The 60,948-nt window shown below is 41.8% G+C and overlaps 3 protein-coding genes across 13 annotated transcripts in view; 1 reads left to right on the plus strand and 2 right to left on the minus strand.

The window, feature by feature from the left end:
* LOC110486474 (nuclear factor 1 X-type-like) overlaps positions 1-16,696 on the minus strand; it is a 183,499-nt gene extending 166,803 nt beyond the window's left edge. The window contains exons 1-3 of one of the 6 annotated variants that reach the window (XM_036941173.1): positions 15,786-16,696; positions 8,931-9,014; positions 1,601-1,636 (exon numbers count right to left, since the gene is read on the minus strand). In XM_036941173.1, the coding sequence (XP_036797068.1) occupies positions 1,601-1,636; positions 8,931-9,014; positions 15,786-15,788 (123 nt within the window). In that variant the 5' untranslated portion in view covers positions 15,789-16,696. Of the gene's footprint in view, positions 1-1,600; positions 1,637-5,637; positions 6,214-8,930; positions 9,015-15,785 lie in introns of those variants that run through there. The other 5 variants (XM_036941175.1, XM_036941187.1, XM_036941176.1 and 2 more) reach the window with 5 other exon arrangements.
* Positions 16,697-41,685: 24,989 nt separating this feature from the next.
* On the plus strand, positions 41,686-42,953 carry LOC110486476 (growth arrest and DNA damage-inducible proteins-interacting protein 1). Its single transcript, XM_021558104.2, has 2 exons — positions 41,686-42,174; positions 42,553-42,953. The coding sequence occupies exons 1-2, from the start codon at positions 41,774-41,776 to the stop codon at positions 42,845-42,847; spliced, it is 696 nt and encodes a 231-aa protein (XP_021413779.2). The 5' UTR covers positions 41,686-41,773; the 3' UTR covers positions 42,848-42,953.
* Positions 42,954-47,014: 4,061 nt separating this feature from the next.
* On the minus strand, positions 47,015-60,479 carry zgc:158403 (tetratricopeptide repeat protein 39A). Of its 6 annotated transcripts, none has more exons than XM_036941192.1 (19): positions 60,365-60,479; positions 59,537-59,601; positions 58,443-58,562; positions 57,798-57,929; positions 56,920-56,978; positions 56,758-56,834; positions 55,981-56,045; positions 55,593-55,692; positions 55,409-55,474; positions 55,047-55,155; positions 54,815-54,882; positions 54,468-54,527; positions 54,146-54,307; positions 52,360-52,451; positions 52,123-52,243; positions 51,885-51,996; positions 51,553-51,667; positions 50,981-51,097; positions 47,015-47,922 (listed from the first exon to the last, which is right to left on the minus strand). In XM_036941192.1, exons 2-19 carry the CDS (start codon positions 59,569-59,571, stop codon positions 47,811-47,813), a joined length of 1,722 nt encoding a protein of 573 aa, XP_036797087.1. In that variant the 5' UTR covers positions 59,572-59,601; positions 60,365-60,479; the 3' UTR covers positions 47,015-47,810. The 6 variants fall into 6 exon arrangements, with proteins under 6 accessions (XP_036797087.1, XP_021413781.2, XP_036797086.1 ...); XM_021558106.2 differs by having other exon boundaries at positions 58,443-58,547; positions 60,365-60,477; XM_036941191.1 differs by lacking the exon at positions 60,365-60,479 and having other exon boundaries at positions 59,537-60,315.
* Between the last annotated feature and the right edge of the window lie 469 nt (positions 60,480-60,948).

The raw sequence follows: 60,948 nt of genomic DNA on the forward strand, positions 1-60,948 counted from the left end.
TAATATTATAATTCAATATGTCCCCCATAGAAATTCTATAAAAGGCATGAAGGCCTTTTCTTCCCACTGCAATTCTGTGTTTTGGAGCCCTACACTTTGGGTATTTGTTTTTGCCCCATTGATTAACCACAGTCAGTGCTGTCCGAGTGCCTCTTAAACATCAGTATAAAACATCATTGCCATTCAGCCTAAAAACTGTGGATCCTGTAACATAGGCTAATCCAGTGATAACCACACAGCTGCCTAATCACATTCAGACATAGGACGGAAGGTTCTGGTGTGTGTGTGTGTGTGTGTGTGTGTGTGTGTGTGTGTGTGTGTCTTTAATTCAAAAAATCCAACATTTCTGTTTATTCAGACTGTGGTTCCATCAGATTTTAATCCCCTGAACAGCTGTTCCAACTCATTTTCCAGGCCTGGGGAGAGAGAGGGGATAGGACAGGAGGAGGGGGGAGAGGACAGGAGGAGGGGGGAGAGGAGGAGGTGGAGGAGAGGTTAGAGTAGGGGAGGGGTGAGGAGAGGTTGGAAGGAGAGGGGTGAGGAGAGGTGGAGGGAGTGGAGGAGGGGAGAGGAGGGGGATGGGTGAGGAGAGGTTGTAAGGAGAGGGGTGAGGAGAGGAGGAGGAGGGAGTGGAGGAGGGGAGAGGAGAAGAGGAGGGGTATGGGTGAGGAGAGATCGGAAGGCCGCCTCACAAAATGTCTACAAGGAGGTTTCAGTGGAATATGTTTTTATTCAAAACACCATGCCTGTTAACAACTGATAATGACATAGACAAATATAATCTATCTTCATGCAGCAACACACAGTAATACATACTCACTTAGGCCTAACATAATTTAGGATAATTTAGGCACGTGATTAAGCCACAAATGTATCCATGGAGGTAATTAAGACAAAGATGAATTATTTAATGATCTGCAATACAAAGATGACTTGCAACAAGAAATATGTTCCTTAGGACTAAATTGTTTCTAAAATCTACAAATATATGTTTAGTCTTTCTGTCTCAAATATGCATGCAAATAATGGGTTTATGGTAAAACATTTTGGGTTTGCCACTCAAGGGTTAATTGCATGAAAATGGGAAAAGCAAGATACATTTCCAAGGCAACAAGTTAGCTAATTTTAGATGACATCATGAAATTATGTGACTTACTTTTGCTAAACATTAGGCCTATCTGCTTGAATAGACGGCTAGTAGGCTACTTTCAGGCCAATCGGTGCTGCTGGGCTACAAACTGCAGAAATTAGGCCCATAACGAAACTGTATTAAATAGCCATCTTGCTCTTTCTCCGCAGTTAACTTTTGGTTTATGTATGTTAAGCTTTTTAAACAACTTAGTAGGACTTCAGGCCGACAGAATAAGTGATTTGACTAGCAGTGAGTTGTCTAGAAAAAACGGGCCTTGACTGCTTTTCAAGAAAGTACGAACGTGTGAGAAATACATTTAGCAAATGATGCTTCCTTTCAATATGATTAAGGTTTTTAACATTTTGAGTAAAAAAAAAAAGAAAGAAATATGGGCTTCAACAAACTATGATAACAATGCCTAATAAAATGTATATAACACACATTAAAATATAATAGGGCAACACTTACCACTAATGGATTGTTTAGAAGGTGAGTAGTGCAATACTTTAGTGTCGCGAGGGTGTTAAGAGGTGTGAAAAGCATTCCCGCGCAGGGGTCACCGTCCCGCGAGCAGAAGAGCAAAGAGAAGAGGATGTTAAACTGTAGTACGAGTAAGAATAGTATAGGGTGATCACATTTTATTTATTGTATAAACTTTTGAGCATACACAAAGTCATTAGCGTAAAGTGGCTTCTTAGGCAAATGCGAAAAGAAAATGGTTATGACCTGGTGCGCTTTATGGGAACAAGCCAAGCATGCCATGCTTCCGTGTTATAGCCTAACAATAGTCTATGCCTAACAATGACTATAACAACAATAACAATGTCATTTTTATTTTTCAATATCACGTATACTCCACTGTGTAGAGAAGGAAAGTGTTGAATTCTGCTTTACTGATCTAATCTGGCTTGATTATACGTCCCTATGACATAAATGAAAAACGCCTACACTCTTACAAAAAAAGGGGTTATTCGGGTGTCCCCATAGGATAATATTTTTTGTTCCAGGTAAAACTATTCTGGGTTCCATGTAGAATCCTCTGTGGAAAGGGTTCTAAATGCAACTCAAACGGTACCTGGAACCAGAAGGGTTCTTCAAAGGGTTCTCGACAGCCGAATAACCCTTTTAGGTTCTAGATAGCACCTTTTCTTCTAAGAGTGTAGTGCTGCAAGACTGGAAAAGGCAACGCTATTCTGATAATGGTGTCTAATAGCTCAGTCAATAGCCTATATCAGCCAGCCACACAACACGGTGAATTTGGTATAGTCTATTTCCATACCTGCTGTGGATACTTTTGGTATGGGCTTACATTGTAATGTTTATAACATCATAAAACATGTATAAAGTAACACACGAATAAAGTATATCCGAACCTCTGAATGCTTTCCATAATTTGCCTCCATTCCACCCCATCCATCTCGCCAGTCACCAGAAAGGCTTTTACCACTGTTAATCATTTATTCGATTGTTTATATTGTGTTGCCATATCCGAGGTCCAAACTCGTTTTTTAAAATGATTAACCTTAATTAAATAAACAAAAATGTGAGTCTACATCTGCAGACAAGAGGCACATCAGAAGTGACGGGAATGCAGGAGTCTTGGGCTGGGCTGAGAGGCGCAAGCTCCACGCACGCTGGACGAGTGCAATGCACAAAGCTGTTCTCTTGTTGAATATCTCCCTAAAATGCATGAACATACCAAACTCTATGTAGTCAATGTATAGCTTTAAATAATATATTTATATAGTTTATCCAGTCCTAATGATTTAGCCTATGGGCTTTATTCTGCATATGTGCAGCACGTGCGGAATGTGCAGTCAGTTCTGTTGTCAAAAAAATTCTGGCTCTATCAAGCTTCATTTTCTTTTCATACTGCCGTATAACCGCTTTAGTAAAATAATTACAACATTTATCAATTCCAGAAACACTGTAAATAAATATGCATTAACAAATTAAGCTATATGTGTAAACTGCTTAACTGTTGGAGAGAAAAGTTCGAGTCTATATAGAGATTCGTCTCTGTGCATCTGATAAAGTCCCATTCCATCATTTCTAAATATGTGGGCCTATTTTCTTTCTCAGTTGCATTTAATTAATTTAGACCCGTGTGGCCTAAAAAGTACAAGACCCTCTCTTCCAATATATATCCACTTCTAACAAAAGTATTCAAATCAGATTTGTCTTTTTCTGTCAATCTGGGAGTAGAATAGAGAACAACATATCATTCTACAGTTTTAAATGGAAACAGACTACTGGCCGTGCCCGCAACTGAGAAAAACACCCTCTCTGCCTCTGTAACAGGAGTCAGAGGCATGGAAGTAAAATTGTTTTAATACAACACTGTAAAATCAGGAATAAACTACGCATCACACAGGCCTTGGCAGTCTACTGTCCAGTGAAACCAAGGGATAAACAAGTTTGCTTTATAGGAATAGATTTCCAACAGTTATGCCACCGGTTAGGAGAGTCATAGAATTGCAGATAATATCAACAACCATTCTATTTTGGACGCAGAAAAAGGCATGGCTTTTTAAAGAATCCATAAAGAACAAACAATCTACACAGAAATGCATAGAAAGAAGAGCAGCAGACCACTACAATGTTTTTGCAGAACCAGGTATATATTAATGCAGAGTTAAATGATGGGTGCCTCGCGATTCAGTTTAGGCCAAGGAACTTTGTAGGTTTATATTATGAGGGTTTGTATTGCTAAAATATAAAATATTTTCAGTCAGTGGGCTCAAAAACCCCTGTTGTATGTCACATTTATCTGTGAACATATACTGTTGACAGTACAACTTCAAGCAGAGCTTTCTCTGGTGCTTCCCTCCAAGTTACTTTGTCAAGCTAAGGAAAATTCCAGTTCCAAGAGTAATGATATTGCACGTAAGTCATAAATGAATAGTTACTGAACCTCATATATTTAGGGTTCTTGGTGAGTCCAAAAAAGTTAAGCAATGATGTGTGATATCTGGCCATTTTAGAATCGAGCCTGACCTTAAATCACTGTTCATATAGGACGATTACTAATACACATGATGCTTTCAAAGTAAACACATCCATAAACTAAATAACTAACTCATTTAAGTTCTTATGACTGTGCAATGCACCTTTTTGTTACAATCCATTGACCACATCTCTGAAAAAGTTACAACAGGCACTATAATACATGTTAACACTCTCTTTCCTCCAGGACAAATAGACTATAATTTCATAAAATAGAAAAAGAGAAGCTTTATATACACTTTCCCCAAAAACATGTCTTGAATTCTTGATTTTAAAAAAGATCATGTAGATTCTGAAACTGTTACCTGATCAACTCTCCAGTTTTAACACAATATATCAAAACAGATTTTACCATTAATGAGCATATTGAACAATAATTTATTTAGTTATATTATATAGCAAGAGATTCTATATTGCTTAACAAAAGTACATTTTATTTGGGTAGGACCTTATCAATTACCAATTAGTGCCAATAAACTGTTCAACTCATAAGCTATTCTTAGCTGCCCAACTGTCCTCAGAAATGTGGAATATTGCATGTGGAAGTACAAGAGTAATTCCCTATTGAATATGAGTGAACTTTACAATGCATGGTGTATGTATACCAAATATAGCAGGTTGTGGGGTCTGGACATCCACTGTATAGTTGAAAGTAGGTTATACATTTAGGGGAAAGCAGCACAGAGTAAAACATCAGAGGTAGGTTTCTTATTCAAAGTTATGGAATATTTATTGGCTGTACATTTTGGGATGGTTGTTTTACTATGAACAGAAATGGTCAAGAGTTTATAATAGCAGATTAAATACAGCATTTGTGCTAGGTACAGTGGACCAGAGTCACTAAAATAAGATAACATCAACTGGGCATGACCAGAACCTTGAAAATAATCCTTATGGCGCATATATGCAGTGAGATACTCGTGCGGAAAATAGTCTATACATTATATTCCCGAACATTTACTTTCACTAAATACGTACGTTATATTAATCAGAATCGAGCAGTAGGCTACTGTAGAACTGGCGGCAGCACACACCGACCTAAAGCCCTCGACTGTCACAGATTCAACCGTTAGCGGATAAAGCTTTTTGACGGCCACGCTTCCACGTGTAGCCTCTCTCACTGCCAAGCGTTTGCGAGATCAACATTTTGGAAAATGTCAATGTAAGACCATCACATGTAACACTAAACTTCAGTCCAGTTTCTACACTCACTCCTTTCTCCTCCTCCACTTCTCCCCTCCTCCACTCCTTTTATATTAAATAGATTCGGGAGGAGCGCCATTTTCTCTACAAAACCATGTGTAATGAAAGCCATGCAAAGAAATGCCATCTAAGAAGAAAAAGTGTCAGCGATACAAGGTAAATACTATCAGAAAGGAACAAAGAGTAACAAATAAACTCAAATTCAACTATTACATAGTTGCAAATGGTGGGAGCACTAATCTAACCCGCAACCCCGACGGTATACTAAGCAATAACAATTAAATAATGGCATTTACCTGTGTCAAGCAGTACGGGGAGTACATGGTTATTTTTAGAAATGAAAATTGGAGAGCTTATTTAAATTGGATGGAAGTTCGCTGTAGTGCTGCATTGCCTCGCTCGCCGTCCTGTTTCGCTCACTCCATGCTGTACTGTAACCCCGCCTAGAAGGCTGAAAGTGAAAGCTTACACAAACTTTTTGGGAAAAAAAGTTGTCTCCCACCCTCTTCCATGGATTCTCCTGTCGTGCGCACGGATATATATTTTTTTGATCAAGGGCGACGGTGTTTGCTATACAACATAATATCATTAACATGACTCTCCCAACTTCGTAAATCATGCTTGGGCAAACTAATGCTTAATCCGGTCGTTTCAGCTCATACTCAGTAAACATGCATAATGACAATACACCGTTCTCTTTCTTTAGGGTAACAAGTATGTTATTACAAGGGTTAAATGAATAGGAACGCCGAATGCGTACTATCCAGCGTTTTATCAATACAACGTGTAGAGTAGCCTATATCCCAAACGAGAAGGTAACATGCTTTACAGAAGGTCCGCCAGTCTGAACATTGTTTTTTGCAATGAGCTAAACATTTGCTATAGCTACGATGTGATTTTGTTTTGATGTGTTTTCTATGAAATATGTTTATAGGCTTATTAGCCTACCATTTAGTAAAGTCCATACAAGCATAAGAATGTGATTACTGTAAGGTCAAAGGTGATGCTTCATATGGGGCCTATGGCCGACAATAAAGACATACTGTTGATAAATAAAGACTTGATATTAAGAGATTGACTTGAAATATTGGAAATGTCATTTGTTTTCCATCTGAGAAACGAGAAGATAGCCAAAATATTTAATGAGATTGGAATAGAACAACACTGGGATCTTGGTTTGGATTCATTTTTATCTAGACCCATGTACATTTTACTCTCGCTATGTAAATGAATGGGTATACCTAAAATAGTATTACATTGTTATTACACTACAGTTACTCTGCCTCTGCATAAATAAACAAATGTAAAAAATATTTGTCAGTGTTCTGCACGTTTTGTGTTACTTCTATGTGTTACCCCTGATACGAAGGCACTTTCAGCATGTTAACTGAATTTCAGTGCACACTTCCAGCCCAGGCCGATGTACAAGTAGGACATTTCATTGCAGAGTGTATAGAACACTATCAGACATCAGCTCCAGACTGAAACCTGTAATGGTGACTGCAGTTGAAACAGCAGAGCCACACTGTTGCTCTGGCTTGGGGACATTTGCTCAATGAAGTTGACTTGAAAATTAAAAACAGCCCAACCTAAGGACTGCTTGATAAGAACATACTGTATGCTACCAAAACAAGATAGTGTCCCAAGGAAGGGGGAGTGTATTAGAAAACACAGAATATTGGTCATACTGAGAACAATGTACAGAGGCATGTACCCTCTCACAGACAAAATCTCTCTCTCTCAATTCAATGGGCTTTATTGGCATGGGAAACGTATGTTTACATTATACACACACACACACACACACACACACACACTTTTTTACAAAGGAATAAAACAAGTTTTGGACCAGGTCCTAAGTGTGGTATAGGGTTTGGTGGGGGTAAAGTCACTGTGGAGCGGAAATTTTGATCTGACAACTGGAGTCCCTCAGATTTATGGAGGCCTACTGCTTGTGCATTTACACCACAAGCCTCTGCAGGAGAAACAAAGAGATCTGAGCTCTGTGTGGCCAATTATACTGCACACAACCAGGGGAGCCAGAGACTGAGGTAGGTCAGAGATAGAGAGAGACAGAGAGGGAGGGATGGAGGGAGGGGAAAGTGTGTGGTCAGGGGGTTGTGCAGACCACATAACTGTACCCTCCCCTTCTCACCACACAAGGTCATGCTCACAGCATTCCATACCGGTTAATTCCATCCGTGAATATGAAATGACTGAAATGACAAACGTTACCTTGATATTTTGAAAAATATATACCAAAATAAATTCTGATAAGCACTAACTTTCAGAGTGACAAACATACACATCATTTGGGCAGTTGTGTAACAGCAGGTGGAATGAATCCTGTTCCCAAGTTGTAGTCTCTGTCTAACTCAGTGTATTCATGGAAGTTCTCTCTCTCTATCTTTCTCTCTCTGAAGTCATAAAAAGCACACAGGACCACAAAAGTGAAAGGTTACAGAGAGTGGGTTTCGAAGGGGATCAAAAACTGTTTTCCTCCTTTATAGAGTTGAGTTGACTGCAACACACGCAAACACTCATCCAGCATCGCTCCTTAAAATGAGCCCCACATTTAGTGGTCTATGGGAGTAAATCGCTCATTAAGTAACACATGGTAGAGCCATATGCTATGGTTGTTGAGTCTCTCCTTTTCACACGCTGGAATATACATATTTGCTGTGCTACAACACTCATTGTGTTAAAGTCAATCATGGATTTGCGGTTCTAATGAAGTACTGTAGCAGCATCTGCTAGGGTTGTTTTGTATACCACGAACACACAGAATCTATGGAACAACTCAAATGCAAGTTAAGCACAGAAGTCACAGGGTTCAAAGTTTGTGCTCTAAGATTAGGATTCGCAACCAACTACTCCCTCATATATGAAGACAAAATGGACAGACAGAGGATTCTGAGGTAGCTGGAGTGGTGATGTGTGGGGCCTAACCTCCCTATGAGGAGGTGAGTACAGATACCCTTCTCTGGATGGCCTTGAACTCATTGGCCCTGATATCTAATATGGTCATATTAATGCTTCTCCCCTCTCCAACTTCTCCACCAACCATGATACTCAATTACCTCCCATTATGGCTCATTTCTGTACCCCGGGACACACAATACACTGTAGCAACCCAGATTCTCTATAACTTGGCGAAAGGCTTTAGCTGGAAACAAAGAGTAGAAAACTGTCTCCCACCTCATTAACAATCACATTTTCAGTCATCCACAGACTCCCACTCCCCCGATCCCGCAATTCTTTTTTTATTACCATTTCATTTCAGGCCGATCGCTGTAAATCCAATGCGCTCGCTTTTCATTTTATACAACCTCTGCATGCTGCACATTATCGTTATATTTTTCTTTCCCACGAGGGAAGGGCGCTTCGGCGGAGTTGCAAGGCCCTTTTCTCAAAGTGTGTGTGGAAATAATGATTGTAATGGTTTGCAGCTGAGGAGAGGGAGCTGTGAGTGACATTATGATTGTGGTGCAATCACCAAGAGCATGAAAGCAGACCATCAGTCAGAATAATGACTAATGACTCAAATAACACATTAAATAATCATAATAATAACAATAATAATGCATACCCTGTAGGAATCTGATACTACAAAGCATTCAGGCATCCCAGGACCTCTGGAGGGGTCTTCATTCACCAGAAAGGTTTCGGTGGCCTGAAACGTAACACAACAGTCATTCATAGTATCAATGCCTTTACCATCCTTTAAACATCTCCTTACCCTATACAACACACAACACAACATCATTTTAAAATGAATAATAACATAATTATAATATCATTGCTATTATGTATTTATGATGTATTAATTATTATATGATGTATAATTCTAACTATTGTTATTAATATTGGTAAAAATTTATGTGCCAATTACAGTTCAGTTAAGCAACATCAGCATCCTGTACATAACCTCTAATGGAAAATCCCTACCCCTCTTCTACTCACACACAAAGCATGATTCATAATGTGCACTAGCCAACTCATATATGATGCAGGCCTGAACTCCGGTGCTAGAACCAGAATGGAAACCAGACCGTTTCAGCTGCTTTTGGATCACACCACACAATACACACTGACACAATGGCATTTCCTGTCCCTGGTTGTCACCTGGTGACTTCTCCCACAGTGGTGACTGATTCAGCACAAAACATTCACACGGGGCATACATTCACTGATCGATGCAGCAAAGGTATTTTTCTAAGTGTTGTTTCCATTCAGCACAGTTCATTTGTATGCTGTGGAACACACCAGCTGGGCCTTGAGCGCTGAATGAGCATCCATTCCAATTCTGCCGTCAATTGAGGCAGGCCAGCCCAGACAACATAGCTGGGAGGAAACCTTGGTATGGAGAGCTGGGGAAAAATCCTATTTTCCAGAACCTTAAATCCTGATTTCTCAAGTTTCACAAAACAGGAACAAACACTGTTCGAAGCCAACTCTGAATGCATGCTACTCTTAACTTGTACCTGGTAAACATACACTATATACACTAAAAACAGACATTAACACACACACACACACACACACACACACACACACACAGAGAGAGAGAGAGAGAAAACACAGGAACAATACTTGAAGGAATACTTACACACACAGACACATGCATAAACAAACAACACTATAATAAGTCCCAGACTTTGGCTAACCAAGATGTGGCTAGAAACACAGGCTATTCATATCCCACCCAATGAGAGGTTAGCACTCTTGTCTTTTCCCTTTCCCTTTTAACACTGAAGGGGCATCTGTGCCTGTGCCTGTGTGTGTATGTGTTGGTGTGTTTGTGTACGCTGTATAAACTAATCATTTAATGCAAATCCATTGCTTACTTTTGTATGTTTACTCTTCAAGTTAGATTTCCGAATAAGAAATGTGAGTGCAAGTCATCCAAAAGAACCGAAAACTCAAATTAGACGATTCATGACGTCCGGCTTCAACAACCATGTTCGTACCGGCCATCATTGATATATATGGAGGAGAACAGAGTGAAACCATGAAAGAGTTGTTCCATTACAAGAAATGCTGTTTCTCAGCTCTTCAAAGGTTGTTGAAGACCAAGGTTCATCTGTAGTATGTCCTTTACTCTTCTAATGGACATAGGCATATCGTCCTAACAAAGGCATTTACAGTAGTAGTTCTGCTTGCCACATATTGGCTATTGCTGTGATAATGATACCGGTCTCTTCATCAGAGAAAGAGGCTTATTCTCAGGCCTGAGGGTGTTACAGTACTAAATGCGGTTGGATTGACCAGTGGTTTGCTGAAAGGAGGGAGGAATGAAGGGGTGGAAGGATGAAGGAATAGCAGAGTTAAACCTCTCTCTCCCTCTCTGCTGCATGGATTGCCTTCACACTTGAAAAGGGGCATCATTTGTTTGAGGCGGCACTGATTGTTTGATGTAGCTCCCTGTAGCACTGGCCCCCTTTTCCCTTTTCTCTGTGTTTTTATGGAGCATGTTGTCAATTATATATGCCACCCTTTTTCTATATATATGCAACAGATGAGCAAATATAGTATCAAGGACTCACTTAATTAACACCTGAAAAGCTACAAAAAGTGATTTGATGTCTGTGATTGAGTGGCCTAGATGGGCTGTTATACCGAATTCAAATGTTCATCAAAAGCAATTGATTGTGATTTGATCTCTTAACATTCCCATGTTTGGTGAACACTGAATGCTCAATGCAACTGTGTGGGTTTGACCAGCAACTAAAACAAAGGCAGAAATGCTTTCTTTTCCATGCCGCAGACACACAGTCTCTCTCATCAAAATGATATACAGTCAAGTCCATAATGATTGACACCCTGATCTATTTTGCATGGTAACATTTTGGGGAAATTAAATTATTATTTTTTTAATTTTACCCCCTTTTTCGTGGTATCCAATTGTTAGTAGTTCCTATCTTGTCTCATCGCTACAACTCCCGTACGGGCTCGGGAGAGACAAAGGTCAAAACACAACCCAACCAAGCCGCACTGCTTCTTAACACAGCTTGCATCCAACCCGGAAGCCAGCCGCACCAATGTGTCGGAGGAAACACCGTGCACCTGGCGACCTGGTCAGGGTGCACTGTGCCTGGCCCGCCACAGGAGTCGCTAGTGCGTGATGAGACAAAGATACCCATACCGGCCAAACCCTCCCTAACCCGGACAATGCTGGGCCAATTGTGCGTCGCCCCAGAGCCTGGGCTTGAACCCAGAGTCTCTGGTGGCACAGCTAACACTGCGATGCAGTACCTTAGACCACTGTGCCACCCGGAAATTAAATGATTTTATACTAACTCTAATGGACTTGAACCCCACTGAAAACCTGTGGTTTGAATTGAAGAGGGCAGTCCATTGGAGCAGATGAAAGATATCAAGGATCTGGAAAGATTCTGTATGGAGGAATGGTCTAAGATCCCTCCCAACATGTTCTCCATCTCATAAAACTTTTTAGAAAAAGGCTCAGTGTGGCTATCATCACAGGGGAAGGGTGCTAGAGTATTGAAAACAGGGGAAGGGTTCTAGAATCTAGAGTATTGAAAACAGGGGAAGGGTTCTAGAATATTGAAAACAGGGGAAGGGTTCTAGAACCTAGAGTATTGAAAACAGGGGAAGGGTTCTAGAGTATTGAAAACAGGGGAAGGGTTCTAGAGTATTGAAAACAGGGGAAGGGTTCTAGAGTATTGAAAACATGGGAAAGGTTCTAGAGTATTGAAAACATGGGAAAGGTTCTACAGTATTGAAAACAGGGGATCCAATCATTTTGATCCCTATCTTTTTCAGAATTGTTTTTAATGACTTTGTTTAAAAAAATATATATTTCTCTGAGCAATTGTATTAGTATATAATAACTTATTTTCCTTTTTTGAGCATACAATATTGCTCAGTATTTGTATTATACAGTCATTTTTGCTCACCTCGATCAAGGGTGCAAATAATTATGGACTGTATGTATGGGGGTTGCCCCACTTGGCATATTTTCATGGCAAAGGATAAGTTAAAACATCTCTCTCTGTGCGTTGTGTGAGTCCACGCCAGAGCCACCTCAGGGAACAATGCTGGAAAAATGGGATATTTTACACCTGCATCTCAGGAGGTGAGGGGTAAGAGGGGGGTGGGTGGGGGGAGGTAATAATTAGAAGGGTGTGTTGTAGGATTGGAGATTGCTTATTGTTGTAGGGCTGTTTGGGGTTTGCCTTTGATCCTTTCTCTTGCATTCCATTTTAAGTCTGAGGTGTGGATAATGTATTTGATGCAAGTTTATTATGTTTACTCAACCTGGTTCTAAATACAGAAGAAATTTTGAAAAATTAAATATGCAAATACAACTCAACTGATAAATAGCCTGTGAGCTCAATTGAATGAATAATGGTGCTGACTCTAATTCTTCATTGGAGACCCTCAACTGGAGAGAGGCAAAAAGACATCAACTGTTGGGAAATTATTTCAAATTAAACATGGAGGGCAGAAGAGACTGTAAAACAGTTCCAAACTAAATGGAATGAAATGACTCATTAAGCGTTGGTGTGCAGTCTGCATTGGTCATAGCACTATTGTTGAGTCTGGACTATATCAAACATTTGAGGCACTATTTTGAATACCATTTACATGACCTGCTCAGCGTCATCTCAATTTGGTCTGACGCTAAAAATACACTATAATATAATGCACATTTAATGTGTGCCCAAGAATGCGGGACAACAGGTTAGTGAGGGGTGGCAGGTAGCCTAGCAGGTTGACTAGCAGTTAAGAGTGTTGGGCCAGTAACCGAAAGGTCGCTGGTTTGAATCCCTAAGATGACTAGGTGAAAAATAGGTGAATAATCTGTTGATGTGCCCTTGAGCAAAGCACTTAACCCTAATTGCTCTTGTAAATTGCTCTGGATAAGAATATCTACTAAATGACAAAAATGTAAAAATGGGTGTGATGTGGACATCTTCTTCTCTCTGCAGTGGGCCCTGCAAGATGCCTTTAAGGGCTGAGGCTGGCATTCTAAAACAGGGGGCCTCATTCTGAAGAATCAGGATGGCTCAAAATGCAACACAACTTCTGCAGCATATGGACAGCTACCAAAACTTGATCCATGTTCATAGTCTATGTACATAGTCCTCATAGGTTATGGCTTCACTAGCACATACACCTGCAATAACATCTGCTAAACACGTGTACAGTATGTGACCAATAAAATGTGATTTGATTTGAGTCTACCCTAACTGCTAATCTAAGATGACCTTACATGACACCAAACCTATAAAATGAAATGAGAAACTGACCTCGGATCAGAACTGAGAGACAACTCTCTGCACCCTTTATAGGATCACAACCAGGGGTTAATATGACATATATGCATGCCATCACCACCTCCAAGTGTTTATTTAACAAAGACAAACCCTAGCATTCATCTGGATTGCAACGCCAATAAGGATACGGTAGCCTCTACACCACAGATCACAAAAGGGCAAAGGAGGACCCATATACACAGTGAGAGATGACATCACTGGCAGCGACAGACAAGAGCTGTTGAAAACATATGGCCTGGAAACCGCCTGTTTGATCATCTCGGGGTGAGCTGCTCCCTCTGTACATACACATCAACATCTACAGAGTGGGATATACAATTACCTAACAATTTACACAGCTCCTTGAGATTATGATACAGTACTCCTTCTTATACAAATCACACACATCCTGACCCTGGGCCAGACCATGGAGCACTCTAAAAAAGACAACTTTTAGGGCCTGAAGTCAATAGAGGGAACGGCATTATAGAATACTTAGAAAAGAGAGCATACATTATTTTGTGAAGCATATAAAGCACATGTTATTCTTCAATATCTGCATATATTTATGCACTCCTAAACTACAATATATTTGATAAGTGAAGGACTCAATGAACAGGGTGAGTTTGAAAGATTGCCTTAGCATCCTTAAATACTGATTATGTGTGTTTACATGTCTAGAATATGTTGGGCAGAAATTCTGTCTAGCTTTTAATTAAAAAGAGGTGACTTGCTAAGTAGCTGAAAAACAAATAAACATAACCCCATGTGAGGCCTGTCCTGAATGTTGTTTTTATATTAAGTTACTGTTGAGCTACTTGGACTAGTGCCATTCCAGTTTGCAAGTAAACACATAATTATTCAGACAAATACTTTTCCATATTCATGTGCAAATAGAATTGTAGGAATCGACATGTCAGTGGTTCCTCAATAGGCAATGTACACAAAATGGCCAACTCAACTGATCCTATGCCAAGAGATCAAGCTGAAGGCCAAGGACCTTCATTAAGTAACACTTTCCATGACTAATGTAGAACCTAATAGCAGTCCACTTCTACCCAATATCCCACAACTGGACTACTTTGGGAAAACACACAAAACAAATAAAGGACCAGAATAGATGTCCTTTGTGCTTACATTTAATCAGGAGTCGGGTAGTTTTACTTGACAGTCTTAGAGACATGATTCACCCCATTGTTTTACTGTGTAAAGATTGTATCAAACTTTGTTTTGGTCTAGGCCTACTTATACTGTTCTCAAGAAACTCATGTTAAATGTTTCAAGTCATAGAGGAAATTAACCTCTACTGAACTAAACTCTCCATTACAATATCATAACATGCCATCCATCACAAGGGCCAGTGCTGTGGACTTGGTGGGTCTAGTGGTTATTAGAATGGTATTGTGCTCTCCTTACTGCCCTGAATTCAGTGAATAGCCTTTACAGCTATGCGTAAATACGCAGCCGTCGGTAAGACGTTATACCGGTAGATAATATTTAACAACAGAGCACGAGTGGAAAGCAGTCTCGCCAATTATCTTCCACAACTAACATTGATTTCAGCAATAAATTCCAACACTTAGGGTAACGTCCCCTATAAACAGTAGCCAAAATGCGCTTATAAACCAAAAAGTAAATGCGCTCGTTGACTATTCACATTAGGTGAATTCGGCTTTTATGTTACTGCTTATTCAATTTCTTGACGCGTTTGGATTGTGCAACGCTGCCTTGACTTTGTGTATAATATAGATACATCAAAGTAGATGCTTTATTGGTGGAGAGCCGTGCTCTGCTTTTCAATAAGGGGGCGACAGCATGACCACGAGCTGCAATGACTGGAAGCAGCTCAACTGCCCCGGGAATGTGGTTGAGTGGAGGATAAAGGAAGATAAATGATCCGCGTTATCCTTGTTCAAATATAACCCACTTCTATATATGATTTAACATAAAATCCCATACAGTATCAATATGAGTTTGGGTAGTGCAAAGTTAACTTTAAAGTACGGTATTACTCCTTAAACCACTCAAGATAACTTTGGGGGTAATCATTAATCGTTTTTGATGCACTAGCGTCATGTTTTTCCTGTTTAAACAAAACATTAAGATGATTACAAGCTTTCAGATACATAAAAGAGCAAATTATTGATTTACACAGCACGTACCATTGTGGAGCAGGGAAATGTGCCAACAGTCTCAAATACCCATTTTCAACTCTAAAAAAGTTCAGCTTCCAAAAAAAGTGTGGGAGAGAGAAAACTACTCGTTTCTTCTGATACCGGAAGCAAAATAACCCTAATACGGGACGGCCTGTGGGCCGGAGAACATTTTTTTAAATTGTAGTTTTACTGTTTCCTCCAACAGGGAAAGGGAAGGGAAACGGCTTATCCAAGTCAACCACTTCCCGGCTTCATTCGGGGTGTTTATGTCCGCTATTCACGCGTGGGACTTCCATGAAAACACGGGCGGCGGTTGTCGGAGCTGTGAGGACTTGCTCTGGTCGCCTGTCAGTGCGCCATCCCTTCCGTCCGCTCTGTTCACGGAATACCCAGTGAGGCAAATCCGTGCACGATGCTAGCGTATCGTCAGCTCCCAAGTAACAGAGCAGAGGTCTCTCTTTGCAAGGGGCCGACAGTAAGTAGACTCTACTTACGCGCTCACAAATCAGCTGTTGCTTCTGTGTGCCTCAAATGAACTCTGTGTTATCCTCATCCTCTGGTCCTCCTAATAAAAAACAATACAAAAATGGAATTCCCTTTGGTTCTTCTTCACTTGTTATTCAATGCCCACATTTACTCGAGATATAAAAAAAAAGGAGACCACAACTAGTACCAGATCTGGCACCATAGATGTTGGAAGTTTTGGAGAGAGGTGATACTTGATCATATCACTATGCCAGGCGACTTCACGAGAACGCGCATATGTATACGCTAATCCCGGTACATATGACGAGTGAATGAAATAGTTGGAGTTAACAGCTGTTAAAGTGTAATAAACCCAGAAAAAAAGTGCTGTGGCGGCCCAGAGCGCACCGAGGCGCAGCAGTGGATCGCGGCCGGAGAAGTGGAGGGCTGGTGAATTATTAATAAACGGAGTGGTTCACAGTCTGTCGTGCTCAGTGAGTAACCAGGACGGCAGCTGGGGGTTAGATGAATTAAATACGGACTCAGAGTAAACCGTGGACGGCAGGGGATTACCACTCACCGGCTACAGTGTAGAGGCAGAGCGGGAACGCAGGGAGGGAGGGAGAGCAGAGAGGGAGGTGGTATGATAAAATCCAAATCATTTTAACATTGGTCAATGATATAAACTATAAGTTACAAACCTCTCTTAACGGTATTAGGCCTAGATAACATTTAATCATTATCCAAAACAAAGATGTAATCAGTGCACACTGCAAGCAGGGATGTTTCTTAGATTTTTACATGTTTATTTAGGCTAGTCATGCCAAATATTTTACAACGATGACAATTTGACAGTAAAGGCCTGGCAGTTATGAGGCCACAGTAAGCTATATGAAAATATTTTGTAGTCTAGATTAATATAAAAGGACACCTTTTTCAACATAATAATATGCCCCATGTGTGACCGTCACGGTCCTGTTTATGCGTTTTAGTAAGAACAGAGCAGGTTTGGAATAACTTTCTCAGACTTGCAGTGAAGGACGAGATTAAACGGGGATTTACCACCAGTTTTGTAGGCTGCAGAATTACTTCCACTAAATGTTCTACAGAATTCATCCACATTTAGCCAACTATTGTAAGCAAACTATTATTTCTTAATGTAGCCTTAGCCTAGAGCAGGAACGGGACAGGTGCACGGATTGATGAGGCTGATCATTTTTGCACCCTGTTCAAATCACTGTGGTGTTATATCAAACAATAGTGGGCAATGAAATTCATTTGACATTTAATAGGACTTGACTTTAATAGAATATTCCTTTATTCCAACACATTTCTGCGTTGACCTTTAAGGTAAGAAGATGCAAGTGTTGTGATGCCACAAAGTATGAGCGTGCCCAAGGGATTCCAATACGCTAACTGGTTGTTCATCTCCTCTTCCGCAATATAAGTTTATGACCTTATATTTAGAAAGACCCATGAGAAACACAAGCTGTTATTTAGTGTCAGAGCGTATTATGGCTTCTGCAGGTTTAGAACTTCAGGAGAATCTAATAGCTGGAGAAGAGCAGATGTTGATGATGATGATGATGATGATGATGATACAGATACAGCAATAACAGAAAGAAACAACTAATACCAATATTATTGCAATTGCTGTAATATTATTTTTAGGCTAGTATTAGACACTGATTAATATAAATATATACATGAATTTATTGTTATTATCACCATTAATCACTTGTATTTTTATTAATCATCCTTGGAAGTACCTATTTATTGGCTTCTCAGTCGAAATTCCTGCATTGTAATTTCACAGACTCAATGATGCTCTGCCATATAATGTCAGAAGCCTGTAATTCTTCGAATACAGTAACTTTTAAAGAAAAAAACTAATAAGATTTCATTCTAACGAGACTGGATATGGCAAGATCAAAATGACACTTGTTTAATTTTACAAGAAAATACTTTTACCACCATACAATTCTGCTTTAGAAGGAAATGGATTACATTAATAAATGCAGCGCAGCGTATTCCCAATGACACCGTTTGGATATTTTAAAAGTGTATTCATAGATTTAAAAAGTGGTTGATTTGCATGACATTTTAGATACTTAAACAGACAGTTTGCATGTCCAATAATAGGCTGCATCCAATTCAAATTATAATCTAAAATACTCCAGAATTCAGGTTCGATTAGGTTAGATTTAGTTTTATTAATTCCGGAATGTATGTTGCCCTAGTCTATTTAATGTCATTTAGGCATTGAGGAAAAAACACAAAAATACAAATGTGTTTTATTATTTGAATGTTTTATGTCATACATCTACATATTAGTGTGGTTTGCAACCGAATAATACGTGTTAAAACATGTCTGTCACATTTAACTAAGCTGTATTGATATTAGGCCGAAATATTTTTTCCCCATTATCTGCTTTAAAATTATTATTTTTAGTAACTTTTTTTTATAAAAAGAAAAACTTTTCTTTAAATTGATGGGTGCTAAAGTTTGTTTCAAAACTTGTGTCAGGTGTCAGTTTAGGCAGTTAACTTTAAGACTAATAATTATTTTGTTCTAGGCCTAAAGAATATGAAAAGTATAAGGCAGAAGATATGATACAACTAGACCTATACAATCAAATGTGTAAAGAAAAACTAGGCCTGTTTGTGACAATGGCCATTCTCAGCCTTTTGTAATTTTTACCTTTTACCTTTATTTAACAAGTCAGTTAAGAACAAATTCTTATTTTCAACGAGGGCCTAGGAACAGTGGGTTAACTGCCTGTTCAGGGGAAGAACGATTTGTACCTTGTCAGCTCGGGGATATGAACTTGCAACCTTTCGGTTACTAGTCCAACGCTCTAACCAAGTGGCTACCCTGCCGCCCCGTCAATGTGCGAACATCAAACAAGACGTCACGCCTATGATCATCATCCTAACCTTGGTATTCGCTTGGAGAATTGTATATATTTTATTTCAGCACTTTATTCGTTCATGATTTGCCTATAGGCTAAGCAACTTAGTAAAGCGAAGCATTGTATCATATCCTGATTTCCCACATCTTCCTCATCTATAGTTGTAGTTGTCTGTCACATGTAGGCTCTCAATGCCTCTGCAATCTGAATTCGCGATAAGCCTACTTATCTAAACGATTAGATATAGGCAACAATGTAATAGCACAACATTATTTATTTCTGTTGAAGACAAACCATTGTGGTCTGATTTCTCATATAGATTAATGTCAAACTTCACTTCCCTGCATGTGAAATTATTCAAAATGTAAAAACAGCATTTTTGCACACTGATATAGAATAATACAAATAAGATGTATATATTACAAACAACAAATTTACTGTGTTCGCTATATGAAGTGCAGAGCAGATAGACTCATGCACCTGCCGGCACACTAATGGGTGCATAACAAAAACTCATCCAGAAGTTCAGTTAATAGAATGATTAAGTCAAAGAGGGCCATTCGATAAAATAAATAAAATAGGTAGCCTTCTATTTCTGGAGAAATAAATAGACCTACATCAACTCAAACACGTTTTTAACCAATCCGGAAAAAACCGAAGTAGGGTCTGGGCCTGATGCATCTGCTTCGTTTTATTACTCAACCGTTGGAGTGATAAAACCTGCTCTCCGCACTTTCACCTGCCCCGCGAACCCAAATGTCTGTGTTTAGAAATGAAGAGTTGTGATTTAAGAGTTTTTAAGCATGTTCTAAAGTCGTTTATAATTTCTAACAATAATTACAAAAGATTTAGGCCCAAACAAAGGTCACAGCGTGCGTGATGTGTCGTAGTACTGTAGGCATATAGTGAGCATAGGCCAACAACTAAAGAGCCACTGTTCTCGTTGCACAGCCACGGCCGAGAAATAAAATTGTGCTTCTGATGGAGCCCAAATGCTTCAAACTGTTATTCACAATCCATTCCCGGCATAAAGTAAAACAGTGTTGCTCTTGAGGTAGCCTATAGTTGCAGCTCATGCTATCTGGTTCTCATTAAAATTTAAATTGATTTTCAGGCAGCGTTGTAAAGTGTAAGCCCTTATTTCCCAATTCCATTATTCAATTCCTTCTCGCGCTCTCCTGCACTATCCAGGGACTTTACTTTGATTCCCTTCCGTTTCTCTACAGTTTGCCCAGTATTCTCGGCTTGAGCTTTACAAAAAACTGGGAAACAAAAGTTCCACTAGACAACGGCGTGTCTAGGAATGCTGACATTGGTATTGCGAACGGGCACTGGCTGAAAGAGCCGCAGACCGGCAGCCTAATTCACCGCCTGTTTCTCCCCCAAAGGTACTGTAGGCCCGTAACTTTCTATACGGAAGGGCAAAAAAGGTCTGTTTACGCACACTCGCTTCACCTATTCCCACACAGTTCTTTAAAACAGCAATGCAACAGTTCTCTCTCATGCATACCTTATCCCCAGTCTGTCTGTCAAAGCTCACGGCAAAGCAAGCGTAGGCAACCGGACCTATAACCTGTGCGCAATACTGTTTGAAGAGCCTGCTGTTTGCAGACCGTATATCCTCATGTGTGTATAGTTCCTTCATGATCTAAATGTCAGAACATAAATTGGTTATAGCTTCAAAGACAGTGATTAAGTTGCATCTTGAACATCTAGGTAGGCCTTACCATCAATCTCCTGAACAAAATTGCTTTTTCAAAGGATCTTTCATCTTAAAGGTGTACATTTCTGTCCCAGCAGATTGTACATTTCATCTAGAAAAGGACTTTGAAATAAAAAAAGGTGCTTTGAAAGTATGTCAGTTTTAAAGCATTACTGCTTAATTAACTCTGCACCCCTAATGAGTTTCTGTTGGAGTGGGACTATCAAGCCTCTGGAACCACAGAGGAGATAGAGGGAGTTAAAACATCTGTATACGGGAACACACACACACACACACACACACACACACACACACACACACACACACACACACACACACAGACACACACACAGACACACACACAGACACACACACAGACACACACACACACACACACACACATGATGCATTAGGCTTATTACCACAGCCCTGTATGTAACAAAGGCAGACAGCTAACCAGTCCAGGTATAGAGTCTAGCTCCAGGCACCCAGCGGTGAGATAAATAGCATGTGACAGAGGGCTGTGATTGGCTGGCCCTGGAGCCAGGGTGGCTGCTGCAGGTTGTTGGAGTGGAGCTGTCCCTGGTCCCTGGCTATCCCACACTCCCCAGCCTTATCAGGCTCCTACACGGCACCGCTAGAGGAAGGCATGTCTCAGGAGGGCAGGGCTACCAGCACACCGCTTATCATCCACCAGCAAGGAGGGTTTAGAGGTCCTTATTAACTCTGCCTGTGTGTGTGTGCTCATGTGTTTATAAGAAAGGTAAATGTTTGTATGAGTTTTGGATGTGTGTGTATTGTTTGCACATGTGTGCATGAGTGAAGTGCTTGGTGAGATGCTGTTAATCATGACAAGAATAAAGTAAACGATGATACACACTTCTCTCTGTGCCAGCTCCCACTCTTTCAGTTAAAGCTCCAGCCACAGTTCTTCAAAGCCACTGAAAGGGAACACAAAGGATTTTTCTTAAACAAGGTCAAGTGTTCAGTGTGTATACGTTTAGATCCGCTAGGTTATCTCTCCACACAGAGCGGGAAACAATGCAGTGTTTTCTCAGGCTGATGAACTGCAAACAAAACCAAACCCCCAATATTTCATTCCTGTGTGGAAAGACATAAAATGATCTGTTTTTTGTCCTTTGAGTACATGTGTGGCTCCACATCTCAGAGCCCCATTGGAAATACACTTCTTCATCTCTGTGATTTACTCAGGTCTGGCTCCAGCCAGTACCATGGAGAGGGGTATCTGCAACGGGGTTTAAAGGAAGGGGGTTCTGGGAGAGTAGGGTTGTCCTCCCCCAGGAGAGACCAGCACTGATATAATCTGTTTTCCTGGCTCTCCATGAAAGAGTGAGTGAGACCCACTAGAGACTGGCCCTCTCAGATCGGCTGCCCTCCACCCTTACTGTCTATCTTCATCTGCTATCTCTCCATACCTCTCTCCAGCCCTCCATTTCTCACTATATTCTCCAAAGCTTATTTTTGTTCCCTCTCTCTATTCATCCACTTCATCTGCTATTCTGTCCATCCCTTGGTTTGCAATTGATTTATTGATTTAACTCTCCATTCCAGCCCACCCTCTGCTTGCACAAGCATCCATTTGCTTTTCCTAGCGGATGTCGTTGTGTCAACGTTTCCTTATTCTTATCTAAACGTATCTCTTGGTATCTACGTTTGTATTAAACATGATTTCAAATATGGATTCATATTATTAATAAAAGATGAGGAAATCATTGTCATTATGTACATCCATTCACTTGAGAACAGCAGCTGCCAATATTCTATTCTTTTTAGATCAGGGTGGGATTTAGCTACTACATGAAAACAATGATGTAGCTACAATTCTATCCTAGAACTGTACAGTAAGGATGCCTTGGAAGCACAATTCATATTTGACCACAATTGAAAAAAAAAAGTAATATTTCATATTATTCATAAAATCTCTAACTTTTTTCTTTCTCCATATTGTGATTTTTTTTTTAATGCATTAGCAGATGGATCAGCTATAATACTGCAAATAGATTGTGGCTTCTACCAATGTAATTGTCTGCATCCTTCTCCATATTGTGATTCCCATTCCCCCCTCTCTTCTTGCCCCCATCCCACGCTCCATCCCTCTGCTTCCTGTGTTCACTCTTTCACACCTCTGAGAGGAAAGCATTGTTTTATGGAACCGGGCCATACAGTCTGGTCTGGTCCGGTACCCTCTCAATCCTCCCATCTCAATTCCACCTTCTTTTCTCACTGCAGTTTCCCCCATCTTCCTCCCTCTTTTCCCACCCATTGATGGGTAGAGCCTCCTTCGCAGTGGCAGACTCTGTTTGGTAGAGTGGATCCAAGAGAATATGAATATTCATGACTCACCCCCCACCCCCCACTGTCGGCGGCAACACTTGGTAGCAGCACATGGCGAGACAGCTGTTGCAGGCCAAGCCAGGCATCTGTGCAGTGGGAGAGGGAGACACAGAGAACGCCAGGCAGTGGCCGGGGCATCTGGGTAGAGAGCCAGACAGACAGACAGAAGGAAAGGGGCAGAGGCAGGGTCATCTGGGTGAAAAGAAAGTGGAAGAGACAGACAGAGGGATAAGGGCACCGGCGGGGGAGTTGTCTGGAGAGGAAGAGGACAGACAGCTTGAGGAGCAGGGGAGAAAGTCAGACAGACAGACAGGTTGAGGAACAGGGGAGAAAGTCAGACAGACAGACAGGTTGAGGAACAGGGGAGAAAGTCAGACAGACAGAGGGATAAGGGCACCGGCGGGGGAGTTGTCTGGAGAGGAAGAGGACAGACAGCTTGAGGAGCAGGGGAGAAAGTCAGACAGACAGACAGAGGGATAAGGGCACCGGCGGGGGAGTTGTCTGGAGAGGAAGAGGACAGACAGCTTGAGGAGCAGGGGAGAAAGTCAGACAGACAGAGGGATAAGGGCACCGGCGGGGTAGTTGTCTGGAGAGGAAGAGGACAGACAGCTTGAGGAGCAGGGGAGAAAGTCAGACAGACAGACAGAGGGATAAGGGCACCGGCGGGGGAGTTGTCTGGAGAGGAAGAGGACAGACAGCTTGAGGAGCAGGGGAGAAAGTCAGACAGACAGACAGAGGGATAAGGGCACCGGCGGGGGAGTTGTCTGGAGAGGAAGAGGACAGACAGACAGGTTGAGGAACAGGGGAGAAAGTGAGACAGACAGAGGGATAAGGGCACCGGCGGGGGAGTTGTCTGGAGAGGAAGAGGACAGACAGCTTGAGGAGCAGGGGAGAAAGTCAGACAGACAGACAGAGGGATAAGGGCACCGGCGGGGGAGTTGTCTGGAGAGGAAGAGGACAGACAGCTTGAGGAGCAGGGGAGAAAGTGAGACAGTCAGACAGACAGGTTGAGGAACAGGGGAGAAAGTCAGACAGACAGACAGGTTGAGGAACAGGGGAGAAAGTGAGACAGTCAGACAGACAGACAGGTTGAGGAGCAGGGGAGAAAGTCAGACAGACAGACAGCTTGAGGAGCAGGGGAGAAAGTGAGACAGACAGACAGGTTGAGGAACAGGGGAGAAAGTGAGACAGACAGACAGGTAGAGGAACAGGGGAGAAAGTGAGACAGTCAGACAGACAGGTTGAGGAACAGGGGAGAAAGCGAGACAGTCAGACAGACAGGTTGAGGAACAGGGGAGAAAGTGAGACAGTCAGACAGACAGGTTGAGGAACAGGGGAGAAAGTGAGACAGTCAGACAGACAGGTTGAGGAGCAGGGGAGAAAGCGAGGCAGACAGACAGGTTGAGGAACAGGGGAGAAAGTGAGACAGACAGACAGACAGGTTGAGGAACAGGGGAGAAAGTGAGACAGCCAAACAGACAGGTTGAGGAACAGGGGAGAAAGTGAGACAGTCAGATAGACAGGCTGAGGAACAGCAGAGAAAGTGAGACAGAAAGGTAGGGATAATGGCAGGAGGGTCTGCAGACAGACAGATAGACGTTCAGTTTTGGTAGGAGAGGTCTCCTGGACAGGAGGGACATAGGATAAAGAGACATTGAAATGTGTTTAAGCACATTTGAGTGTGAGGTTTCAATGGAATGATACAGTAAGGAACAGTCTATTACAGACTTACATACATATGTATGAGCAGTCATAAAACACAACCAATGAAGACACAGAATCAGGCCCTAGCAATGACAGTAAGAGTGCTAGAACAATACTAGATCTGCTGACACGTACGTTCCGGTTAGCAGGGCCTGCTGATTCTCCACAGGGTGAGAGAACGTTCCTTTGCCAGCCATAATAACCCAACCTTGCCAACCCCTCTGCCCCAGCACCCTGCAGTCGCCTCATCCCCTGCCACCCCCCTACGTGGGGCCCCAGTTCTGGCCGGCCTCCCTATCCTTCTCTCCTCCTCCCTCTCCCCCTCTCAGCAAGGCAGCAGGCCCTGTGGTGCCCTACATAGCAGTGAGCGCAGCAGGCTGGCACTGCAGGGAAGCCTGGGGTTTTCTAACTGTGTCAGGCCTCAGGACATCTCTGCGCTGTGTACCAACACACAAAGGACAATCAATGCAATGCAAACAAGAGTGGTACAGAATGATCAATGTTATCAATATGTACTATTTAATATAAAGGGGTCAAATTATTGGTGGCTGGCACCTGGTTCTGAACCTGGGGGCGCAAAAATTGTTCTAGTTGTTTTGTATGTGTATAAAGCAGGATATATGATCTATATGGGTGGAACATGTAGGCTATGTGGATGCAAAAATAAGACCTAAAATCATTACTTTATGCTTTTTGATAATTATACCTCCCATCAACCCTTATTAGAAACAGTCCTCTGTCCATTTGTATTTAAAGACTGGGAAAAACACTGAATATTAAGTACAAGCTGAAGTACAGTTTGAAACTACATCCATTGGAATTATCTTTCATCTCAAATTTGAGATCATTTATTATTCAGTAGATGATATGATAAATGTATGCAAGCCAAAAGTAACAAGCATTTTCAAAACATTTGAAGTCCCAATATGCTGAGAGTAATAGGATAGCAACAGAGATAAGCTTGTATTTAATAACAGTCAGAGTCTTTATTCCACGGCAATTGAAATATTGAATCTGGCACCGAATTATGTTAAATAATTGTGTGAGTGGCGTTAAGTATCTACCAACTTTCACTTTAAAAAAAACTAGCAATGAAAGTAGAGTTCAGGGCAGCAGCCTCATTTTGCACACACACACACACACACACACACACACACACACACACACACACACACACACACACACACACACACACACACACACACACACACACACACACACACACACACACACACACACACACACACACACACACACACACACACACACACACCTGAGCTTTTTACCATTTAAAGTAGCCCAAAGAAAAAGCATTATTGAAAACACAAAATGATCACAATTGTCATCAGGATTTTGATGACTACACCATCATTCCAATATCAATTGATGCAGGCGACTACAACTTCTCTACAGAAATACTTTCACCCAAGTCAACCAGACCCTCGCACAACAATACATCCTCTCACCAGAAATCACTTCATCAAACATTCAATCAATTGATTCCTGACCGTCAACGTGCCATTTTAAAAGTAGATACCCACAGTAACAAAACATTTTCGACGCCCTATACCTGAGCAACAACCTCCAGCCAAATGTCATTTTAATGAAACACATTTTTTAAATTTAATGAAGAGATGGTCAATGGAGAGAGAAGAAAGCGAGAGTGATGGAGAAAGCGAAAGTGATGGAGAAAGCGAAAGTGATGGAGAAAGCGAGAGTGATGGAGAAAGAAATAGAGATAGACAGGGAGTATCCCTACCATCCACCATGACCTGGCAGAGAAGTCGTAGCACAGCTGCCACCTGAGCCCTGGGTCACACTGTCTGTCCGACGCCATTCCTGCGCTCCCTCCGCCAGCCAAAATCCTCTTCCCGTGATGCCTAATAAATATATAAATAAGTCAATAAGGGAAAACACGGATGGAGCACCAATCAGGAGCTGTGTGTTACCAGGATGCACCCAGTGTGAGTGTACGTGTGTCTGTGTGTGTGTGAGGGAGAGGACACGGACACAAAAACACCAAGAAGCCCTCTCCAAGCAGCTGTGCCCGGGCTTTGCCAGTCCTAGTACCCTGCCATATGTAGACTTAGAGAAGCACCATTTCTGAACCAATTCTAAGCTGTGTGTGTGTGTGTGTGTGTGTGTGTGTGTGTGTGTGTGTGTGTGTGTGTGTGTGTGTGTGTGTGTGTGAGGGGGGGGGGGGGGGGGGGGGGGTGGATACATGCTATACATGCTACAAGGTGCTATGAGCCAAAGTCACATTTCAGTACCCCATCATTGAAGTGCCTCCATGTTACGGGCCTTGTACATTTATCTTCAGTCTCTGTGAATAAAAATGGTTGCTACTGATAGTGAATTGAATAAAATGACCATTGACTTCAATAGCTGTGTCTCGTGTGTCCTGTCCTCCTCAAATCACCTTTGCCTTGTGGTTCATTCACCTTGCGACATGACGTCTTCTTGGTTCCCCTCCATAATGCGTATTCCAACTGGATGGAAGTCTGTTGTTGATGAGCATAATGAAAACAAAAGAAAGTCATTTTCCTCAGTGGTATAAACATTTAGTCACTGCCCATGAGGAAAACATTACCATGAATTCCATTTATTCAAGCCTATTATGGAAAACAAAAAAGAAATGTCTAAGATAAAAATGCACTTTCATTGACTTTGTGCTTATTCCAAAGACACCAGTACTATTATCCATTACACTGTTTGCCAGTGTAAGTCATTATTTCCATCTTATAGAGATACCATATAGTCTGTCTGTCTGTCTTCCTCACTGTTTGTCTGTCTGCCTCACTGTCTGTCTGTCTGCCTCACTGTCTGTCTGTCCAGTATAGTCGTAGCTGGATCATGATACAGATATGTGTTTATCCAGGGTCTCATTTGTAGTCATTGACAGACTGTGAAGGAGAGAGCCACCACAACGCCATGTATTCCCAGGTGATTTTGCGTAAGTGCTGCTGTCATCTGTGAATGTTACATGCGTGTGAACGAGTACGCAAGCGAGCAGAAGATAGAGGAAAGAGGCTGTGTACGGAGAGAGAAAGAGAGACAAAGCCTGGATGGGGACCCGAGGTGTGGGATGAGTGGTAATTATAGGGCCTGTTATGGTGTGCTAGCTGTTACAGAGAAGCTGGGCTTGGCACGTCGCCCCAATTGAATTAAAAAGTGCTAGACGGGACCCTTTTGTGTGACCCCACACGCCTCCTCCCTTCCCCCAGCGCTGTCTTCAATCTCGCCAGGCCTCAGCGGGGTCTACAAGCAGAGGGAGTGGGTGCAATGCCTAGATGACCCCGGGTAATATGGAAATGGCTGGAGAAACTCCTAACAATACCCCATCAACACACATACAGAACATACATCCCTCATCTCTTGACTTCATCAAAACCATTCCGGCTCCAAAAGTTGCTGCCAACATAAAATCACCACTGCCCTCTTTTGGAACCTCGACTTACCTCTACAGTTCCCGTGCTGCTATAATGTTATATAAGTGTTCCAGATACATTTACATGCAGCTCAAGAGCTTTCAGATACTGATGGTGTATACTGTAGGTGGATTTGATCACCAAAAATAGTTTTATTGGCTAAAACCATACCACTAAAGTAATCTGTAGAGTGGTACAACGGTATCATCCGTACTGTACCTAATAGTGGATGAAGCCCTCTCTGGCCTTCCCTGCCTGGCCCTCTACAGTTTCTGATCAGTAATCACATGTTAGCTATTTTCCACTTAAGGCAAAATGTATGCCTCCGAGACAGGACACACAGACTAAAATGTCAAGTTTACTCTCTCTCCTGCTCTCCCTCACACTCCCGGCATAATGTGCCGACCCACTAGTTTCACTTATTACATTTCAAAAGGTTTCTGGGCAAAGTGGTTTAAGAAAAAAAAAGTAACCATGGCATTTTTTTTGGCACACCACTCCACCCGTCTTGCCCAGGACGAGGGGGTTACCATGGCTTCGGTGGGCACATTATAAAGCAGACCATTGTTGGGGTTTGTGTGTGTGTTTGTTTATGTGTGTGTGCCACATCAGGTTGCATGCCAGCGTCCTCTGAACACCCAGACTCATATGAAACCCAGATCATGAATACGGGCAATGCCAGGTTGTGATACAACTACACCCACACCAAGCCTTTAGCCCTGTCCATTACTCCATCATCATATTCCTACAAGACTTCACATAGTCAACTGCAATACAGTTTCTTGAGGTGAAGCAACTTCAAACCATGTCAACTGTTTCTGTGCATTGTGTACTCATTGAGCATGCATTGCCCAAGCAGTTTCATCATGTACATACTCAGAAACATTTCTGCTTAAAACATGGGAGAAATGAAGACATATAAACACAACCTAAAATAACCTGAAGGGGAAACTGAATGTTTTATTTTTCTTTCTTTCCTACTCAAATCCATTAACAAAGAAGTGGTGTAATACAGGATTGTTTGTAATTGTTTCTGTTCCAAATAGCTCCAAACACTAAGTTACTATGTGTGAAAACCTGGAAACAATTTGTGGTTCCCCTTAAAACATATATGTGAGTGGAGGGGAAGGAAAGCCATTTCAGATGATAAAAGTTTGGCAAGGGTTGAAACACCCTGGCGACAATAACCTTTGACAGGTGTCTGTTCTTTGGTCCAAATAGATCGTGTGTGAGTTGAGGTGGGGTTGGATGTGGTTGTGGTGTAACAGAAAGACCGGTGGCATGCAGGAGGAACAACCAACCTTCAGGGACTAAATGAGTACTCTGGCGCTCTCTGCTGGTGGCTTTGGAACATTGCATTGTGCACCTCTCATTGGCTGTGATTATAGGTGTGGTATTCAAGAAGATGCCTGCAGAACAATGCAATACATACTGAAATGTATGTATATGATTATTTGAATATCTGTCAAATGATTTATTTGAATATCTGTCAAAAAAAAAGGTTGCGTATAGTGTTCACAGATTATCATTTGCAAGAACATTGGATTCATTTGTTCCAGAAAAACAAAAAGACCAGTTTGTCCTTCATTCTGCCATACAATGAGACACTATACCTAGCCCTTTGCTTAGTCAGCTAACCCTATGTACAAAAACCTAATACCCTAACATGTGTGGAACTATAGGTCAACTTAATGTTTCCATAGCTTCTTAAAAAGGCCCAGTGCAGTCAAAAACATGAAATTACTGTATTTTTTTTAATGTATAAATGTTTCCACACTATGAGGTTGAAATAAACTGTGAAATTATCACAATTCCCTTGGTGTACGTTTTGGCGTGCCTTGTTGTCATCAATAAGAACGAGAGTTCCAAACCTCTTTGCCAATAACAGCTAGTTTACCCCTCCCCACTCAGACCACTCCCAGACAGTCCTCGCAAAATTGTTGCTTGAGAAAATGGTCTTTGCAAAGAAGCTATTTTTCACAGTAAGGTACTTAATCGCTACCCAGAAATGATTCAATATCGAGATAGAAACGGCTGCATTGGACCTTTAAGGAGAAGCTACATTGACCACTGATGTCCTGGGAAAGATGGAAGGCAAATGTAATGTCAAAATTAATATAAGTAACCACCTGGAAGAGACTCTTAGTCAGCCTGGCCAAATAAAAACATTTAACACTGTGTCTGACAGGGCCGTTTGGTGCTTGGCGTTGTGCAGCATGTGGCCTACAGATTAAAGCTTCAAATTAGTCTCTCTCCTGTTCATACCATGAATGCACCCTCTGTTTGACTACAAGGCCTGGGTGTGAGAGAGTGGAGGGAATAAGAGGTTTATATCTCCTCCTGTACTGAGGGGGCATCCCATTATGACAGAGGACCAGGGGAGGGCTTGGTCACAAAGGGTTAAACCTGAGTTTTTTTTTCACCACAATAAACAGGATTGGCTTCCTTACATGTGGAAAACAGCTCCAAACAGATTTCAGCACAAGACAGGTGCCAGCATTACCATCTGGTTTGAATTTTACCCCCACTTCTCTATCCTCATATACCACCCAATCCCACTTTGTCCAGCTCTCGCGCTCTCCTGTTCTCTTCCTACCCATCATCAAGCAAGGCTCATTCTCTCTCTGCCTTTGCGGACACTTTTTAAGTACCTGGCTGAAAAGTGAAGAGAAAGCAAATAAAAAGGAATTAATTTACATCACACACACACCACACACACACACACACACACACACTTTCCCTTCAACTGATGTACAAATCAGTAAACATTGGGGTCCTATCATACTAAAGTTATCACTGTAGGCCACTACAGGTTTCAGGGTGAGGAGTAAGGAGTAAGGCCTGGAACTATTAAGTGTCACAATTTGAGATGAAATATTGAACTCCCATCTCTAAGTTGTAATTAATTATACATAATAGCTTTAGAGGACTTCTACCAAACAAGACAATGACTGCAGTCTACATCCCATAGCTCCCTAAATTTTTCTTAAAGTCGGTTCATGTTATCCTTGGTTGAACTCTTGGCTTAAGGTTCTCACTCACTGGTTTAGTGGAGGCCCGTCAATAAATCCCATGTGAAAGGACATGAGGCCTGCTGTCGCCAACGCCAAACACAGGAAACCTTTGGGACTCCAAATTTATGTTCCATACTATTCTCTAAACTTGCTCCCACTGACTTGAAATGTGCTGTAAGCACTTAGGGCAACCATTTAAACACAGCCTACAGTTGGCTATTCCTATATCCGTTGTTTTTGCCTCTCAAGTAGAGAATATAAAGCATTCCAATATGGTGAGATTCCCTTGTTGAATATAATATACTGTATTTCTGTGAAAAAATGTTTTGTGTGCCATAGTCGAGTTAAGAAAATAGCATAGTTAAAATGAAACCATAGTGTATTTTGTGAGCTTACCCAACGTTGAGGGCCAAGCCTAATTTACCGTGTGGTGCCTGTAAATTGGAGTATTGTTACTCTAACCTGTGATTTGCGCCTTGCCGGCACAAAGCTCCCGCTAATGAGCCCATTAGGACAAAGGAGAGTCCTAAACAACCAGAAGAAAATAAACAAGCCGGGTGACAAATTGCTACACGGTAGAGTTGAGACTTTGTCATCACAAATCCACCGCCATTTTCAGCTTGTGCTTTGGTTTCTTCTATAGGTCTACGTTTGAGTTAAACAGAGAGTGACAATATTTTTGGGGAGGCTTAGAGAGACTTTTTGTCTATCTTGCAGGTGCGGTTTTCAAAAGCAGACCAATTGCCAGGCACTTTTTGGCCGATCTTGAGCTGCTTGCAGTTGAGCTGCTTGCAGTTGAGCTGCTTGCAGTTGAGCTGCTTGCAGTTGAGCTCTGTCACAAGAGGCACTTTTCAAGATTGTCTCTTTCCTACTATAAACCTGTAACAGTCAGGATAATGAGTGTGTTCATGTTTCTAAAAGTACAGTCAGGGGCGTCATGTACCCCAACAATCTGAGGGGGCACAAAGCTGTAGCGGTGTGTGGGTAAAATCACTAGGGAAGCCAAGCAAGAAAAAAAAGCCATTTTACAACCTGTGTGTTGTGATAATTGTGCTGTTTGCAGTATAACATGTTAGTTCATATGCCTTACCACTGGTATATGAACTAACAGGTTATACTGCAAATAAGCACAACTATCACAACACACAGGTGAAGTCCACAAAGCATATTGCATGTAACAAACAGTTCTATGACCTACAGCATGGTCAAGCAAGTTAATGTTTCCTGATATTTTTGGACTACTGAACAACAATTGATTTCGAACCACGGAGAGTTACCGCAAGTCACAAAGAAAACAGGAGCTGCCTCCACTATTCCAGCACCATTTCAACTTCATCAAATCACCTCTGCTTTGTCTAATACAGTGACAACTAAAAGATACACAAAACTATTTAGTCCAATCAATGTAAGCTAAATATGATGTGGCTGACTTCTCTGTGTGTGTGTGTGTTCGTGCAAGTAGAAAAAACATGTTGACTCACCCTACTTGTAGAGAAACGTCAATGCCCTCCTCCTCTCTTACATACATACATACATACATACATACATGCATACACGCTTGTATTTTTTGTTGTCCTGGGCTACCTGGCTAAAATGCATGCTCGCTAGTCTAACTTCCTTTCATGGGCAACGTTAGCTAGTTAATATTAGCCTACTACATCTACCTACATATTGAACTTCCATCCTCTCAGGCCAAGGGCACAATGTATGAATATATGGTTGGATCAGAATCGCCATTATAATCATTGGTCAGTACAGAGAATTAAGTAAAACCACAAGTCTAAATCCCTATCTCCATCCATGGCTAATTTAGGAAAGGGACAATTTTAGCTAGCTAGCTAACCACTGGAGTACAATGAGATGCAACAATTTAAGTTGTTTCTGTCAATGACATATTGCTCTCGATGTGATGGGATTGGTGGGAAGCCAAATCCAAACTGGCTTCCCATGACACTTTTTTTTGGTGCGCCAGGACCATTCCCAGTTGGGCTCACTCAGTTTACCTCAACACTGATTGGCTGTAATTGTATACTTTTTTTTAATCAAGGGAGGCCAAATTCACGCTGGCTTCGATTGCATTCAATGCTACAGGCGGCAACAATGTCATCATCTTTTTGACCAGATAGCATGAGATAGATGACCTACACATACAGAGGGGCGCTGTTTCGCTTGCTCGGATGCTTTCTCCGATGAGATTTATTCAGCCTATTGCGAATTGAAGGAAAATAACGAAACACAGAAAGACTAAATATTAAAGAATAATACACACAACTGGCACAAAGTACGTGAGGATGGCTGTGCGATGGAAGTAAAATCATTTTTCAAACACCTGAAACAGCTTTTTCCTGCAATCTAGAGCTATAATCATTTTTACTTAATTCTATGTCAAAAATATATTTATTTTTCTGCACATCTAAGCATACCTCTTGTGTTGTCTGTATCTTCCTGACTGGTGGCTATTTAAAAAAAAAATATTTTAAAAAAAGTAAATATGTTTCTCTGCATCTCTGCTAAAATCTGGGTAAAATACTGAAAGGAATGTTAGTCTTATTCAGTACATTTAGTAATTGCTTGGTTTCCTAAAGTCTACCAACCTTGCCAGCAGGTATGCCAGCTAAGATAGTTAGACAAGCTACTACCTATCTGGGCTAGCTAAAGCCAACTTCATAAAATTGCTAAGTGGCTAGTAGTATTACAGAGAAACAACAACAAAAAATCTGAGGGGGCATGTGCCCCTGTGCCTCCAATGGGCATGACACCTCTGAGTGCAGACTGACCATATCCCAACCTGCCCATGCATAAGTTGGCCTGCTGTTGATGGAGAGGTCATTTGGCAATAGAGCAATAGAGTTTTTTCAAATAATCACAACAGCTGAAAATAAATATACTTATGCCTACTTGCAACACAGTTATAGGCCTTTTAAATGACATGACATGCCAGTGGCCCTGAAGAATGTATAATCTTTCAATATAGAGATGCTGTGTTGTTCCCCAACGACAATTATGAATTATCTTCTTTGCAGAGTGTGTGAGAGCGTGACAACCATAATCTTGATGTGCATGTGAATTAGTTAGCATATTTGTTAGTGTACTGAGCAGCAGTGCTACTCTGTGTGGCCAGGACACAGTTCGCATCCTCAGCTGCTGCCTCTAATTCACAATTAACTGGACAGAGTCGTCCTCACTCTCTCAGCAGATGGTTTGGGAGCTCCACATTTGTGAGCAAGTGCATGTCTATTGGTTTAGAGGCAGCTGTGGGAGGTAAGCATTGCCCAATGTTCTGAGTCTAGCAGCTTCATGTGCAAGCACAGATAATAATAATAATAACAAGAAAAAAAAAATTGAAACCTCAAAGATCGGGAAATCTCAAAAAGAGCTTCTCTGCCAAGCCTTCCGTAAAATCCTCATATCATTCTCTGTATGATCTTTAGAGGCGGTCGTTGGTTTCATTCCAGAGTAATCCTTGAGATTATATCCGTGCATGGTGGACAATGGACATATTGTTTTGATCTTGTTGCTGTAATCCAGATCAGTGCTTCAGCACCATATGGAGTAGGCTAGAGGAGGCCTCAGTCAGCAGAACTACTGCATAGACATGGTCTGTGTTGAATACTATAGCAGCACTGTGCACCACATGTGGTTCAATTAGTGAAAATATATATGAATGTAAAATGCATGATTATAATATTTATTTAGGGGAGATACTATCAACCAAGTCATATTTACCATTGAAGTAGATGGTAAAATAACTTAGGTAAAGCCTGATATTTCTGACAGTCATAAACACTGCAACATCATGCATTCACATTTCCCAAAAATACAACATGCACACTGAGACTCAGTGTTACCCCAAAATCTTACAGGAGGAGAGTGAAAACAAGGAGGGGATGAGGCCATCTGTTTTACGGTATAATCTGGAGGAGTCACGGCTCATAAAGAAAGAGAAGACTAAGGCCAAATTGACAGTCAGTGGATGGGATGTCATGCATGCCAGATGGATTTGCCTTGAGGAGAATTTACCCAGTGTGCACAAGTCCAATCCAGCTGAATCCCTGCACTCAAATTGAATGTTTGGTTCTGGTGCTGCACTGTGGTTCCGCTAATGGAAACACCAAACATGCTGCTGTAACATTGGTTGACAAGGGCACCTTGGGTTTGCAGATGTTCACGCTGATGACAGATGGTACCTGTGCGGCTAAGGGAGCGATGGGGAGATGTCTGAACCAGCCTTGTGCCACCTGCACTCCTCTTAAACTCCCTCTCTGCACCCCATTCCCATAACCCAAAACAGTGTGTGTGAGTGTGTGTGACATTACTCAGCGCCGGGGGATCACAGGGTACCAAGGATTGGCACGCTGCTACAGACAGTAGGTGTGTCTGAATCTCTGGTTGGGTCAGGTAACACAGGCACTGAAGTGGAAATATAAAATGTGTTTTTCCCATACCGGTATAAAGGGATATGGAAAATCAAGAGTTCTTAGTTACCAAAAGTATACTGTAACTTGAGCTGATGCACAGGCAGTAGTGAAGACATTTGTTGTCAACATTTACTCTAAAACAGAATTAAAGGAAATTCTGAAAACAGGCATGGCTTTTTCATCATGACCACAGTGAAGTGATGGGTTGACACATAAAGGGGTGCCATCATGACCACACAGTGAAGTGATGGGTTGAAACATAAAGGGGTGCCATCATGACCACACCGTGAAGTGATGGGTTGAAACATAAAGGGGTGCCATCATGACCACACAGTGAAGTGATGGGTTGAAACATAAAGGGGTGCCATCATGACCACACAGTGAAGTGATGGGTTGAAACATAAAGGGGTGCCATCATGACCACACAGTGAAGTGATGGGTTGAAACATAAAGGGGTGCCATCATGACCACACAGTGAAGTGATGGGTTGAAACATAAAGGGGTGCCATCATGACCACACAGTGAAGTGATGGGTTGAAACAAAGTGTGCCATGTGTAAAGAGACAAATGACCAGCTCCTGAACCACAGGAAACAGTGAAGGGGAAGAAGGGCTGTGAATGGAGAAGAGACAGTAATTACCCCCATTCATCTTCATGGGACCCCAGCACCCTGTTATGGAGACGCGCCCCAGTGGAGTGCATCCACACGTTTGATAAATCTCTCCTTAAATGATCCACCAGCGGTGCATAGGGCCTCCATCACTCCTTACGCTACCATTCATCATCTCATTAAGAGTATGGGCCAGGGGTGGGTTGAGGACTCCCAACATTGTGGGAGACTTTGAGCTCTACCAAAGACTGAGGTAGGTTACGGGTAGGTTATGGTTGTTTATGGTAGGCCTACATCCAGTCACATTGGATAATGATAAAAAAAAATCACAAATTGGTTAAATGCAGATGCCATTTTTTGGGGGAAAATATTTTGATCACAGGCCACAATCCCTTTACCATTTGAGCGATACCTATGTTTCTGCTACTGTTGCGTTAGGTCAACAATGTAATAGGAAGCCAAATATTTTGTTGTTTGAAATTAAATCTATCATCAGTCTGTATTTATGTACCCATGTATGTATCTCTGTATTTGTTTACATATGCGAAGAGGATCCATTCGTGTGAGTTAATTTGGTTAAAATGCAACAGTGATTATGTGACGGCACACAGGAAATTCAGTGACATTAAAACTGAACTCTTTGCTGCAAAGTGAGCAGAAATAAAGGCTCTCTCTGGATTACCCCCCCCCCCCCCGCCCAGGTGGATTCATCTTTTTAGAAGCCACAAGCATCTCTCTCTTTTTCCGCAGACACAGAGGAGCAGGGCACTGAGCCAACGAGTCCCGTAGCGCTCCAAACACATCACTAACCGGATCTCCATGTGGTACATTCATTACCGTAAAATACGCCGCCACTCCCCGCTGAACGCTCTACACTCACCGCCATCGCATTTTCGACAGCCCCCCTCCCTCCATAAAACCGCTTACGCCGACAGTTCTGAATTGGGCTGTGTCCAAGTTTAACATTAGTGGGTGGGAGCTGTAAGAGTGATCACAGCCACAAGTTATGCTCCAGTGATAGAATCTGCACATGTATTATTCCGTACTCTGCAGTCAGTAAACTCTCTACCATGAAGACGCTGCTTACACCTTTGACTTAGAATACAGTCTAAACCAGTCAAATATCCCTCTCTTTCATTTGGATGTGATATCCCATTGTCCTTTGAACTTTACAGTGATCACTCAAGTGATTTATCAAGGTAAATTGACAAATGGAAACTCAAAGCAAGATCTGAATTGATATAACAAATGTGTCATAGTTCCTCCCAAAACGTTGCAGCACAGCCTTCTCATCCAATCAGTTTTGTTGTTGCTTTTTATTTTACAGTATAAACAGTAGGACATCACTGCTGGTAAATTGTATCTTTTTAGATTCACTGCACTTTTTATTTGGAATTCGTCTTCATAGCTCGTTTTAAAGAGGAGATGCTGACAAATCTGATTATTGGTGCCAAATTCTGGATGAAGTACTTTTCATTGTTTATTTCCAACAAGAGAGGTCTAGATTTGGGCCCATATGATTGTTATTTATTCTTTGAATATGTCAGTATTCAGCCATATTCCCAGTCACCTCGCCATGGTTAAATGCGATGGTTCGCGCTTTCAGTTTAGCGCGAATGCTGCCATCTATCCACGGTTTCTAGTTAGGGTAGGTTTTTATAGTCACAGTGGTAACAACAACTCCTATACACTTCCTGTCAACTCAGTCAATGTATCACTGTATTCGTCAATGTTATTCTCAAAGGAAACTCAGGAACATATCCCAGGCTGTGTGATCAAAACAATCTTGAAGCATGGATTCCGATTGGTCAGCCCAGCATTGAATAGTCCTTAGCACGGATACTTCCTGTTTGAGTTTCTGCCCATAGGAAGGGAGGAGCAAAATGGAGTCGTGATCAGATTTGCCGAAGTGAGGGCAGGGGAGGGCCTTGTAGGCATCCCAGAAGTTGGAGTAGCAGTGGTTGAGTGTTTTAGCAGTGCGAGTACCACAGTCAATGTATTGATAGAAATTTGGGAGAGTTTTTCTTAAATGTGCTTAAATTCTTAAATTGTTAAAATCCCCAGCTACAAAAACATGCAGTCTCAGGATATGTGGTTTCCAGTTTGCATAAAGTCCAGTGAAGTTATTTGAGGGCAGTCGTGGTATCGGCTTGAGGGGGAATATATATGGCTGTGACTATAACCGAAGAGAATTCTCTTGGGAGGTAATACGGTCTGCATTTTATTGTGAGGTATTCTAGGTCGGGTGAACAAAAGGACTTGAATTCCTGTATGTTATCACAATCAAACCATGAGTAGTTAATTATAAAACATACTTCTTTCCAGAGAGATATTTATTCTTGTCTGCGCGATGAACTGAGAACCCAACTGGCAGTACGGACTCAGATAGTATATCCCGAGAGAGCCATGTTTCCGTGAAACCGAGTGTTACAATACCTGATGTCTCTCTGGAAGGAAATCCTCGCCCTGAGCTCGTCAACTCTATTATCCAGAGACTGAACATCAGCGAGTAATATACTTGGAAGCGGTGGGTGGTGTGCGTGTCTCCTAAATCAGACTATAAGTCCCCTACCTCTCCTCCGCCAGCTGTGTTTTGGGTCAGTCTCTTGAATCAGTTCAATTACGAACAAAGGATCCGATTCAGGAAAGTTGTATTCCTGGTTGTAATGCTGGTAATGCTGGTGAGTTACCATCGCTCTGATATCCAAAAGTTCTTCCCGGCTGTATGTAATAACAAAAATCTGGGCAAAAAATGTAAGAAATAACACACAAAATATATATATATATATATATATATATATTGCAAAGTTTCCTAAGAGCTAGAAGCACAGCAGCTCTATCCATTTGCGCCATTTTGTAACGCTCGTCTGATGAAGAATGAGGAGTGGACCAAAGCGCAGCGTGGTACATGTTCATGATTTTTTATTAACTCAGAACACTTTGAACAAAAATAACAAAGATAGAAACGACCAGTTCTGTAAGGTAACCAAACTAAACAGAAAACAACTACCCACAAAACACAGGTGTGAAAAAGCTACCTAAGTATGATTCTCAATCAGAGACAACGATAGACAGCTGCCTCTGATTGAGAACCACACCCGGCCAAACACAAAGCAACAGAAAACATAGAAATAAAGAAACTAGACTGCAAAATAGAGAATAAAAACCTCTCTATGGCCAGGGCGTGACACATTTTGATGTCCTACTGTTGGAACTAATGATTACATCCTATATCAGCTAGACACAGGCAAGAGTGTGTAAGGCGGCATTGAACGTGTCTCAGTCTGTGCAAGTGTCACTGTCTGTCACCTAAAAAAAATGTTGACCTGTGCTCACCTACATTGTAAACTTTCATTCATAGGCTAGATTGTAGCAACCACATGATGGTTAAAGGGAAAATTTGAGTATCATGTAGTAGCCTAAACCTATCACTGTTACATTGAAATGGGTGAATAGAATATGACAGTCATCCAATATGCTGTAATAGAAATAAGTCCATGCTCAAGAAAAAAAGTGTCCTCCCTCCTCTTAAACGGCACTGACTGCCATTGGACTTTGTGTGTGTGTGTGTGTGTGTGTGTGTGTGTGTGTGTGTGTGTGTGTGTGTGTGTGTGTGTGTGTGTGTGTGTGTGTGTACTAGTAGGTGGAGGTAAATGTTTATCCTGGCATCCTGCTGAAGTGACCAAACTTAATGTACATCTGTACACCATGTGAGAACTCACAAGACATAATTATAAGATTAAATGAGCGCAATGTAGAAGGGGTCACAGGAATGAGGCAGGGTACAGTGACACTCATGCAATTTAAACATTCATTTTACATGTGTTTATAAAAGAGTGGAGAAATTTTAATATTTAATCAAAAGGCAATATGAATGTCATCTATAGCTGCACTCACTGGGGTTGGCAAACACTGAATCAAACCTTATGCATCTCCATCTCTAATCTCCATGGGAAGTCATGTTTGGTGCCAGAGCCTCCTGTTTTTCCCATCCTCTGCCAACACTCCCCAGTAGATACCATGTACATTATCCTCATCCACACCATCACTTACCTCAATGTCTTTCCACCATCAGGCAGGAGGTGCTTGTCCACTAATGTGGTTCAGTTATTATCTCTCCTTTCCAACTCAACTCATCTTGTCCACACAGTAACTCTAGAAGTGAAGGTCCCAGCATAGAAAATGAGTTTGGGTTCATGTTAGTCAGTTCATGTTTTGTTATCTATTTACAGATCCTCAGATCATTTTGATATATTTTGTGATAACTAGATTGGTTTATCTTATGATGTCCTACTTAATTTTGTTCAATCTTTATATCTCTCAGTCAGAAATAGACCATGGCAATGTGCTTGCCATGCCATCCCTTATATTCTAACTGCTAACAAGCCTATTTGCCAGTGACTGACATTGATTTGATCCCTAAAGCACTGAGCTTGGCACTGGATTGTTCCTAAGCAAATTAAGCCTCTATCATACCCACCCCCACCTTCACCCCTCTCCTCCTCCTGCCATGGGAACCCTACATCTTTAATGATGATGTTTTGAGCAGATCCCACAACACAAAAGCAGTGACATCTGTCTCAGTAAGTGCTGCACTCAAGATCCCCCCCTTTGTTCTATCTCCTCTTCTTGAAAATAAATCTAAAATAAAAGAGTTGTGGGAGGGAGCTGCTAAAAGAGGAAAGCTGGGAGAGGTTGAAACAAAGAACCTTTCTTTCAAAGTGTGTTTTCTGGATAATTCCCCATACAGCATTCCTAATGTTCAAAAAAGGGGTTAGAGTTTATACTTCTCTCCTGGTTCTGGTTTTGGCTCTGTTGCCCACCAGCCCACTGCTGGTTCCAGGCCCCACTTGGATCTTGGAAGGACATTTTCCCCAGATTCATTTATACATTTGAAACTCAAACCCATTGAAAAATAGTTTTCAAGCTAAAAGTGGCTTGCAAGAGTGTATGATGGTGGACTCATGAGCGATGTTGAGATGATCATCATAATTTAGGTCTGTGGCAGAATTTAACTTCATAAGAAAACAAATAAGTCAGTTATTGAGCATCGCTCTATTTCATATGCACATGAGCTCTTAAACTAGTGTTACCTTTTCCAGAATGACTTACACTGATAAGACTGATTGGATACAGCCGACATTCTGTAGCATATGGTACAACTTTTCAAAATGAAGGCAATTTTGACCTAAACTTCATTATATGCTATGGATAAAAATTTGGCAACACAATAATATTTGTTTTAATTATAACACTGACTGGGCCTTGATAACCTCTGATCCTCTTGCTTATGACGATGGCAACAATAAAGGACAGGCGATGTTGTAGTCAGCTATGAGCAATCAAATGTGACGCAACGAGGGTCCTCCGAACTTTGCCACAAAAAATGGCAACCTCCATGTTGTGTAGGAGGACAGCAATATTTAGCTGGGCTATTCGAAGGGTTTCACCCTTAAAGTCGTATAATCCTGCCAGCTCACACTGCGGGCTTCTACATCAGATAGCAAATTATAACCCTAAACCACTGAAATTAAATTTGAAAGATCCGTACATACCAGATAGGGAAAGCGAGAAAACTCCGGAATGGCAGAAGACAGCGAAGTATGACCGCAAGCTATTCGGGCGGTATGGCTCTTCATCGGGAATCGACCCTGCAAAGCTGTGGCCCAGCCATGCCCAGCTCGAGGAGATGATAGCAGAGGAGAGGGAATGGAACCCTCCGCTCCGGGTGATGCTGAAGAACGTCGAGGCGAAAACAAAGGAAGCCAATGCGAAACGTCTCGCGAAGTAAACATCCATGCTAATACTAGCTATCTTTTTAGGACCTGTCAAATTACATGTTTTTCTACGCAACGTGCTATACTAGATAACATTGAGAGAAATTGAGAATGGTAGTTACTGCATGACATTTGCCTATATGACTCAAGGCAACTAGTTACATGGGCATGACATCTCTCAATGAGAGGCCTCATGTATGTATGTATAGCATAAATGTGCTCAACAGTCTGATAGGCTTTGGTTCCAATTCATATTGTTCTTTGATAGTGTTGTGGAAGTACAGCATTTTCTTGACAGGTGGATAAATCTCTCTAACCATACCTTTTTATAGTAGCTTTTATGATGACATGATACTTGGCGAACACCCCCTCCAATCTTCTTTTGCAGAGAGAAACTGGTTGCAGCCAATATGGCCAAGATGCCTAAGATGGTGGCTGACTGGAGGAAGGAGAAACGGGAGGCGAAACAGAAGTTGAAAGATGAGAAGGCGCGTCGTGAAAGGCTGCTAGCCGAGGCCAGAGAACGCTTTGGCTATGCTATGGACCCCCGAAGCCCCAAGTTCCTGGAGATGGTCAGTGAAATTGAAAAGGAGGAGAAGAAGAAAAGGAAGCTGATGAAACGTAGACTAAAAGAAGAACAGAGCCACGCCCCTCCTGCTTCCTTGGCTGATTCCTCGTCATAAGGCACTGACTTTGTAAATATGACTATTTAGTAAACTTTGTAGATGTATTGTTGTCAGCTGTGTTTTGAGTTTGGCTGCTATAATGAATAAAACGCACTAGAACTAGGTCTGTCTCATCATACTTTACTGACTGATCATACTTTACTGACTAGTTATAGACTAGTAGCTAGTATAGGAAGAATGATTTTGTGTGATATTAACATGTTTATTATTGGAAAACAAATACACAATATTAAAAACAGGCACAATCCCACCACATTTAGCCATTTGGCAAACTTTTCTAATCCAGAGACACAGCAGGAAAAACAGAATCACAATCTTGACTAACAGTCTGTCCTCACAGATTAAGGTAAGCTGTATGTCACATTTGACCAGCAGTCCTCTGTGGATCGCTTATAGATGCAGGGGTGGCGGGCCACATCGTTCTGTGTGTACCAGTTGTAGAAGTATGCTACATGATTGGTCCCTGGCGGTAGAATGACAGGAGTAGGGGTGGTGTTGTGCCTTTCTTGTTAACTGCTGCAAAAAGCTATACTCTGTGGGGTTCCGAGCAGAGGCCAGGGTTCCTTGCAGGTTGTTGCAGTGAAACTGCTTGGTGCCACTCAGAGTTCAGAGGATACAGTTTCTGATGGCTGAACCAGCCATCAGGGCAATTCACAGACGTGGTCTACGGTTGTGAGACCAGTTGGACAAACTGACAAATTCTCTAAAACGACATTGTAGGCAGTTTATGGTAGAGAAATTAACATTCAATTATCTGACAACAGCTCAGGTGGACATTCCTGCAGTCAGCATGCCAATTGCATTCTCCCTCAAAACTTGAAACAGTGGCATTGCATTGTGGGACAAAACTGCACATTTTAGTGGCCTTTTATTGTCCCCAGCACAAGGTGCACCTGTGTAATGACCATGCTGTTTAATCAGATTCTTGATATGCCACACCTGTCAGATGGAGAAAGGCTCGCTAACAGGTATGTAAAAACAAATGCACAAAAATAAGCTTTTTGTGTGTATGGAAAAGGTGTATCTTCGATTTTGGCTCATGAAACATGGGACCAACACTTGACATGATGCATTTATATTTTTCAGTGTATGAGATATGATTAACATAAAACAGTCAGATCCAAAGACACAGGGATTGAAATGGGTTAAAATTAGGTTATGGTTACAGAAGGATGGCATTGGGATAGCAAACCACCATCCAGAACCATATGAAATCAGCAGGCTGTATATAGTATACACCAAAAATTGAGTCTTGATCGTGAGGATTGGTCTGAGACTACTTGAGACCAAGTAAATGCAGTCTCAGTCTGGTCATGGTCTCTCGACCCTGGGTGTGTGACTCAATATGTTAAAAATACCTGAATATCATCGCAACCCTAAGGTGTCGGTTTCCCGGACACAGATGAAGCCTAGTCCTGGACTAAGCATGTTCAATAGAGAATCTCCATTAGAAAATAGCTTTTTAGTCCAGGACTAGGCTTCATCTGTGTCTGGGATACCGGCCCAATAGTTTAGGTAAACACCCTACAATTAGATCCTGTATGTATTATAGGTTTTGTGCATTTATATGCTGACTTAACAAAATGAATGTCCATGTAAATGGACAATAAAGTATAAGGATGTAGAACATTTATCCCCTGGCCTTACATAGTGCACACTGTTGTGCAGACCGTGTATGTAACCTTTATTTAACTAGGCAAGTCAGTGAAGAACAAATTCTCATTTATGATGGCCTACCGCGGAACAGTGCATTGTTCAGGGGCAGAACAACAGATTTTTAACTCGTCAGCTGGGGATTCAATCCAGCAACCATTGAGTTACTGGCCCAACGCTCTAACCACTTGGCTACCTGCCACCCCATGATTGACACTGGGTGTGATGTCATGATCCACTGATTAAGTTCATTAAGGAAGTAGCAGGTAAGTTTATACACATTATACAAAACATTAAGAACACCATAATATTTGAGTTACACCTCCTCCTTTAGCCCTCAGAACAGCCTCAATTTATCAGGGTATTGACTCTACAAGGTGTCGAGCATGTTCCACAGGGATCATGGCCCATGTTAACTCCAATGCTTCCCACACTTGTGTCAATTTGGCTGGATGTCTTTTGGGTGGTGGACCATTCTTGATACACACAGGAAACTGTTCAAATGTGAAAAATCCAGCAGCGTTGCAGTTCTTGACACAAACCAGTGCACCTGGCACCCAGTACCATACCCTGTTCAAAGGCACTTGAATTGTCCATTCACCCTCAATGGTACACATACAAAATCTGTCTCAATTGTCAAGGTGTAAAAATCCTTTAACCCGTCTCCTCCCATTCATCAATAAGGGATCATAGCGCAGTCAGTCTGTCAGGCAAAGAGCAGGTGTTCATAATGTTTTGTACACTCGGCGTAGGTACTAGTCATAAATCTTTCTGTAAAGTCACAATGTCACCTCTTAATCAGTTTGTTATTTATAAGCCAATATGGACAAGGACGGGTTACACTCGACAGATATGCTCCAGTAAAATATAATAAAAGGGCTTGTAGCAAATGGACATATTTAATCATGTTTTTCAAATCTTTTAACCACGCCTTTCTTTGTACAAGGTCTTGAGTGACAGTCTAAACTTTATTTGAAGTAATGAATATCAGAGGTTAGTGAGGTTAAACTTATTTCAACTGACTACTTTCCTCTGTACATTGCAGCAGGGACAACATACAGTTGAAGTCAGAAGTATACATAAACTAGTTTTAATGACTCCAACCTAAGTGTTTCAATCACTCCACACATTTCTTGTAACAAACTATCGTTTTGGCAAGTTGGTTAGGACATCTACTTTGTGCATAAGTAATTTTTCCAACAATTGTTTAAAGACAATATTATTTCAATTATAATTCACTGTATCACAATTCCAGTTTGTCAGAAGTGTACATACAAAGTTGACTGTGCCTTTAAACAGCTTGGAAAATTCCAGAAAATGTCATGGCTTTAGAAGCTTCTGACAGGCTAATTGACATCATTTGAGTCAATTGGAGGTGTACCTGTGGATCTATTTCAAGGACTACCTTCAAACTCAGTGCCTCTTTGCTTGACATCATAGGAAAATCAAAAATCAGAAATTGTAGACCTCTACAAGTCTGCTTCATCCTTGGGAGCAATTTCCAAACACCTGAAGGTACCATATTCATCTGTACAAACAGTACGCAAGTATAAACACCATGGGACCACACAGCCATCATACCGCTCAGGAAGGAGACTCGATCTCCTAGAGATTAACGTACTTTGATGCGAAAAGTGCAAATCAATCCCAGAGCAACAGCAAAGGACCTTATGAAGATGCTGGAGGAAACAGGTACATAGCCACAGTAAAACGAGTCCTATATCTCGACATGACCTGAAAGGCCGCTCAGCAAGGAAGAAGCCACTGCTCTAAAACCGCCATAAAAAAGCCAGACTACGGTTTGCAAATGCACAAGGGGACAAAGATTGTACTTTTTGGAGAAATGTCCTCTGGTCTGATGAAACAAAAATACAACTGTTTGGCCATAATGACAGTTGTTATGTTTGGAGGAAAAAGGGGGAGGCTTGCAAGCAGAAAAACACCATCCCAACTGTGAAGCACGGGGCTGGCAGCATCGTGTTATGGGGGTGCTTTGCTGGGAAGGATGCACTTCACAAAATGGATGGCATCATGAGGAAGAAAAATTATGTGGATATATTGATGCAACAGCAAGACATCAGTCAGGAAGTTAAGCTTGGTCGCAAATGGGTCTTCCAAATGGACAATGACCCCAATCATACTTCCAATGTTGTGGCAAAATGGCTTAAGGACAACAAAGTCAAGGTATTGGAGTGGCCATCACAAAGCCCTGACCTCAATCCTATAGAAAATTTGTGGGCAGAACTGAAAAAGCATGTGCGAGCAAGGAGGCCAACAAACCTGACTCAGTTACACCAACTCTGTCAGGAGGAATGGGCCAAAATTCACCCAACTTATTGTGGGAAGCTTGTGGAAGGCTGTCCAAAACATTTGACCCAAGTTAAAAAAAATTGAAAGGCAATGCTACCAAATACTAATTGAGTGTATGTAAACTTCTGACCCTCTGGGAATGTGATGAAAGAAATAAAAGCTGAAATCATTCTCTACTATTATTCTGACATTTCACATTCGTAAAATGAAGTGGTGATCCTAACTGACCTAGAACAGGGAATTTTTACTAGGATTAAATGTCAGGAATTGTGAAAAACAGTTTAAATATATTTGACTAAGGTGTATGTAAACTTCTGACTTCAAATGTAGCATGACCTATTGATTAAGGTTCTTCTACATCTACTAATACATAAATGTTAATACATTTGTTAAAATAACTTGGATCAAAGCAATGTCATACGTTATGTTATGTTATGTCTGTCTTACTCAGTTATCACTAAATGGGTGCTTTTATCAAAATGCTTACAGTAATACTCAATCACTTTTGGAGAAGTTAAAAGCAAAACTCTACCTCACAACTTACATTGTTAATAAGTTCATTTCAACATGTTTTTCCCCACAAAAAAATGTGGATATACCATATTCAAATTGTTTTGAGCAACTGCCTCCCAATCTACTGTTCTGGGTAACCAGTACAGTGATATAAGTACCACACATTCAAACACTGAAGATAGAAGCTGAACCTAACTACAGATGTAGGATCAGGGTGTTCACGCAGTAGGTGGATAAAATGCCTCTGATCTTGAACCAGCAGGTAGAGGCAACTTCTACCAACTCCCATTCAAAACTCAAGTGTTTAAATCAGGGAAAGATCACCATCCGTGAAGGACGGAGACTTTCACCACAAAGCAAGTAACATTTGGAGGCAGTGATCAAAGTGGCTGAGGATGTATGAGAGAGCAAGTCTTCCCGGAACGTCTACACATGGCAGGGGAAGCAAGTCCAGTGCTTGCTCAGCACAATGACACCTGTTATACTACAGTGGTGTGATTTCATCTTGGTCACTAGTGTCAGCCTTGAGTTTGGAGAGAGCAGCATGGATCCTGAACTGGGTGCGTGACTCCATGGAGTACTCCTTGTAGTTAGTTCTGAGGGAACAGAACAAAGTGGATAGGAATCATGAGTAAGACTTAGTAACATTGTATGTGTACACCCAAAGCTCCAAAGGTATTGGGACAGTGACATGTTTTGGCTCAGTACTCCAGCACTTTGGATTTGAAATGATACGGGTTAAAGTACAGACTGTCAGCTGACGGTCTGCACTTTAACCTCATCGTCATTGTATAATTTAAAATTCAAAGTGCCGGAGTACAGAGCCAAAACAAAAAGTCACTCCCAATACTTTGAGCTCACTATTTTGCTCTACAGGACCAGGATTGGTGACTGCTGCAAAATAGTGAGCTCAAAGTATTGGGAGTGACTTTTAGTGTGCAGGATTTTGTTCCAGTCTAGCCTCAATACAACCAATTCAAATACAATTTTATTTGTCACAAGCACTTAACAAAAATAAGAGTTAACTTCATTGTTGGTTAAGAAAATATTTATAAAACAAACTAAAGTTAAAAAAATAAGAGCAACAATAAAATAATGCTATATACAGGGGGTACCGGTACCAAGTCAATGTGAGGGGTACAGGTTAGTTGAGGTAATATGTACATGTAGGTAGGGCTAAAGTGACTATGCATCGATAAACAGTGGGTAGCAAATAGTCAATGCAAATAGTATGGGTAGCCATTTTATTAGATGTTCAGCAGTCTTATGGCTTGGGGGTAGAAGCTGTTCAGAAGCCTTTTTCACCTAGACTTGGCACTCCGGTACCACTTGCCGTGCAGTAGCAGAGAGAACAGGTTGACTAGGGTGGCTGGATTATTTGCCTATTTTTAGGGCCTTCTGACACCGCCTAGTATAGAGGTCCTGGATGGCAGGAAGCTTGGCCCCAGTGATGTATTGGGCCGTACGCACTACCCTCTAGTCTAGTGCCTTGCGGTTCGGAAGCAGAGCTGTTGCCATACCAGTCGGGATGCTCTCGATGGTGCAGCTGTAGAACTTTGAGGATCTGAGGACCCATGCCAAATCTTTTCAGTCTCCTGAGGGGGAATAGGCATTGTCGTGCCCTCTCACCATTACTGTCTTGGTGTGTTTGGACCATGATAGTTTGTTGGATGTGGACACCAAGGCACTTGAAGCTCAACCTGCTCCACTACAGCCCCGTTGATGAGAATGGTGGCGTGCTTGGCCCTTTTCCTGTAGTCCACGATCATCTCCTTTGTCTTGATCACGTTGAGGTTCTCCTGGCACCACACTTCCAGGTCTCTGACCTCCTTTCTATAGGCTGTCTCATCGTTGTTGGTGATCAGGCCTACCACCGTTGTGTGCAAAGGTAATGGTGTTGGACTTGTGCTTGGCCATGCAGTTGTGGGTGAACAGGGAGTACAGGAGGGGACTGAGCATGCACCCCTGAGGGGCCCCCCGTGTTGAGGATCAGCATGGCAGATGTGTTGTTGCCAACCCTTACGACCTGAGGGAGGGCCGTCATGACGTCCAGGATCCAGTTGCAGAAGGAGGTGTTTAGTCCCAGGGTCCTTAGCTTAGTGATGAGCTTTGAGGGCACTATGGTGTGGAACACTGAGCTGTAGTCAATGAACAGCATTGTCAAGTAGGTGTTCCTTTTGTCCAATCTCTATTGAGTGCAATAGAGATTGCGTCATCTGTGGATCTGTTGGGGCCGGTATGCAAATTGGAGTCAGTCTAGGGTTTCTGGGATGATGGTGTTGATGTGAGCCATGACCAGCCTTTCAAAGCTCTTCATGGCTACAGACGTGAGTGCTACGGGATTCAATCTTAGTCCTGTATTTACGCTTTGCCTGTGATGGTTCAGAGGGCATAGTGGTATTTCTTATAAGCGTCCGGGTTAGAGTCCCGCTCCTTGAAAGCGGGAGCTCTACCCTTTAGCTCAGTGCAGATGTTGCCTGTAATCCATGGCTTCTGGTTGCGGTCACTATGGGGACGGCTTCGATGCACTTATTGATGAAGCCAATGACTGATGTGGTGTACTCAATGCCATCGGAAGAAACACAAAACATATTCCAGTTTGTGCTGTAGCTTAGCATCAGTGTCATCTGACTACTTCCGTATTGAGTGAGTCACTGGTACTTCCTGCTTTAGTTTTTGCTTGTAAGCAGGAATCAGGAGGATATAATTATGGTTAGATTTGCCAAATGGAGGGCGGGGGAGAGCTTTGTACACGTCTCTGTGTGTGGAGTAAAGATGGCCTAGAGTCCCCCCCTCCACTTGTGGCACATGTAACATGCTGGTAGAAATTAGGTAAAAAAGATTTAAGTTTCCCTCCATTAAAGTCCCAGGCCACTAGAAGCACTGCCTCTGGATGAGCATTTTCTTGTTTGCTTATGGCTTTATACAGCTCATTGAGTGAGGTCTTAGTGCCAGCATCGGTTTGTGGTGGTAAATAGACAGCTACGAAAAATATACACTCTTGGTAAATAGTGTGGTCTACAGCCTATCATGAGATACTCTACCTCAGGCAGGCAAAACGTAGAGACTTCCTTTATTTGATTTTGTGCACCAGCTGTTATTGACAAATAGACAGACTGGCACACCTTGTCTTACCGGAGGCAGCTGTTCCGTCTTGCCAGTGCATGGAAAAACCAGCCAACTGTATATTATCCATGTCGTCGTTCAGCCACGACTCAGTGAAACATAAGATAGTTCCCCCCCCCCCCCTTTGGTAGGATAGTCATGAACGGAGCTCCTCCAGTTTATTCTCCAATGATTGCACATTGGCAAATAGGACAGATGGTAGAGGTGTCCCCTGTATCTGCAATACTTGTTAAAGAAAAAACTTTTTTGTCCAGTTCGAGGTGAGTAATCTCCGTTCTGATTTCCAGAAGCTCTTTTTAGGTCATAAGAGACATGGGAAAAACATTACGTACAAAATAAGTTACAAATAATTGGTTAGTAGCCCATAAAAACAGCAGCCATCTCCTCTGGTGCCATTATTTTCAACTAACCAATCAACAATCTTCATTAGTTTAATAAGGTGTTTTCATGTCGAGCTGGAATGTAAGCCTGCTACATCCTACTACAGCTTGCAGGCTGTATTGGAACAACCAGTAAGAGATGACTCACTTGGCTTTCACCAGTAGTTTGATGGCCTCCTCCTTGCGGCCCATGTCTATGTAGACCACACTGAGCTCCAGCAGAGCGTTGGGCACTAGGTAATGGTCAAACTTGATCTTCTTCTCACTGGAGGTTAGAGAACAGATGGCCATATCATCAACCTCTTAGTTGTTTACACTGAACATGTTCAACATATCACTGACTGTTCTAAAAACACATCTCTAAACATTATTCAGAGTGCATTTCACTGCTATGAAGTCCTACCCTCCTTCATAACACTGCATTGTTCAACTTGCTATGGATAAAACATTGGTGTGGTTTAATCAAACAAAGAACATATTGTTTGATTAAATAACATGAAAATATTTCTTTTTGGCATGGATGAGCTTGTTAAAAAAAGTGACACTCTGGACCTAAGGAAGAATAGCTGCTGTTTTGGCAACGGCTAATAGGGATCCGAAAAACTATAAACAAATGTTATAACCTCTCAGCAAACATGTATTTACCATTATGTTATACAACACCAGATTCCAGGTGTGTATAAATGAAAGATACCCGGACTAAAAGATTCCCTACGTCACCTGTTGTACACCTTGTTGAAGCATTCCTCTGCAGCCTGAATGTGTCGCTGGTTCTTCAGACACAGCCCCTTCAGTAGGTGGATCACACAGCGGTCATCCATTGAATACTCATTCACTTCCAAAACAAAACACAGATGATAAAACCATGCATTCAAAATTACTCATCAACACAGGCTCAAGCAGAATGCGTGTAGAATCAGTCTTTATCCATTCTCTTTTGGTGATATTATAAGAGTGGTTATTGCTTTATGACCAGCTTAGGCAAGCAGGCTGGTTTGGACCAGTTCAGTCTGACTGCCTGAAACTGGTTAGCCCCAGACATGTTGCAATACCAGGAGATTCCAGCAGGGTGCGCTCTGCCTCCACCAGTGTTTGCAGCATGCCCTCGGTCAGCTCTGGCCGCTTGCTGATCATGGAGAAGCCGTTCCACATGTACATCATCTCCTACAGCACAGTGTAGCAAGAGATAATACTGTCAGAACCACAAATACAAGTGACCCTCACCATTTTAGCAACATATTTGTGCATGTCTTTATGCAGCTTTGCGAATGTGTGTTTGTGGGGTCTCACCAGCACAGGTACTGGGAGCCTCACTGGGCAGCTAGCTTTGTAACGTCTAGCCTTGCGAATGGCAAACTTCTCTGTGGGTGGAGACTTCCCTGCTATCTTTTGCTTGAAGGTGGACACTCGTCTAAGAGAGTAGGCAAAGACAGAAAAAGAGAAGGGGCCAGGAAAGAGGGGTGATCACAATGAAATGGGACTGGGGAATTTCAAGTTATGTTTTTGTTGTGATGAGCATGCGTTTACCTGAAAAGCTCCACCTCATCTTCCCCAAAAGGCCTAGCCTCCCCCGGAGCAAGCATGCTCAGGTAAGCAGCCTTCATGTACACATACATAGCCTGAAGGAAAGACAAGCCTTATTCAGTCAGGACTCAGTCATACAGTAAGTACAGTTGTGGCAAAAAGTTGAGAAAGACACCAATATTACATTTTCAAAGTCTGCTGCCTCAGTTTGTATGATGGCAATTTGCATATACTCCAGAATGTTATGACGAGTGATCAGATGAATTGCAATTAATTGCAAAGTCCCTATTCCCATGCAAATGAACTGAATCCCCAAAAAACATTTCCACTGCATTTCAGCCCTACCACAAAAGGACCAGCTGACATCATGTCAGTGATTCTCTCATTAACACAGGTGTGAGTGTTGACGAGGACAAGGCTGGAGATCTCATGCTGCTTGAGTTCAAATAACAGACTGGAAGCTTCAAAAGGAGGGTGGTGCTTGGAATCATTGTTCTTCCTCTGTCAATCATGGTTACCGGCAAGGAAACACATGCCATCATCATTGCTTTGCACAAAAAGGGCTTCACAGGCAAGGATATTGCTGCCAATAAGATTGCACCTAAATCAACCATTTATCGAATCATCAAGAACTTCAAGGAGAGCGGTTCAATTGTTGTGAAATGGCTTCAGGGCGCTCAAGAAAGTCCAGCAAGCGCCAGGACCGTCTCCTAAAGTTGATTCAGCTGCAGGATCGGGGTGCCACCAGTACAGAGCTTGCTCAGGAATGGCAGCAGGCAGGTGTGAGTGCATCTGCATGCACAGTGAGGCAAAGACTTTGAGGATGGCCTGGTGTCAAGAAGGGCAGCAAAGAAGCCACTTCTCTCCAGGAAAAACAGGGGGAAAAAAACAGGAAAAACATCAGGGACAGACTGATATTCTGCAAAAGGTACAGGGATTGGACTGCTGAGAACTGGGGTAAAGTCATTTTCTTGTTTGGGGCATATGGTAAAAATTTTGTCCGGAGAAGACAAGGTGAGCGCTACCATCAGTCCTGTGTCATGCCAACAGTAAAGCATCCCGAGACCATTGATGTGTGGCGTTGCTTCTCAGCCAAGGGAGTGGGCTCACTCACAATTTTTCCTAAGATCACAGCCATGAATAAAGAACGGTACCAACACATTCCCCGAGAGCAACTTCTCCCAACCATCCAGGAACAGTTTGGTAACGAACAATGCCTTTTCCAGCATGATGGAGCACCTTGACATAAGGCAAAAGTGATAACTAAGTGGCTCGGGGAACAAAACATCAATATTTTGGGTCCATGGACAGGAAACTCCCCAGACCATAATCCCATTGAGAACTTGTGGTCAATCCTCAAGAGGCAGGTGGACAAACAAAACCCCACAAATTCTGACAAACTCCAAGCATTGATTATGCAAGAATGGGCTAAATATTGACTCTTTGCATCAACTTCATGTAATTGTCAATAAAAGCCTTTGACACTTATGAAATGCTTGTAATTATACTTCAGTATTCCATAGTAACATCTGACAAAAATATCTAAAGACACTGAAGCAGCAAACTTTGGAAAATAATATTTGTAATTCTCAACTTATGGCCACGACTGTAGAGTTTAATAATGTTAAGTCTGTTGTGGGGATAAAAATATTGCATTGGCTTTAAAAGCCATACACTTAGCGGGTAGGTCAAATTGACTGAATTCAATTAAGAGTGTCTGCTCAAGTGGTTTTGTGTCATCTTAAATTGGGTCCTAGGCTGTACTCAACACTACAGCACACTCTCTTGCCTTGGACCAGCGGCTCTCATTGCTCAGTAGGTCAGCGTAAAAGTAGGCCATCCGCCACACGCACTTGTAGGTGAAGCACCACATTAGCTCCCAGTAGCACATGTGGTGAAACTGCTTCCACTGCTGCTGAGCTTTGCAGCCATCCTCAAACAGCACCACCGCCTGGTGACATATCATCATTACAGTACACCCCACCAGCAAACCACAGGCCCACACTGATCTCATTCTAGGCCTATCAATACAAACACCACTGCTAAATATGACTGAAAAAACAGACAGATAACACAAATAGTATAACATAGATATGTAGTTTGAGGCTCACCTCATCGATGTTCCCCTTGATTGCCTCAGCCCTGCCTGCAAAGAAGAGAAATATGGCCCCCTGAAGGGAAGTGGAGAGAAATGTAAACATTCTCTGATAACACCATATATAATACTTTGGCGGTGGCTAGCACTTGTAAAATGACATACTTACACAATGGTAGCTCAAGCATCTCCTCTGACTAAATGACCTCTCTCTTGGTCAGTGCATTACTTACCCACATTACAAAACTATTACTTTAGATTGTGTTTGCCCAGGAGTCTGTTGGTATCAGTACGCATTGTGGTTCCATACAGAGTTGAGTTTGCTTTGGGCTGGGTGAGAGCCTGGGGAGGAGTGTCACTCACCTGTGGGTAGCGGAGCCGGAAAGGCTTCAGCAGCTTCTCAGCATCAGCCACGTCCCCCTCACCGGTCCCTGTAGAGTGATAAAGAACTGAATACGATGTATGGACAAAACCAGAAACTCAAACACAGTCTACTCTCTCGTTCTTTATCTCTCGCTCTTTCACACGTGTGTATGTAATTGTGTCAAGTCAGTTGTGATCTCCATTCACTTCCTGGTTGTGAAGAGTAGAGTACCGAGAATGAAGGTGAGGAAGGTGTAGTAACAGAGCAACAGCAGGGCACACAGCATGGAGCGCAGGTTGTTTGTAGTGGCACCATCATTCAGCTGGGACAGACCATACTCCTGCACACAATAACATACAATATATACTGAGAGGGGGAGACAGAGACAACCTGTAAAGCAGGGCTGCCCAACGCTGTTCCTTTAGAGCTACTGTCATGTAGAGCATCTGGCAAACCGGATTATAATAATGACCTGCTTGTTAAGGTGAATCATGTTAATTAACTACAGCAGGCTAGCTCTCCAGAAACAGGGTTTGGCAGCCCTGCTGTAAACCAATCACTTTCTAGACATGAGTTACAATGAGCAACTATACCTTGTCTCCAGAGAAGCCAGCAAACTCTAAAACTTTGAGTAACCGAGGTGGAAACATGGAAAGAGTCTGGAAGACAGTACAGAATCCTGTGATACAGCGTAAGGTCTGACTGACACGTGCTAAAACACACAATTATCTAACAAATTGACCATTAATGGAATACGGGGATACTTGTGGGACATACCAAGTTGAATGCTCCGATCCCAAAAGACACTCCTCCCTCTAAGTGAATGTGGTTGGGTCCTTGGAGAGAGCTGTTAGACTGTAAGAAGGTGTGCAGCTCCCTGTGTCATAAAAGGCAATTATGTCATTTATAGTCTAACATGACTATATTATAGGCTGTAATAATGCCTGATTATTACACAATAAAAACACATCTAAATGACAGATAACGACAGACACTTACCAGAGAAAATTGCCATTACTGTTATAACATCTGAGCACAGTTTTATTGTAATAGCAGTTCATAATTTGGTAAACAGAATTATTGATTCCACCTGCTGATTCACAATCACACTGTGTGAGCCTGTTTAATGTGAGAACCATTTCTGCCCTTTCTCCTGCAAACTTACTTGTAAATCAGATAACTGTTGCGTACTTTGATTCCTCCTTTGATAAAACTCACCATGTTCTCATCCTTGAGGAAGAGGGAAAATAAATGAGAGGACAGGGGAAACCTGTTGGATCGCTCTTTAAAAACTATGCACACAGACGCAAAACACCAAGAAGCAGGAAGGCAAACAACCACAATGTGTTTCATCGACCGATATCCAATCAGTTGGATACAGTTATCATACATACAGGTAACTGTCAAAATCAAGGAAACACAATAGGGCCACCAGAACAGCTTCAATGCTCCTTGGCATAGATTCTACAAGTGTCTGGAACTATATTGGAGGGATGCAACACCATTCTTCCACGATAAATCACATAATTTGGTGTTTTGTTGATGGTGGTGGAAAAAGCTGTCTCAAGCATCACTCCAGAATCACCAATAAGTGTTACATGGGGTTGAGATCTGATGATCGAGAGACAGACATACACATGCACCCACTTTAAAGCCCTTATGCTCCCTTGAGACCCCTCTTTCAAAGTAACTGATCTCTTCTAATGGGCAACTAGGACCTCTTTTATACATTATCCTAAGCATGATGGGATGTTAATTGCTTAACTTACTCAGAAAACCACACCTGTGTGGAAGCAACAGCTTTCAATATGCATTGTATCCCTCATTTACTCAAGTGTTTCCTTTATTTTAAGATTTACCTGTGCATTAATGCTAAACATCAGCAGTGTCATTAACCAGGATCAGTAAGATTTATAGTGGAGGACAGGAGGACCCGTCTTACCTGTAGGAAGGTGAGAGCAGCCCTTTGGAGCAAGCATTCAGCATAACACGCATCAGCATGGAGAGCTTGGAGCTGCTCTGCAAACCCACACACACGGTCAGTGGCTATTTGAAATCTGCCATAATAATAGGCTGAGATGCCCAATTATAAAAGCGCTCTTACCTTCAGTTAGACGCTCTCCAGGTGATTTACTGATATTACTAGGGGACTTTCGTCGAAACCTAAGAAGAAATGAGACCAACTATGAGCGTAAGACTGAAACAATTACATCTCATTGAGCAATGCATGTTTCTCATGTTAATGACAAGGGCATTAATGTGGAACATTATAATAACACACAACAGCCTTTCAGCCACCTCAAGCAATCTCAAGTGTCCTTGCTTGCTGTAGGCCAGGGGTGTCATTCATTCCATGAAGGGCCTAGTGTCTGTAGGTTTTTGCTTTCAATTAAGCCCTAGACAACCAGGTGTGGGGAGTTCCTTACTATTTAGTGACCTTAATTCATCAATTAAGTACAAGGGAGGCACAAAAATCAACAGCCACTCAGCCTAGTGGAATGAGTTTGACACCTGTGCTGTAGGCACCTCAAACTCACCTCTGGACTTCGAAGCCAATTCCAGTGCTTGTTTTTATTGTTCCCATCTAAATCAGGGACTGATTTATACCTGGCAATTCATTCTCAGGTAGAACAGACAACCAGCTGGCTCCTGATCTCGTAGGGTAAGAGTTGAATACCACTGCTGTAGGCCATCAATAGAGCTGCTCTGGCCATGCAAACACAGGCAAATTCCAGCCGGGGCGCAAAGAGACCTGGTTGCCATGTAAATGCTCTCATTTGCCTGCAGGTTATGGCTGATGGACAGGAGACTAATAGCTCTGGGCATATTAGGCCTCACTGTTAGAGGCCAGACCAACTGTCAGAGTATTCCAGGATTTCCCTCCATTTACCTTTTCTGGACGTTGCTTGTGTCTATAATATGAACTAATGTGTTAAAGAGGACATGAAACAGATGAGTGTCCATGTATAGTAGCATCCTCACCTCTGGCAGACCTCCTGGGCACTCTTCATGGTGTTGCCTGCATTGACGATGTCATCCTGCTGGAAGGTCATCATAGCCTGCATCTCCAGCACAGTGGCGTAGATCAGAGCATGGTACATGCTCTCTTTCACCCTTCAACGCAACACACAACATCATCATACACACTTCACTGACAATCAGAAACAGCAAGTATTTATTGTCCAGCGAACATTTTAATTTCCTTTCAAAAAGAAAATGTGCCTTTCTTCCAATATATGGCTTCACATATCGATAATGAGAAAAGACAGAGTAGCCAACAGACACCTAATTATTTTCTTGTTTCACTCTAGCAGTATGGTGTTTATTTTCCAGGGCCTCTGTTCTGCCCGTTGAGCCCTGGGCGTCAGCTTCAGTAAACACTCCATATCCTGGAGAAGTGACGAGGCCTAATGCTTTGGGTAGCAGGAAGTGTGACACTTCACTGTACTACACCACAATACCACTGTACATCACACCTCAACGGTGATGATGCTGCACTAAGTTACACACCACTCAACGACAAATGGCTAAAGGCTGCACAAATATACCCCAAGACACCCTGTACATGCTAATTGGCCAATGGAGAGTTTGAAGCCCACTTTAGTCCAGAGAGAGTGGCACTGTTACCGTGGCCGCAGTTTGTCCAGGCTCTCACTGAAGTGGTTGTTGAGGAAGAGGTCCAGGGCCTCCATACACTCCTCAAGGCACACCTGCAGGGTCATCTGTGAGGAGCTGTGCACACACACACTACAATGGTTACATGACAGTAAGTATCAGCTTTAGTATTCTCTCTTCCTGAGAGAGAAAGAAAATAGGTAATGGAAGGACTCTGAGGCCCATAGGTAAGGTAAGTTGCCTGTAACCGTGTCAATACACATGCACCCATCTGTTCACAGCAGTCTGCACACACTGCTCAGTGTCTCTTACCTTCATTACTGCATTGTTGGGTTTAGAGCTTGCAAGAAATGCATTTCCTTGTACTTGTGCACATAACATTAAAACCTGGTACGGATGGATCTGAAGCTCTCTGATGTACAGTAAAAAGAAAATGTAAAAATATCCTTTTGGCCAAGCTAGTCCTGTCAAAATTCTCAAATGTATGCATTTATTTAGAGTCAGAACTCTTAGAAATAAGCTGCAAGATGATCTAAGGAAACATGCCTTCTTGTACGACTTCAAGATAACAACATTACAGTGGATTTCCCCCTCCACAAAGAGCTCGTCAACATATGTGAGGAGTAATATGTGGAAACATGAAATAAACAAGAACTAAACTGAAACTACACTTCCCTTGACAGGAATAAGTTAGAAAGGAGGAGAGAGTCATTCTAAAATAAATAAGATATCTTCAGCTATTAATGCATTGGTTGGTCTTTTGTTGAATTATTTGAATAGTCATGAATCAGATGTACTCCATCCAAAATAGATTTATCAAATAAACCCTCACAAAATATTATTAAACTACCATCTTGACCCTGTCCATCTCAATGTCAACACAACACCAATGTAAAGAGGAAAATAACTTTTTAAATATCTTAAATAACTTCGGAATAAAGTAATGTAACAAAGTCACTTGATCAATAAGTACTTGTACTGACAATATATAAAACAAACCTGCGTATTTACATTAATTAAATTGATGTTGAATAACTAACATATAAACCGAACAACCAAGTAAAGTTCAGTACAGTAGGCCAAGCTGTCCCGACGTTGAAACTTACTTCGCCGCAGCAGGTGCATTTTTCCCATTGGACATTTTTTCTTCCGGGCACTCTGCCCAAAACACCTGTCGAAAAGTAGCCTACTCAGAAGGGTTTGAGGAAAAACATTAACTAGCAAATTGTCTTAATAACAAGCTGAGTGGAGGGTTGATTGATTCTGCTTTAAGAACAGAAGTTGCATTGAGCTGTGGAATCTTGTTGGGATTGTAATTTGAGAAGAGTTACAGAGAAGCGTCAAGTGCTCGAAAACTGTGTGGGAAAATAAACGAGGACTGGATCGACTCCTCCTTCAACATCCGTAAACTCATGTCTAGAAGGGATATTGCTTTTGTCAAATTGACGTAAAAAGTATATATTTTTTGTAGTCGCATTTTAGCTAACCCTAAACATTTTCGTAACGTTAACCTAATTATCCTAACCTGCAACATCAATTATCCTAACCTGCTGCGTAAGTTCTCCTAAAACGGCTACGAAAATGTTTTGACAGAAGCTGTATCCCTTCCAGACAAAACCGTCTCAATGCCACGAACACTTTGCAAACCTGCCATAACCTTTAATCAAAGAACATACATAATGTCTCGACGTCAACATGGCTATTTCTTCGTTTATTAGTCATTAGTCTATAATATGGCCATGGCCCATTTTATGCATATATTGGCAAAATAATAGGATAAGAAACTGCAGTTTTCTAACAGCCTACATTTTATATTAAATCATTAATTCGGGATTATATTATGTGTGTTGTTTGACTCAGAAAATGTCACACGCCAAGCCTCTTATATGTGACCCGTTGCATATTAACAAGGTTCTGTAAACTGTATAACTCACCGGAGATGGAAAACCCTAAAAGTTAACACCAGTTCAAATGAATTCCAGTCTCACTGAAGTTACATAGAGCCCCACAGTGGAGGTGTCAATATACCATAAAACCTAGCGGTCAAACAGGGAAATGGTTCCAGTCGTTATTCCACCACTCATTTCTTACCTTCTCATCCAGATCATTGCATTTGTAGTACTTTATGACAGCCACATTAGCAGTTTATTAGCGTTTCATTTTTGGGAGGTAAATACATGCAAGGTTATTGATAAAAGTTACCTTGTCCTAGAGAGATTTACAGTTATCAAAATGTCACGCCAGGGTAGGCCTTCACGAAACACAGCCCTTATTTGAAGTGTTTCTAAAATCCCCTATGGAAAACATTTAATGTGGAAAAACAATTGTAACCATTTGCCCGTTTTATGGGTATTATAACTCACACGGTGGTACTCTATAACCAGCTGTTATAAACACCCCCATTTCTTTCCATTTGATCACTGAAGAATTATTGTACAATAATGTGGACTGAACACCCTTTTAATTCAGTTAGGAATGAATCTAAAGCTCAACCGGCAAGGTTACACTATTATTCAAC

This window comes from Oncorhynchus mykiss, chromosome 13 (assembly GCF_013265735.2).
Source record: "Oncorhynchus mykiss isolate Arlee chromosome 13, USDA_OmykA_1.1, whole genome shotgun sequence".
Lineage (NCBI taxonomy): Eukaryota > Metazoa > Chordata > Actinopteri > Salmoniformes > Salmonidae > Oncorhynchus > Oncorhynchus mykiss.

Coding starts and splice junctions, on each gene's coding strand:
- LOC110486476 (XM_021558104.2), top strand. CDS start 41,774: ATGGCAACCTCCATGTTGTGTAGGAGGACAGCAATATTTAGCTGGGCT. Junction 42,175..42,552: donor AATGCGAAACGTCTCGCGAA/GTAAACATCCAT, acceptor CTTCTTTTGCAG/AGAGAAACTGGTTGCAGCCA.
- zgc:158403 (XM_036941192.1), bottom strand. CDS start 59,571: ATGTCCAATGGGAAAAATGCACCTGCTGCGGCGAA. Junction 54,308..54,467: donor TCAAGGGGAACATCGATGAG/GTGAGCCTCAAA, acceptor ATATGTCACCAG/GCGGTGGTGCTGTTTGAGGA. Junction 51,098..51,552: donor TTCAACAAGGTGTACAACAG/GTGACGTAGGGA, acceptor TCTAACCTCCAG/TGAGAAGAAGATCAAGTTTG.